We start from the raw sequence: 72,089 nt of genomic DNA on the forward strand, positions 1-72,089 counted from the left end.
CCTTCCTTTCCTCCTTTTCTGACATGTATACTGGATACTCACCAGACGCTCACTGAATTATGTGGCCACTTTTGGAAATGTTGAAGCCCCAAGAGTGTTATTAACCATGATCTACGGAGGATTTTGTCAGAATTAGACAAAAAGTAAAATTATAGTGGTGTGCTCGTGGTATTCTAGTTAAAAGTCTGTCACCTTTGCCATTATAAACCTCTATTTCCTGCACTTTATAACTCAACTGAGAGAATTTGCCTTGCAGTCAATAGAGTAGCTGAGAAACTGTCAGTCTTTCAAAGACTTTTTTTTAACCTGGAAGATAGTAAATAAAATCTAGTTGGATATAATGCTGTAGTAAAAAAAAAGTGTGTGCACGCACACATGCATGCATGTGCAAAGGGGAAATGTAATTTTATCTTATAGCTTTATCTTATAGACCTTGCTTTGAAAGGGAAGAAAAATATAAATATTTTTTAAAATATGAAAGTTTAGGAAGCAAAGAAGAAAAGGTAGATAAAAATATAGTGTAACCAATTTGGAGTTAAAACTTTATAATCATCAGCACTTTTGTTTGCTTGCCTTTTACCCAACTGTCCTCATCTATTCCCACATAATTTATTAATACTATATTTCCTAAACTTCATATTATCATTTGGGATAGTAAAATAAAGAAATGAATTCTAAATCAACTTCATTCTGAGTGGTAGTGAATTTCCGACAAGGCCTACAAAATAGTCTATCTCTTTACTTATGTAGTAATAACTTTTTACTCTTTTGAAAAGATTCTATGCATTTAAAGTCTGTTATCTACAAATCATGACCTACAAAACTCCTCAAATAACTTCTACAATGTGGTGAATGCTTATTAAATAGATTTTTCACTTCAAAGTATCTCATATATCAGAAATAATGGCTATTAATCATAAGGGCCTACTTCATGAAGCTACTTCCTAGGCACTTTGTATTTTCATTATCACAATAATGCTTTAAGCTTGGTATTTCTAATCTCATTTTATATAAAAATAACCAAAAGTTAGAGAAATTAAGAACTACACAGGGCGGCACAGCCGGCAAGTACGTGAATAGAGATAGAAATCAGATTTGCTGTGGCTCCCATATCTGAAACATATCTGTAAAATTTTCCTCCACGATAATTTGGAATCAAAGTTTAATTTCCTTTGGAGGGAAGAAAACCAGTTTGCTGAATACCTACTGTGTGCCAAGCTATTTTAAAGTAAAATAGTAAAGTTAATCCTTTCAACAAGCTGAAAATTAGATAGTAATATTTACAGTTAAAAGATAAACTAAGGCTTAGGCTGATTAGTCAGTGTTACTTATTTGCCTGAAGCATCTAGTTGTAGAGTTAGGCTTGATTATGTCTAACTGCAAAACCATTGCTTTTCTCACTATAGCGCTTGACTTTGATTTCTTTAATGTAAAACTCTAATCACTAAAAAGAGTGATTATAGGATTACAGTTATGTATTCACCTTTCCATTTATTTCATGAATATCTACAAACACGCTCTACATATCAAGCACTACGCTAGGCACTGAGTTATTCCTAGGATGCTTTTTTGTTTGCTTCTTTACAATTTTATATTTCTACTAATATATGCTTATCTCTTTCCATTTTTAGTTTCTCTTTCAACTATGCAGGAATCAGTGTTTCACAAACAGCAATTCATGAACCATTAAAAAAAACTGCTCTGAAACAAAGTGTTCTGTAGTCAAATAAGTTTGTAAAATGCTACATGATATGCCACATTCTTAGAGATTCACAATAAACATTAGTGTGCTAAAGCTTTGAGCAATCTTTCAGGCATGAATCCTGTTTAAAACAGAAGATAACCTTTAGAACTACATTTTTCCCATGTAATGTCTGTTAGCACCCATGAAATTAGTGATCTGGGCAGCATGTTTGAAGACATGTTGGCCTAGCTCATTAAGTCGTCCTGATTATCCCAGAACTAAATTGCTTGCCAAACCCTTTGCAATAATATGCAACACATTTAGTTATTCAGGTACTGGTAATGTCATCACTTTATAATGCCAACCGTATTAATAAAAAATAAATCAAATACAAAGTTTGATTAATTCTATACATCTTGGTTTTTGTATAAATGTTCTATATGCTCTACTGAAAGGACATACTTATAGATTACTCTGAAAAAGATATATTTTCATATATATATATATACACACACACACACACACACACACACACTGTGTTTTTCACAAACTGAATAAATAGAATAAATAAGCATACTAAGCTTACTTAAAACTATTTTATTTGTTGTTTATATCCACTTGCTTCCAAAAATTGTGAAATAGTTGCTTAGAACAATTACATTTCTCATCTTTCACAGTTCAAAATAAATGCATCAGATACTTATTATAATTCATGGATTAAAAAAATGTACTTGTATTACAAGCCTACTGAGAAACCATTTCCCAATCTTCAGGTGAAACATCTTCCACAGCTTTCTTCTATGCTGCTTAGAGACAATTAGCCTAAGAGATTAGGTAAAAGAAAATAATCGCATCTAACCTTAAACCAAAATCTGAGCTATTTCTACACACAACCAACATATTCAGCTAATTCAGTGGTCTTAACAAGTAGATAGACTATCTGGATGAGTAACCAAGTTGTTTAATATTAGGTTGAAATTACTAATATTCTCACTATTCAACTTATCATTTTGGCTTAATAGAGTCATAGCATAATTAAAATCAGTGTATGCTGGAATATTAGTGAAGAATACAAGAACATGGTAGATAGCTTAATTCAGAAAACTGTACATGTGAGATGTGTCAAGCTTTTAACCTTTTAAATTTTGGGGTAAGCAAAGTAACAAACAAGAAAATAAATTGTCATTGTAATTTTCCTGAAAAAATTTATAGAACATTTAAAAAACAAATCTAATTAAGATATTCATGATTAAGCAAGACTCTCATTTAAAACTTTCTACTTCGTCCAGTATATGCTTCTAAATATCCTTTTAAGCCAAGAATGTGTGAATGATTTTGAGAACTTTTAACAACTTCAAGCAAAGCTTTTTAGAGTACCTTCAAAACATATATGATTATTATAATATTCATTGTTTAAATAAGTTAGATATGCTGCTCATCCAATGACCTGAGAGAGATCTTTTTAAAAACTTATGTTTTGCACAGAAAGCTCATTACTCTTCAACTGAATTGTATTTGATAAAATAATCTATTTGTCTATTTTTTCATAAAGTAATAGAATGAGGTTAAGGAAGAAAAAAAATAACATTTTATTTGGAGTTCAGTCGAGAGCCAAGGGAGGGTTATGAGTGAGTGGAAACAATTGGCCACCGAGAGCCATGAGGGTAAATATTATAAGTAACAATTATTAGGCAGGAATATTGCCAAGAGAAGCTATTAAAAAGCATATAAAAACACCTCAGGGAATTCACAATGATGCAGTATCAGCAGATATTGCATGTTGACAATTAGGTCCCTTCCATGGTCTTACCTTTCATCTTCACTTCATACTCCACGTTTCTCAAGCTTCTGTCAGGAGCGCAGCCTGTCTACCGAGAGCCCAAGGTGCAATAGGAGGTTACCAGGTCAGGAATGGTAGGCCTAATGCATTGGGGCTTTTGGGCTGGGAACCATAAATCATTACTGTGTTAAAAACATATATGATATACTATCTCATTAATCATCTCTGCAATCACAATAGGCAAACATGAATTATTATTCCATTCTTTTGATGTGGTAAACTTATCTTAGGTGACATTTCACACTGAATCACCCATGAGGAGTTAGTATGTTTTGCAGTATCATATCCAGAACCCTAGGCCTTCTTCTCCCATTTTTGAGGCCATGTGCATCTTTATTTTCTTAAAACTTTTCTTAAACACAGATTCATAGTCTGAAAAATAAAGATAAATAATAAAGCCTTCATCACATGGTTACCAGGAGTAAAAAAGATGATTCATGTAACACACTAAATATAGCATCTTGCTCATAGTAAATTCTTAATACATGTGAGATTATGTCTTGAAAAGTAATATATTTTATATATTTCCTAAAATTTGTATGTTTACAGTGATGTCAGCAAGATGGCAGAGTAAGTCCTGGACTTTCCTTCCCCCACAAACATACCGATTCAACAACAAAACACAGAAAAAATTTCATTTGTAACAAATCCAGAAACTACTTAAGAGGCTTCTATATCCTGGGGGAGCACAAAATCAGGTATATCAAAGCCAGTAGGGAAAATTGAAATACCCTCTTAAAATGATCCCTACTCTTGGCACAGGACTATATGATCTAAAAGAAATCCCCCAGATCCCATCTTCTTCCTATGAGAATACTCCAACTATTTTGGAGCTGCCTAGAAGACTAGCTTCTTTCTTGAATCTTTCAGAGTGCTAACGGGGCCAAGAATACTCTAGCTACCTGGGATCTAGTGAGATCATAAATAGAAATTTGGTATGGCAGTGACCATAGCCCATCTTCCTGCCTCTGAATAGAGTAAGCAGTAAATTGATCAATCAATAACCAGCTTCCAGTTTCTCCCTGGGGAGCAAAGGAGTTGTGCTATGCCTCCAATGTCTCCATTTTTTCCACAGGCTGCCCAGGAGACTGGCTTTTGTCTTGCCAGCCTTACGGTGTTAATAGGACCTGGTATATTCTTGCTGCCTGGGGGCCAGGGAGAACACAGATAGAGATTTGAACTAGAAGTCACCATAGCCCCTCCATCTGACTCACCACAAAGCAAGCAAATGAAAATCCTTAGATCCCTAAATACTCCAGGGAGGGAAAAAGTTGGACAGAGTGTCTAAAGATCCAAACTTTCCAGAGGCTGCCCAAGGAACGAGTTTCAGTTTTGCTAGTCTCAGAGTGCTGATGGTACCTGGCATACTCTTGACACCCAAGGGCCACTAAAAACAAAGAAAGCAGGTTGAATCAGCATGGAAATTAAAGGGCCCCTCAAATTTCTGACCAGGCTGAGTGGTGAAGCTATTCTCTCATAATGAGCCTAGTCCATGAACATTGAGAGAGGTAGCTATTTTCTCTAATATTCAGATACCATCAAAAAGAGCTAAGGAAAATAAAGAAATGGGGAACTATGTTACAAACAAAGGATCAAAACATCTCCTGAAACTCCTGCTAATGAAATGGAAATTTACCTGACAGATAATTAAAAATAAACCTCATAGAAATGCTCAGTGAAGCCAGAAGAACAATGCATGAACAAAGTGAAAATACCAACAAAGACACAGTAAAAGAAAATATATGTATATATAAATATATATATATATATAATATATAAATATATAATAAATATAATTATTTCTACTTTGTATATATATAAATAGAAATCACGGAGATAAAGAATACAACAACTGAAAAATTCACTGAAGAGTTTTTGTATGCAAGTGAAGTTATCAACTTAAAATAGACTATTATAACTAAAGATATTTTATGTAAGCCCATGATAACCACAAAAATATATAAAAGAAACACAGAATAAAATCAGAAAGAAATCCAAGCATGTCAATACAAAAAAATCAAAGAAACACAAAAGAGAACAAGAAAGAAAAACAGGGATGAAAGAACTACTATAAAGCTGACAAAATAATTAAGAAAATGGCAATAGTAATTCCTTCCCTAAGAATTATTACCTTAAATGCGAGTATAAATGTGTTAAACTTTTCAACCAAAATTTATAGAGTGGCTGATTGCATAAAAAACAAGATCCAACTATATGTAAATTATAAGATAATCACTTTAGCTTTAAGAACAGACACAGATTGAAAGTAAGGGGATGAAAAAAGTTATTCCATACAAACAATAACTGAAAAAGATCATGGGTAGCTATACTTATATGAGAAATAATATATGTGAAGTCAAAAACTATCACAGGAGACAAAGAAAGTCGTTATAAAATGGCAAAAGGGTAAATTCACCAGGAATATATAACAATTATAAACCAAAATGCACCAGACTTTAGAGCTAAATACACAAAGCAAACATTGACAGAACTGAAGGAAAATAGTTTTACTGTAATAATAAAAGACTTCATTACCCCACATTCAATAACTTGTAGAACGTCAAGAAAGAAAATCGGTAAGGAAACAGTGAACTGGAACAACAAATCAAATGTACCTAACAGACATATACAGAACATTCAACCCAATAGTAGTAGAATATATATTTTTCTGAAATACATTTTTCTAGATCGTATGTTAGGTCACAAAGCAAGTCCTGACAAATTGAAAATGATTAAAATCATACCAAGTATCTTTTCTGACCACAGTGAAATGAAACTAGAAATCAATAACAGGAGGAAAACTGAAGAATCCACAAGTTTGTGAAAATTAAACAGCACATTCCTGAATAACAAATGGATCGAGAAGAAATCAGAAGGAGAATTAAGAAATATCTTGAGATACTCAAAAATGAAAGAAGACCAGATTAAAATCTATAGGATGAAGCAAAAACAGTAACAAGAGGGAAGTTTTTAGTGGTTAAAAAAAAAGAACTCAAATAAATCATCTAACTTTGGAACTCAAGGAATTAGAAAAAGAATGAACTAACCCCAACAGAAAGGAATAATAAAAAGCAAAACAAAAATAAAAGGAATAGAGAACAGAAAAAAAAAATCAATGAAACTAAGACTTATTTATTTGAAAAGATAAACAAAATAGACAAACCCTTAGCTAAAAAAAAAAGAGAGAAGGGCCAGCCCGTGCTCACTTGGGAGAGAGTGGTGCTGGTAGCACCAAGGCCGCGGGTTCGGATCCTATATAGGGATGGCCGGTGTGCTCACTGGCTGAGCGTGGTGTGAGCAAAACCGTGCCGAGTGCTGCAATCCCCTTACCGGTCAAAAAAAAAAAGAGAGAGAAGACACATAAATTAAATCAGAAATGAAAAACACGACATTACAACTGAGACTGCAGAAATAAAAAGAATTATAAGAGAACACCATGAACAATTATACACCAACAAATTGATTAACCTAGAAGTTCACGGGGACAGATCCCTAGATAACCTTGCCTCACCAAGTTCTTCTCCCTCCTGCTTATAGTTCTCAGGATAACTGTAGAATTTGTTCAGAAAACAGTGCCCAGAGATAAAGAGGAACTGTCCGGAACACTCCGGGCTCTGGACTTGTCCCTCCTAGAACAGGATGTTCTGCAAAACTTGCACTACATATACCTAGTGGTGCTTGAGGAATAAAATCCAGAGTAGAGTGCTTTCAGGGTCCTACAACTGTGGTGCAAAGTGTGGCACAAACAGACGAGACTCCATCTGCTCCAGGCACATTTCCTCAGCCTTGGGAAACTGGCTTGACATGGTTTCTTGGCTTCTGTTGATTTTTTGCTGTTAATTTGTGAGTAATAAAGTTGCTTTGCCTGACTTGTCAAAGGGAAACATCAACGGAATGAAAAGCCAACATATAAAATGGAAGAAATATTTGCAAAGTATATATTTAATAAGGGGTTAATATCAAAATATAAAAACAAAAATCCCTATAATTCAACAGTGAAAAAAAAATGGGCAGTCTGAATAGACATTTCTTTAAAGAAGACATGCAAATGGCCAACAGATATGTGAAAAGATTGTCAACATAGCTAACCATCAGGAAAATGCAAATCAGAACCACAGTGAGTTATCTATCACCTTAAACTGGTTAAGATGGCTATTATATAAAAAGAAAAGTAAAAAGCATAACAGAAACAGAAACAGAAAATAACAAGTGCTGGTGAGGATATGGAGAAATTGAAACCCTTATACACTGTTGGTAGGAATGTAAAACCCTTATACACTGTTGGTGCAGCTGCTATGGAAAATAGTATGAAAGTTCCTTAAAAAATTACAAACAAAACTAACACATGGCTCAGCAACCCCACTTCTGGATATTTACCTAAAGAAAATTGAAGTCAGGATCTTGAAGAGATATCTGCACTCTCATGTTCATTGCAGCATTATTCACAATAGCGCAGAGGTGGAATCAAACTAAATGTCCATTGACAGATTAATGGATAAATAATATGTGGTATATACATACAATGGAAAATTATTCAGGCATAAAAAAGAAAAAATCCTGTCATATGCAGCAACATTATGAACCTGGGCATCATTATGATAAGTGAAATAAGCCGATCACTGAAGGAAATGTACAGTATAATTCCACTTATATGAGCTATCAAAAATAGATGAACTCACAGAAATAGAGAGTAGAATGGTGGCTGCCAGGGACTTAGGAGAGAGGGAAATGGGGAGTTACTATTCAGCATGTATAGTTTCAGCCATGTGAGATGAAGTTCTAGAGATCTGCTGTACAAGATTGTGCCTTTAGTTAACAATACTGTATTGTACTCTTAAAAATTTGGTAAAATGGTAGATATCATACAATAGAAAATAAAATCTTATATGTACAATATTGTTTTGAAGTTCATTTCCTTAAAATAAACAAACTTCTGCAGAGAATCTACATAGTAGGTCCTTTGAGCATACGTATATAGATAATTACAGATTATAATCTACAATAAATGACTGTTTTTATAATTTTAGCATTAACTCAGTATGCTTTCCTCATATAGTTCCTCTTTTCCTATTGAGAAGCAAAGTAGAATACTGGTTAAAAGATGGCTCAGAGTAAGACAGCCTGTTTGAACAATCCAGGATCTACCACTTGGATGGCTAAGTTTGGTCAGTAATTTTATCTTTGTCTGCCTCAATTTCCTTATATATATACAAATTAAGTTATTATTATTACTTTGAATAAGATAATATGTGTAATGTACCTCACTCATAGTAAGGGCTCAATGAGTAATAGCTATTATTATTTTTTCCTCAGTATAGGCCATCTACATTAGTTTTCTATTACTCCCATTACAAATTACTACAAATTTAGCAGCTTAAAACAACACAAAATTGTTTCCTTATAGTTCTGCAGGTTAGAAGTCTGACATGGGTCTCACTGGGTTTAAATCAAAGTGTTGGTAAGGCTGTGATTTTTTCTGGAAGCTCTAGGGGAGAATCCATTCCCAGTCTCATTTAGGTTATTGGCAAAATTTAATTCATTGAGGTTGTTGGACTGAGGATCCTGATTCCTCAATGCCTGTCAGCTGAGGGCCATTCCTGCTGCCAGAAATCACTGGCATTCCTTTGCTCATGGCTTACTTTCTCCCTCTTCAAGGCCAGCAAACATGGGTCTAGTCCCCATCACACTTTGAATCTTTCTTTCCATCCTTGCGTCACATCCCTAAAGTTGACTTATTTACCTTTCTCTTTCACTTTTAAGGGCCCATGTGACCACATTGGGCCCACCCATATAATTCAGTATAATCTTCCTATTCTTAAGTTCCTTAACCTAAATTCCATTTTCGAAGTTTCACTTTCCACGTAACATACCATATTCACAGGTATGGGGGGTAAGCCAAGGACATATTTGGGGAAGGGAGCAGTATTCTGCCTACCATACCACAAGGCTACCTCTTAACAGTTCTCTCTGAAACGTGTACTTGTAACAACCAATTCAGAACTTTATGTACATCGAGTCAAAACTAAAAATAAAACTTTTTGGTCATTGCAAAGAAGTAAGGATGTGCCTCAATTATTTAAGGCAATGATAAGAGGTGTTAATTTTTTACTTTAGAGCAATCGCAGTGGATTATACAGTATAAATAGTGAGAGCCATGACATATTGAGAGAATTTGTTTCTTTAAATTTATTTTTATACCTACTTTCAAAAAGTTGTGATATAATGAAGAAATGCCTATTATCTACTATTAGTTACAGATAAATATAGTGTAACTGAAAAAAAAGCAATCAATATCCTTAATCTATGGGCCAAAAATTTGTAATTGTAGCACACCACTGGTTTCATCTTTTTCACAGTTAATTTTCTACAAATCAATCATTGATTATTATAGGTATAACTCTTACAAATATGTATTTTTTTTTTATTCACTTTATTTCTTTAACATTTAATTGTACATATTTGTGGGGTACAGTATGTTGTTTAAATACATGCATATACTGCACAATAATCCACTTAGGATAGATAGCACAATTTTGTTCTCATTTGTCCACCATTTTTCCTCCTCTTTCCCACCTCCTGCTGCCTCTGGTAAGCATTATTCTATTCTCTACTTCTATGAGAAACACTTTTTTTTTTTTTTTAGATCCACATATGAGTGATATCATGTGGTATTTGTCGTTATGTGCCTAAGTTACTTAACATGATGGTTTCCAGTTCCATCCACTGTTGCTGCAAATGATAGGGTGTCATTTTTTTTAAATAGTTGAGTGGTATTCCATTGCGCATATATGCCACAGTTTTTCATGCATTCATCTGTTGATGGGCATTTAGGTTGATTTTATCTCTTTTTTTTTTTTTTTTTGTCTTTTTCGTGACTGGCACTCAGCCAGTGAGCGCCCCGGCCAGTCCTATATAGGATCTGAACCCGCGGCGGGAGCGTTGCTGCGCTCTCAGCGCTGCACTCTCCTGAGTGCGCCACGGGCTCGGCCCTTGATTTTATCTCTTGACTGTTGTGAATAGTGCTGGGATGAACATAGGAGTACAGGTGTCTTTTTGATATATTGATTTAATTTCCTTTGGGTATATATTAAATAGTAAGATAGCTGGATTGTAGGGTAGATCTATTTTTAATTCTCTGAGGAAACTCTATACTGTTTTGCACAGTGGCTATACTAGTTTACACTCCCAATAACAATTTAACAGAGTTCCTTTTTCTCCACATCCTTGCCAGCATTTGTTGTTTTGGGTCTTGTTGATAATAGCCATTCTGACTGGAGAGAGATGATATTTCATTGCAGTTTTAAATTCCATTTCCCTGATGATTAGTGATGTTGGGCATTTTTTCATGTGCCCGTTGGCCATTTGTATGACTTTTGAGAAATGTCTGTTCAGGTCATTTGCTCATTTTTTAATTAGATTATTTGGTTTTTTTTTTGCTGTTGAGTTGTTTGAGTTCCTCACATATTGTGGATATTAGCTCCTTGTCAGATGTGCAGTTTGCAAACACTTTCTTCCATTCTTTAGGTTGTCTCTTCACTTTATCGATTGTTTCCTTTGAAGGGAAAGAGCTTTTTAGTTTGATGTAGTCCTATTGTGTATTTTTGCTTTAGTTGCCTACCTTTTGTAGTCTCTCTCAAAAAACTACTGCTCATTCTCATTTCATGTAGCATTTCCTCTATGTTTCCTTAGAGTATTATCATAGTTTGGGGTCTTAAATTTAGGTCTTTGATCCATTTTGAGTTGATTTCTGTGTATGGTGAGAGATAAGTGTTTAGCTTCAATTTTCTGCATGTGTACATCTAGTTTTCTCAGCACCATTTGTTGAAGAAGCTGTCCTCCCCATGGTATATTTTTGGCACCTTTGTTAAAAATCAGTTGACTATAAGTACATGGGTTTATTTTGGGGCTCTGCATTCTATTTCATTGGCCAATTTGTCTGTTTTTATGCCAGTACCATGCTGTTTTGGTTACTTTGTTTGCTTTGCTTTTTTCAACAGAGTAAATATTTATTTTTCACTTATGTAAAGTACAAATGGAGGGTTTTGAGATAAGGTGGGAAGGTCACTGCCTTTTCTAATCAATTTCTTCTGGCTTAAATCATGGTGGCCTTCTTGCACCTATGCTTCCCAAGGCCACCCTGGTAGTCATCTGCACTTCAGTCTCAAAGGGCATTAAAAATCAGGAAGAACCACAAAGACTTTTTTTCTCCTTTTTTCTTGTTTGGTAGCTGGCCAGTGCAAGAATTAAACCCTGGATTTGGGCTTTATAGTATATTTGAATTCAGGAAGTGTGATGCCTCTAACTTTGCTTTTTTTTGTTCAAGATTGCTTTCACTTTACAGGGTCTTTTGTGGTTCCATACAGATTTTAAGATCGTTTTTACTATTTTTGTGAAGAATGTCATTGGTGTTTTGATGGGGATTGCATTGAATGTGTAGATTGCTTTGGGTAATATAGACATTTTGATGATGTTAATTCTTCCAACTCATGGACATGGAATAGCTTTCCATTTATTTGTGTCCTTCTCAATTTTTTTCACCAATGTTTTAAAGTTTTCATTGTAAAGGTCTTTCACTTCCTTGGTTAAATTTACTCCTAGCTATTTCCTTTTTTTGGTAGTTATTGTGAATAGGATTACTTTCTTGATTTTTTCTTTAGCTGTTTCATTGTGGGCATATAGGAAGGCTATTGATTTTTGTATGTTGATTTTGTATCATGCCACTTTACTGAATTCATTTATTACTTCTAGTAATTTTTTGTGCGATTTTTAGAGTTTTCTAAAGACCCTACAAATATATTTAAGATTAACTTAGAACAAATGTGTAAGGTTTTGAAAATTAATAAATAATTTAATGGCTGTATTATTAAAAGTTATGTAGATAACTGAAACATGTTAGGGAAATTGAGAAGTCCCATGCTCTGGGACTTCTGCAAGCTGGACATCCAGAAAAACCAGTAGTGTAATTTAGTCTAATTCTGAAGGCCTGAGAACCACTGGATTTGATGATCTAAGTACGAGTCTGTAGGCAGAAGAAGATGAGATGAGATGTCCCAGCTGTAACAGTGAAGCAGGAAAAAAAAAAGCAAAGTCCTTTCCCTGCCTTTTGCTCTATTCAGGCCATCAATGGATCAGATGAAGCTCAACCAGATTGGGGAGGGCCATCTATTTTTCTGAGTCTACTTATTCAAATGCTGATATTATTATCCAGAAACTCATTCACAGACACACCCACAAACAATGCTTAATCTGAGCATTCCATGGCCTACTCAGGCTGACACACAATTTTTTTTTTTGTAATACATACATGTGGGGTACAACATAGATATTCAGTAGTTGTGTAATTATGTAAAATGTGTGGGGTTAGATCAGTATAGTTAGGTTATTCATCATTACAATACACAATCATTCTTTGTGTCCATTGACCAATTCCTCATTAGCCCCCCTCCTTCTCCTCCTCCCCTCCTCTTTTCCACCTCTAATTTTCTAAAAGTTCAACATATTGCTGTGATTGATGTTTGTTTCTCTGTCTCTCTTTATTGTTCATTTGTTTATTTATGGATTCAGTTCCCAGTTATGAGTAGAATGTGTGGTATTTCTCTTTCTGTACCTGGGCTCTTTCACCTCAAATAACTTTCTCCAGGTTTATTGATGTTGATGCATATGGTAGAATTTCATTATTTTTATGGCTGAGTATTATTCCATTGTGTATATGTACCACAATTTCCTTATCCAGTCATTCACTGATGAACATTTAGATTGTAATAGCCTGGCAATTGTAAATAGACCTGCAATAAACATGAGAGTACAGGTATCCCTTCGACCTGATATTTTCCAGTCCTCTGGATATATCCCCAGGAGTGGGATTGCTGGATCATATGGAAGTTCTAGCTGTAGTTGTTTAAGGAACCTCCATACTGTTCTCCATAACGGCTGTACTAATTTACAGTCCCACCAACAGTACAGGAGGGTTCCTCTCTCCCCACATCCTCACCAGAATTTGTTATTCTCTGTCTTATTTATAATAGCCCATTTGATTGGGGTGAGGTGATATCTCAAAGTGGTTTTGATTTGCATTTCCCTGATAATTAGTGATGCTGAGCATTTTTTCATATACCTGCTGGCCATTTGTATGTCTTCCTTTGAAAAATGTCTATTCAGCTCCTTTGCCCATTTTTTAATTGGATTATTTGTTTTTTTGCTGTAAAGATGTCTGAGCTCTTTGTATATTCTGGATATTAATCCCTTGTTGGATGCATAGTTTGCGAATATTTTCTTCCATTCTGTAGAATGTCTTTTCATGCTGTTGATTCTTTCCTTTGCTGTGCAGAAGCTTTTTAGTTTAATATAATCCCATTTGTTTATTTTTTCTTTTGTTGCCTGTGCTTTCGGGGGGACACTCAAAATTAACCATCACAATGACAAATTCTATTCAAACATTCAGAGATTAGCCAAAATTTATCACCCTTCCTCTGGGTGCTAGGAATTTAACACCACAACAAATAGGCAAGCTCTTTTCCTTGTGGAAAATTCCCCATTAAGGGAGGCAAATGAATAAACAGATTATTTGGGTTCCAATTGTTATGGATGCTGATAGAGATATGGTCTAGGAGCAGTAGGAACACAAGGACTAATCCTCCTTTTGGGTGGTAGATCAGGAAATTTTAAATGGCAGAGGTGAAGTATAGGCTGTTTTAAGTAGTAGTTAGATTTTCAGGTTGGCTGTATACATAACTGAAGTAAAATAGCTGTGGCTAACTTTATATGTATTAAAAAAATGGATAGTACATATGTGATACATGTATTAGAGAAAGGAATATTCAGTGGTTTAATATATCACTCCTCATTACTTGAAAGAAAAGGAACTAACATAAATGCATTAGAAACAAACAAAACATTATTCTCCTATGTAATGAATAATAACATTGTTAAATTGCTGAAGATAATGATGAAATTAAACTTCTGTATTTCAAGGATTCAGAGGGAAAAGGCATGTGTATATTTCTATGGAAAACATTATGGAAACCACAAGAACTTAGCAAAACTGAGCTGTCATTTTCAAAATGTAGTGTTAATGGAATAAACACCTGATTTAACTCAAGAGATTAAAAAGTAACATTTTATAATCAAGTCCATGATTTATGGACAGAACTTGTTAAATTTTTTTGGCTCAGTTGCCTATTATGCTTTCTGCAACAACACCTCTAATTTTAAACTCTTCTTTTATAATTAGCCAACATAGTAGTGTGTGTGCAAATGTTTTTGTTGATTCTTTTGTTTTGCAGGAGGTTAAAACTCTTTTACTGCTAATATCTCCATTAGATAAAAAATCAGATTGTTGTGGAGATGAGAGGAAAAGACATTTTTTAATGGAGCATAGCTTCTTGGGCAATGATTGTACCAAATCATAGTGTCAAGAGTGTATTCACTGGCTGAATGTAGTCATTTTTTGGCCAGGTTAATGTCTTGAAATTATTTTTACAAAATTGACTGTATAAATTTCCATTCCATTCCAATACTTTATGTGAACATGAAAGCCTAATGCAAATCCTAAATGTTAAAAGAAAAACTGTAGTACTCTGCATATTAGAGGGATTAAAACAAATTTGGCTGAAGGTTTTCAAGCATTAATTTTAAATATTTTCTTGTGAATGTTATCTATAAAAGCATACTTTCCAAATCCCTCCTGGGTGATTATCAGTGAATTGTTTAAAATTTCCATTGTACTCTCCTTTCAGAATAGCTAACTGTCCATTCAGTAATTTTTAGCCTGAGCCCCTGGGCCAATATCACATTATAATTCATTTAACCCTCCCTGGCACATTTAGAGCCACACTTTCACTGTAGTTCAATGAAGCCTTCTGCTGTAAGTGATAACCAAGTCAAATTGTGTCAATAAATGAAGAGTGGGATAGAATTAGTTGCTAGTAGAACTAGTTATGAACACTAGCAAAGGCAGGTAGATAGTCAGAAATATTATTCATTTTCATGCACTAATGTATTTCGACAAGCACATCATTTTGTGCTATTTGTTGTTAGAGAAATGATATTTCAAGAGCAGTAAGGCCAAACCTAAATGCAATCTTTCACACATGCATGCATTTATACAATAATTATTAAGCACTTAATGTGTGTCAGACAGTGTATTAAGCATGGGAGGATAAAAAAATATGGACAGATAGTTGTGATTCAGTCCAGTAGTATTACAATGGTGGGATGAACCAATTTCTTTGAACACCCTGGGGAGAATATAAAATTATATTGACAGAGGGGCTAGCAGGAATGACACATACATTAGTAGTGATAAATTGGGTCATACTAGGAAAGACCTGGTTAATTGCACTGAGTTTGTAATCCATGCTGTAGAAGATGAGAACAGTCATACATTGTTTAATGATGGGAATATGTTAGGTGATTTGGTCCTTGTGCAAACATCGAAGTGTACTCACCCAAACCTAGATGGTACAGTCTACTACACACTTAGGCAATATATAGCCTTTTGCTCTGACCACCATCATATATGCGACCTGTCATTGACAGAAATGTTGTTATGCAGCAGATGACTGGATCTGCTCCGAAGCTGGCATTTAGCTAGGGCTTCATTGCTAAAGAATGCTAACAGGACCCAAAATGAAAATGCTTACAAATGTATGGCTTATTGCAGAAATATAATACAATACAGTGACCACACTAAAGTTAATAAAATGAAATACAGCCACAGGACGCCTCTGAGCATTGGGTCTGGAAAGGCTGGGCATAGTTTCAATTATGCTCCCATTTAAGGTTCATTCTTGCTCTGTAATTGGCTCCAATGGCAGAGACCCCAGGGCCTCACTGAGACAAGGATGCAAGTCATCAGTTTCAATGTTAAAAAGTAATGCTGACAAGCATTGAAATTGAAACTCCTTATATTACTGTAGCAAGGAAATTCATGCATTGACCAGGGATCATGGCAGGCAAGTACATTTTTTACAAGTTTATTTTTCAAGCTTCAGGAGACTGGGAAGTCCAAGACCAAAGCACCAGCCTATTCAGTGCATGGTGAGGGCCTGCCTTCTCACAGATGGTACCTTCTTTCTGTGTCTTTATATGGTAGAAGGGGCTAGCTAGCTCTCAGCAGGGTACTAGTCCCAATTATGCAGGCTGTTTTTTTTATGATCTAATCAATTCCCAAAGGCCCCACCTCCTAATACCATCATCATGGGAGTTAGGATTTCAATGTATATTTTCTTTTTCTTTCTTTCTTTCTTTCTTTCTTTCTTTCTTTCTTTCTTTCTTTCTTTCTTTCTTTCTTTCTTTCTTTCTTTCTTTCTTTCTTTCTTTCTTTCTTTCTTTCTTTCTTTCTTTCCTTCCTTCCTTCCTTCCTTCCTTCCTTCCTTCCTTCCTTCCTTCCTTCCTTCTTTCCTTCCTTCCTTCTTTCTTCCTTTCTTTCTTTCTTTTGTGGCTGGCTGGAGAAGATATCTGAACTCATGACCTTGGTGTTACAAGGCAGTGCTCTAACCAACTGAGCCAAATGGCCAGCCCTTCAATGTATAAATTTTGATGGAGCACAAATATTCAGACAACAGCACAAAGAGTATAGTTTGTATGACCTTATTCTTTTAAATTTATTGAGTCTTATTTTATGACCTAAAATAATAATGTAAATTAAAAAAAAAAAGATTCCAGGCCTGCATGCCCCGACCTGCACCAAGGTAAGCCCAGCCAGCAGCAGTGGCAGGACTGCATGGCTAGAGGTGGCCCCTCCCTGCCCTTCCTTTGGACCCGGAGGGGAGCACCAGTGCCCGTGTGACCCAACCCACCCCATGGTCAGCCCAACCAGCAGCAGCAGCAGAATCACTCAGATAGAGGTGGCCCTTCCCCCTCCTTGGACCTGGAGAGGAGTGCCAGCCCATGGGGTCTGACCCTCCAAGGTGTGCCCAGCAGAACCGCGTGGTACTAGGGGCTTATTCTATGATCGCGTATTCTGGAATAGGACCCAAGTTATTTTACCATAACCAACACCACACTTACTGTCAAGCAAAGGTAATTCACCACCAAAGTAGCAACCGGGGCCAACCTCAGTGTATTTAAAGAAGCAAACCCTCTACCAAATGACCAAACATCAATGAAAAAATACTAGAAGTACAAACAAAAAAGAAGAAATTACCAAAAAAGAATATGGTAATGCTCCAAAGTCAGAGTCTATGGAATGTCCAAAAAAGAATTCTGAGCAATGATCATAAGAAAACAAAAAGAAATAAAGGAAGACTTAACTAGAGAACACAATGAAAGAAGAAAAAATATCCAGAATATGAAGGAGGAAATCTACAAAGAGATTAGTACCTTAAAAAAGAATGTAGCAGAACTTCTAGAAATGAAAGATTCACTCAATGAAATAAAAAACACAACTGAGAGCTTGAGCAACAGGGTAGAGCAAGCAGAAGAAAGAATTTCAGAGCTTGAAGATGGTCTTTTTGAAATAATACAGGCAGACAAATAAAAGGAAAATTAATTAAAAATAATGAGGAAAATCTAAGAGAGCAGACAACCTCAAGCACTCTAACATCTGAATTGTGGGTATTCCTGAAGGGGAGAAGAAAGGCAAAGGTATTGAAAACCTACTCAAGGAAATAATAACAGAAAACTTCCCAGGTGTAGGGCGAGATACAGACCTTCAGATCCGGGAAGCTGAAAGGTCCCCAAACAGATTCAATCCAAAAAAATCCTCCCCAAGACACATTATAGTTATATTTGCAAAGCTTAAAGGCAAAGAGAGAATTACACAAGCAGTAAGAGAAAAGCATCAGGTCACTTATAGGGGAACCTCATTCAAACTAATAGTAGACTTCTTAACCAAAACCCTACAGGCCAAAAGAAAGTGGAATGATATATTTGAAATATTAAAAGAAAAAAAAAAAAAGCCAGCCAAGAGTGCCCCAGGAAGGCACTCCTTCAGAAATGAGAGAGAAATAGTGTATTTCCAAGAAAAACAAAGTTGTTGGAGTTCACTGCCACATGACCAGCCCTGTAAGGAATTCTCAAGGGAATCATTCATTGGGAATCTGAATAATGGTGACCACTATCACAAATACACAAGAAAGAGCAAAACTCACTGTTAAAACAAAAATGCCAGCAAGAAAGAGAAAGAAGCTAAATCATCCCACCTTAAATTCCCATCTAACATTAAAGAAGAGAAATAAATAATGATCAAAAGATATTTAAATCAGCTAAACAAGAAGCAATCAAATGCAGGAATTAAGCAACACCTGTCAATAACTACCCTAAATGTGAATGCACTAAACTCTCCATTCAAAAGACACAGACTGACTGATTGGATTAAAAAGCTAGACCCAAGTATATGCTGTCTTCAAGAGACCCACCTCCCTGGTAGAGACACAAATAGACTAAAAAGTGAAGGGGTGGAAAAAGATATACCATGCAAATGGAAACCAAAAACAAGCAGGAGTAGCTATTCTTATATTGGACAAAATAGACTTTAAACCAAAAAAACATAAAAATAGTCAAGGCCACTATATAATGATAAAAGGATCTAACCAGCTTGAAGAAATAACAGTCAAAACATGTATTCCCCCCATATCAGAGTATCCAGATACATAAAGGGAACACTCTTAAACTAAAGAAAGAAAAAAGGAACTAATACATTAATAGTGGGTTATCTGAACACCCCTCTCTCAGTATGGGACAGATCGTCCAGGAAACAAGTCAACAAAGAAACACAGGATTTAATCTTCACCCTACACAAACTGGACTTCATATATATATACATATACACAGAACATTTCACCCAACAACTAAAGAATACACTTTCTTCTCATCAGCTCATGGTACATTCTCCAGGATAGACCACATATTATGTCACAAATCTAGTCTCAGCAAATTTAAAAAATTAAAAACATTCCACCTATCTTTTCAGACCACAATGGAGTACAATTGGAAATAATATGCAAAACTCTGGAAGCTATATAAATACATGAAAACTAAATAATAGGCTCCTGAATGACCAATGGGTCCAAGAAAATAATTGAACAGGAAATCAAAATTTTCTAGAAATTAATGAAAATAGAGACATATTTTATAAAAACGTGTGGGATACTGCAAAAGCAGTACTAAGAGGCAAATTTATTACAGTAAATGCTTATATCAAAAGAATGGAAAGACTTCAAAGAAACAACCTAACACTACACCTCAAAGAACATGGAAAACAACAATACTACCTAAAGGTAGTAGATAGAAAGAAATAATTAAGATCAGAGCAGAACTAAATGAAATAGAGGCTGAAAAAACAATAGAAAGGATAAACAAAAGATGAAGTTGTTTTTTTGAGAAGATAAATGAAATAGAATAACCATTAGCTAGGTTAACAAGAAAAAAAAAGAAAAGAGAGAAGACCCAAATAACAAAAATCAGAAATGAAATGGGAGACATTACAACAGATATCACAGAAATACAAAGAGTCATTAGAGACTATTAGCAACAAATGTATTACAACAAATATGAAAATTTGGAATATATGGATAAGTTTCCAGACATACACAAACTACCGAGACTGAACCAAGAAGAGACAGAAAACCTAAACAGACTAATCACAAGCAAGGATATTGAAGCAGTAATTAGCAGTCTTCCAGAAAAGAAAAGTCTGGGTCAGATGATTTTATAGCTGAATTCTTTCAAACTGTTAAAGAGGAGTTAATACTAATTATCCTCAAACTATTCCAAACAATTGAAACAGATGCTACTCTCCCAAACTCATTCTATGAGGGCAACATAACTCTGATACCAAAACCAGATAAAGACACAACAAAAAAAGAAAATTATAGACCGATATCCTTGATGAATCTAGAGGCTAAATTCCTCAACAAAGTATTAGCAATCAGAATACAACAACATATTAAAAAAATCACATACTACGATTAAGTGGGATTCATCCCAGGGATGCAAGGATAGTTCAACACATGAAAGTTAATAAATACAATACATCACATCAACAAACTCAAGGACAAAGACCATATGATTATCTCAATAGATGTTGAAAAATCATTTGACAAAGTTCAACATCCCTTCATGATAAAGAATCTCAACAAATTAGGTATAGAGGGAAAATACCTCAACACAATAAAAGCCATTTATGACAAGCCCACTGCTAGTATCATTCTGAATTGGGAAAAACTGAGGGATTTTCCCTTAAGGACAGGAAGAAGACAAGGATGCCTACTCTCACCACTTCTATTTAGCATAGTACTGGAGGTACAAGCCAGAGAAATCAGGCAAGTGAAAGAAATAAAGGGAATCCAAATTGGAAAAGATGAAGTCAAACTGTCTCTTTTTGCAGATAACATGATACTATATATAGAAAAACCTAAAGACCCTATCAAAAAACTCCTAGAGTTGGGTAATAACTTCAGTATTGTTGCAGGATACAAAATAAATGCCCCCAAATTAGTAGAATTTATATACTCAAATAATAAATCAACAGAAAGAGAAATAAAGAAAGTAAGCTCATTTACAATTGTCATGAAGAAAATAAGATACCTAGGGATCAATTTAACCAAGGAGATGAAAGACTTCTACAGTGCGAACTACAAACAATTTCTGAAAGAAATTAAAGAAGACATGAAAACATGGAAAGATATTCCATACTCTTTGACTGGAAGAATTAATATTGTGAAAATGTCTATACTACCCAAAGCGATCTACAGATTCAATGCAATCCCCATCAAAATACCAATGACATTCTTCAGAATTGGAAAAAACAATTCTACCTTTCACGTGGAAAAACAAAGGACCCCAAATAGCCAAAGCAGTCCTGAGCCAAATAAATAAAGCCAGAGGCATTACACTACCTGATTTCATATTATACTACAAAGTTACTGTAATCAAAACAGCATGGTACTGGTATAGAAATAGATATTCAGACCAGTGGAGTAGAATTGTGAACCCAGAAATCACTCCTCAGGCTTACAGCCATCTGATATTGGACAAAGGCAGCAAAAATCTACATTGGGGAAAAGACTGCCTCTTCAACAAGTGGTGCTGGGAAAACTGCTTATCCATACTCAGAAGAGTGAAACTAGATATGCATCTTGCACCATACATTAAAATCACCTCAAAATGAATTAAAGACTTATGTATAAGACCTGAAACTGTAAAATTACTAAGGGAAAGTATAGATGAAACAGTTCAGCAATTAGGTCTGGGCACAGGCATTCTGAACATGAGCCTGAAAGCACAAGCAGCAAAAGAAAAAATAAACAAATGGGACTGTATCAAACTAAAAAGCTTGTGCACAGTGAAGGAAACACACAAGAAAGTGAAACAACAACCTACAGAGTGGGAGAAGACTTTTGCTAACTATACATCTGACAAGGGATTAATTTCCAGAATATACATAGAACTCAAGAAATCATACAGTAAAAACAAAAATTAAATTAAATTAAATTAAATTAAACAAATAACCCAATCAAAAAATGGGCAAAGGAGCTGAATAGACATTTTTCCAAGGAAGACATACAAATGGCCAACAGATACATGATAAAATGCTCAGCATCACTAGTCATAAGGGAAATGCAAATTTAACTACATTGAGATACCACTTCACCCCTGTTAGATTGGCTATACTCAAAAAGACAGTGAATAACAACTGCTGACAATTGTGTGGAGAGAAGGGAATACTCCTACACTGTTAGTGGGACTGTAAATTAGTACAACCACTATGGAAAAAAGTATGGAGTTTTCTCAAACAACTACAAATAGATCTTCCATACGATCTAGCAATCCCCCTTCTGGGTATATACCCAGAGGAATGGAAAACATCATGTCAAAGGTATACCTGGACTCCCATGTTCATTGCAGCTGTTTACAGTAGCCAAGATATGGAACCAACCTAAATGTCCATCGATGGATGATTGGATAAGAAAACTGTGGTATATATACACCATGAAATACTACTCTGCCAGAAAAAAGAATGAAATACTCCCACTTGCAACAATGTGGATGAACCTGGAGAAAATTACCTTTAGTGAAATAAGCAAAGTACAGAGGGATAAACACTGCATGTGCTCACTCATATGCAGGAGCTAAGAGAGAAAGAAGGAAGGAAAGATAGACCACAGTAGTACATTTATCTCTCAGAGGGAGAGAACAATCATTGGGCCACAAAGTGGAGTGGGGGTATAGGGGGAGGGGGTGGGAGGTAGGGGATAATTGGGTGGGGGACATGGGGTACAAAAGCATTTTCTGGCAATGCGTATACTGCCAGTATGAAGTTGGCCCTCACATCATGGGCATGAGGGGTGACAATTAACTTTGTATCTGATGAATATTCATAATATAAATAAATAGATAGATAGATAAATAAATAAATAAATAAATAAATAAATAAATAACCACCTCTTTGTGCACACAAAAAAATTCCATACACACTTAAGAATGTGTGTTCTGCTATTGTTGAGTATATTTTCGAGTAGAATGTTATACAAAAGTTTTTTAGGTTTTGTTCCTTTGTAATATTGTCCATGGTGACTATTTCTTTGTTATTCTGCCTAGTTTTTTAATCTGTTACTGAACATGGGGTATTGGAGTCATCAACTATTATTGCTGAATTATCTATTTCTCCTTTCAATTCTGTCTAACATGTTTTATGTATTTTGAAGATAAGTTGAGTGAATATAAGTTTATAACTATTATATCCTCCAAATGAATTTACCCTTTTATCAATATAGGATCTTCTTTTTCTCTAGTAACAATTCTAATCTTTTGTCTATTTTGTCTTTTATTAGTATAGCCACTCCAGCTCTCTTCGATTAGAGTTTGTGTGCTATTTCTTTTCTCTTTCTGTTATTTTACTTTCAACCTATTTGTGTCTTTAAATGTAAAGTTTTTCTCTTTTAGACAACATATAGTTGGATCATGGCCATTTTATTTATATCAATGCTTCCAGTTAGTGCCTTATGCTGGCAGTGTTTGGTTCATCTGCATTTAATGTAATTACTGACAGGGTAAGATTTGTTTCTGCCACTTGGCTATTTGTTTTCTGTTCATCTTATATCTTTTTGCTCCTTTATTCCTCCATTACTGCCTTTTATTGTGTTAAATATGTACTATCTAGTATATCATTTTAACTCTCTTATTGTTTCTGTTACCATATTTTGGGGAGTTGTTTTCTTCCTGGTTGCTTTGGGACTACAATTAACATCTTGAGATAAACCAATCTAGTTTGAATTAATAGCAATTTAGTTTCTATGGAATAAAATACTGCTAAAATATAACTCTATTTCACCTCTTCTTTTGATATTATTGTCATGCAAATTACATTTTTATATATTTTAACTGCATCATCACAGATTTATAGTATTATTTTATGCATTTGTCTTTTAAAGTAGATTTTAGAAGAGAGGAGTTACAAAGACAAATAATTATAATGTCTTTTATATGTCCCATAAAGTAATAATATAGTTACCTTTGTTTGTGTTCTTTATTTCTTTTTGTAGTTTTGAGTCTTTTCCTGTCTAGAGTATTTCATTTTACCCTAAAGGATTCCATTTAGTAATTCTTATAGGGCAGGTTTGTGAGCAACAAATTCCCTCAGTTATGGTTTATTGGGGAATGTCTTAATTTCTCTTTCACTTTCGAGGCTAATTTTTTGTAATAGAATCCATACATGAGTTTTTCTTTCAGCGCACTGAATATGTCATCCCACTGACTTCTGGTCTTAATAGTTTGTGATGAGAAGTCTGCTGTTAAATTTATTCAATATCCATTGCACATGATGAATTGCTTTAGATTCTCTGTTTTTGTCTTTTGGCGGTTTGCATATGACATGCTCAGGCATGAATCTCTTTGAGTTTATCCTAGTTGGAGTTCATTGAATATGTAGATTATTTTTTTCATAAAATTTCAGAAGTTTTTGTTGTTGTTGTTGTTGTTGTTGTTGTTGTTGTTGTTTTTACAAGCATGGTGATAGTTCCCCAGCTCTACTTTTTTTATTTTATTTATTTATTTTTTATTTATTATTAGTATATTCATTCTTACAAATCATGATATTTCTTTATGCCCTTTGCCCTATCTACTACTAAATTTTGGAAATTTTTACTGTTTCTTCAAATATTCCTTGTGCCTGTTCCTTCTGCACCCCCTCTTTCTGGAACTCCTGTTATGATTCTATGGGTATGCTTGATGGTATCCTACAGGTCTCTTAGGCTCTGTTTGTTTTTCTTTATTCTGTTATGTTTCTGTTTCTCAGACTGGATAATCTCATTTGACCTAATCAAGTTCACTGATTCTTTCTTTTGACTGCTCAAATCTGCTTTTAAGTTTCTCTAGTGCATTTTTCATTTCACTTATTGTACTCTTCCATTTCAGAATTTTATTTATTTTTATATACTTCGTATGACTTTACTAACATTCTCTATTTGGTGAGACATTGAGGTTTGAACATGTCCACAAAAAGTATGCACTGGAAAATTAATCCCTAATGTAGCATTGATGGGAGACATTGATGGGAGGCAGGGACTAATGAGAGGTGATTAGGCCATGAGGGCCAAGTTTGAATGTGTCCCCCAAAAAGTATGTATTGGAAAATTAATCCCTAATGCAACATTGATGAGAGGCATTGATGGGAGGTGGGGTCTAATGAGAGGCAACTAGGCCATGAGGTCCCAGCAAATGGATTAATGCCATTATCACATGAGTGTTTTTTTTTTTTTTTTTTTTTTTTATCATAGGAGTGGGTTCCTTATGAAAGGACTAGTTTAGTGCCCTTTGCCTCTGTCTCTCTCTCTCTCACTCTCTTTGCCCTTCTGCCTTGTGTCATGAGATGATGCAGCAAGAAGGCCCTTGCCAAATACGAGCCCCCTCAATCTTGAATATTCCATCCTTCAAAACTGTGAGAAAAACAAATTTCTTTTCATTAGAACTAACACAGCCTCAAGTATTCAGCTACAGCAGCACAAATGGACCAAGACAGACATTTTTTCTCATAATATCTTTTATTTATCTAGGCATTGTTTTCTTTGGTTTTTGAACATATTAATAACAATTTAAAATATTTAACTAATTGGTCCAAAGTATGTGCTTCTTCAAGGACAATTTTTTATTCACTGCTATTTCCTGTTTATGGCTCATGTTTTCCTGTTTCTTTGCATATTTTCTATTTTTCTCTTTAAAAGTGAACACTTTAAATACAATAACGTAGCCAACCTGTAAATCAGTTGTTGTGCCTCTCCTGTTTATTTATTCTGCTGTTCTTTGAAAGATTCTGTGAAATCTGTTATTTATCATTGTGAGTAGCTACTAAAACCTCTGCACAGTAAGCTAGTGGTCAGCTAATGATTAGACAGAGATTTCCTTAAAAACTTTGGACCAGTAATTCTCCCATCTTTACCATGGTCCTCAGTATGTGTGTTGGGATATACTTTCTATGCTTAGGAAGGCAATTTACAACTGTACCTCAGCTTTCATTTCTGTTGGGTTACAGCAATAGCTATGCTTATTGTCTGGTTGGGGTTATTGTCTAACTCCTGCCAACACAGCCAATCATAAAGCTACATGACTACACCACTTGTCATGTTAGGGCCATTGCTACATCAATTGTATGGCTAGGCATTTCATAACTAAAGCCAAAACCTTTTGTTATTTTAGTTATACTAAGTTTTCCATTTGTATTGTCAGGGCTAGGGTCCACAGACCCTTCAAACCTGTTGTGCACACTGGGTCACCAGACCCCTCACATTCAGGGCTGGGTCATAGACCTCTCACACTCAGGTCCATGCTAGGTAATTAGGAAAGATCCTGGGAGCTGTTGGCAGATAACACGAGCTTAGTCCTCAACTTCTTCAGCAACAGCAGCAGCTTGCAGCAGCTTACAGCAGGTCTAGAGGCAGCAGTGGTGGTGGCATTCTCAGGGCATCCTGCAGGCACTGGCAGCAACAGCTTGCAGCAACAGCCTCTAGTAGCAGTAGCGGCCTCGCCATGCCCCTCCCGGGGGGGCACCTTAAGGGGAAGGGAGTGCTGTGGATCAGAGCCACTCATCCTTTATACTTAAGTCCATAACCCAGGACACCTGGGTGCACATATGCAATTAAATCAGACAATAACCAAGGAACTCCTGGGCGCACATGCAAATTTACATCAAATGCTTAGTAAGATTCTGAACATCTGAGGGGCCCTGACCATTTTCCTATATTTTCCCTACAATTTTCCTCTTATATAAAGCCTCATGTCAGCCAGAAATGAGAGATTAAGGCCTTCTCAGGTCTTTCCGGAGCATGAAAACAGCTCAGAACATGCATGTGATCTTCCAGATTCCCTGGAATATGTCAGAGCTTTTTAAAACCCCTTAATAACATCTTACTCAATAGTTTTTCCTTTCAACTTTTTTGCTTAGCTTTTAGTTAGCCACAACTGGTATTGCCACTGAAATCAGCTAAAATGCTAAACAGTTGTTCCTGGTTGTTTTCAACTTCCTAGGGATAAGCTTCATGCAGAGTGATCTCTGAGCCAGATCAGATCAAAGCAAACACTGAGAATGGAGTTTTTAGGGAGTTGCCAAACAAATTGAATAATGATAATTCCTTGTGGATGGTATTTTGGATTAGCTCCAAACCTGTATGCACCCTCTATTAACTGCTTATCTGCTGGTTTTCACAGCTATCCTTATTGTGATGTTGATTTTTCAAGTCTACCAGAGAGCTACAGGGAGAGGGATAGGAATAGGGCAAGGTAAAATGCAAAAGTACTCACTGTTCTTACTGACATTCAGCCACTTTTTCTGAAAAAAAACGGTTCTCAGGTGTTCTGAAGATTTTGGTTATTTTCCAGAGTTCTAGAAAAGTTGATTTTGACCATTTTTCCCTGTATTATTGTTGCCTTCATGGAGGAGTGGATTTTTGGGGGGTTCATTACTCTACTTTCATGCAAGTGATTCATGCATAAAATATAATTTAAAAGCCTATGTCCACATATACAACAGAGCCCCAAAACATATAAAGCAAAGTGACAGAAACGAAGGGAGAAATAAACAATTCAACAATCATACTTGGAGAACTCAATGTTCCACACTCAATGGATAGAACTGCTAGACATAAAATCACCAAAGTTATGAGACTTAAAAAAAAATCTATAAAATAACTTGACCTAACTGTATACACCACCCCAAAACAGTAGAGTAGACATTCTTCTCAAGCACACAAGAAAGATTCTTCAGAATTGTCTATATGCTAGCTTATAAAAAAAGTTTCCATAAATTCAAAAGTCATGTAAAAGTTATTTTTGACAACAATAAAACTAAATTAGAACTCAGTAACAGAAGGAAATTGGGAAAATTCACAAATATTGGGAGATTAAGTACCTCTAAATAACCAATGGGCCAATGAATGAATCATAAGTAATATTAGACATTATTTGGAGCTGTGCTTAGAAGAAAGTTACAGCTGTTAACATCAATCTTAGGAAAGAAGAAAGCTCTCAGTTAAATAACGTAAATGTCCATCTTAAGCAACTAAAACAGAGCACTAACTACACACAAAGAAAGCAGAATGGGGGGAGAAATAAGAATCAAAGGTGAATAAGTGAGACAGAAAATTTTTAAAAAATAGGAATAAAAACCCAGTAAAATTCAAAGTTAGCTCATTGAAAAGATCAATACTATTGGCAAACCTTTAGCTAGACTGACCAAGAAAAAAAGATTACTCACAATACTAAAATTAGGAATGAGGAAATACTACTGACGTTAAAGAAATTTTAAAAAAGAAAAAAGATTGAGAATATTGAAAACAGCTGCATGCTAACAAACTAGATAAAATTACATGAAATGGACACTATCTTAGGAAAACACAAATTATCAAAATTAACTCAAGATGAACTACAAAATCTTATTAAAACTATGACAACTAAAGAGATTGAATGAGTAATTTTTGAACTTCTCAGAAATAAAATCTAGGGTCCAAATGCCTTAAGTGGTTAATTATAGCATCATTGTTAGAAAAAAATAATAATTTTTGTCAAACGCTTTTAGAAAATTGAGGAGGAGATAACACTTCTCAACCCATTCTATGATTCCAATATTACCCTGTTATCAGAGCCAGAATAAGATATCAGAAGAAAATAAAACTAGAATCCAATAGCTCTTATTAATATAGACACAAAAGTCATTAGCAAAATATTACAAACTAAATTGTGCCAAATATAAAAAGGATTACATATCATGACTAAGTGGGATTTATTCCAGAAATGCAAAGTCTGTTTAATATCTTCTAGGGTCTTAATGTTTGTATTCCCCCAAAACTCGTATGAGAAATACATTTCTGTTGTTTATAAGCCACTCAGGTTATTGTTTTATCAGACAAAAACAAACAAACAAAAAATACTAAGACAACATGCAAAAGTTAATTAGTATAAGATACCATATTAATAGACGAAAAGACAAAAAACAGAAGATCATCTCAAGAATGAACAATAGTCATTTGAGAAAATCTGACACCCTCAATGATTAAAAAAGAAAGAAAGAAAACTTTCAACAAACGAAATTGAACTTCCTCAAATTAATAAAGGGCATCTATGGAAAATCCAAAGCTAACATCATACTTAATGCTGAAAGATTGAATGAATGCTAATGAGGCATGGATTTCTGCTGTCACCAACTTCTACTTAATATTGCAGTGGAGTCTCTGGCCAGTACAATCAGGCAAGAAAAAGAAATAGGAGTTCAAACTGGAAATCTGAAAGAGTAAAATATCTTAATCTGCAGACAACATAAACATTTATGTAACAATTAATAAGGCATTCTCTCCCTTTTTTCCCATCCTTTCTCTCTTCTTCTCTTTCTCTCTATACAGGAATAAATTATTTCAGCCAAGTCACAGTTTACAGGATAAATATACAAAAAATTAATTGCATTTTTATATCTTAGCAATGAATGATCTCAAATGAAATTAACAAAACTATCTCATTTAGAGTAATGTAAAAAATAATAAAATACATAGAAATAAAATTAACAAAGGCTGTAGAAGACTTGGTATTGAACACTCCAAAACATTGCTAAAAAAAAATAAATAATATATAAATAAATGGAGAAGATATTCCATGTTCATTAATTGGAAGACTCTACGTTATCAGACAGCAATATTCCCTATTTTGATGTATACATTCAATAACAACCTATCAAAATACCAGCTCCCTTCTTTGTAAAAATTGAATAGCTGATTCTAATGCTTATACAAAAATTCAAGAGACCCAGAATTGTCAAAACAATCTCGACAATGAAGAAGAAAGTTTGAAGACTTGTACTTCTTCCTTTCAAAACATAACATGATGCTATAATAATCAAGATGCTGTAGCACTGGCATAACAATAAACTTAGACCAATGGAATAGAATTTAGATTTCCAAATGAAACCTTACATTTACGGTCAATTGATTTTGACAAAGATTTAATCAATTCAATCAGGAATAGATAGTCTTTTCAACAAATTGTGCTGAGACAACTGGATATCTATATGCAAAAGTATTGTTTCGGACAAATACCTTGTCATGGACAAAGATTAATTCAAAATGGATAATGGACATAAAGTAAAGAATGAAAACTATAAAAGTCCTAAAAGAAAGCATATAAGTAAATATTTGTGACCATACGTTAGTTGAAGATTCTTTAGATCTGACACAAAAAGCACAAGAAATAGAAGAAAACTTAATATAGTGGTCATCAACATTAAAAATGACCATAAAGAAAGTGAAAATGCAAGGTACAAAATTGGAGAAAATATTTATAGATTATATATCTCATAAATGACTTACAAGTCCAGAATATAAAAAGAACTCATAACTCAACAGTAAGGAAACAAAAAACCCAAATAAATAATGGGACAAAGATCTCAATGTACATTTTACTAAACGATGTATCTGTATGGTGATTAAGCACATGAAAAGGTGCTCAACATAATTAGTCATCTGGTAAATGCAAATAAAAACCACAATAAGATACCATTACACATTAACTAGAAAGGCAAAATTCAAAAAATTGACAGTAACAAGTGCTAATAATAATGTGTAGGAACTGGAGCCCTGATGCATTGCTGGTGAGAGGGTAATTTTGTGCAGCCACTTTGGCAATTTTTTAAAAAGTTTAAATGTCAATTTACATATGACACAGTAATTTCACTCTTAGACATCTACCTGAGAGAAAGTAAAACCTGTTCCCACACAAAGCATTGTAATGTGAATGTTTACAGCAGCATTATTTATGATAGCCAAAAAGTGAAAATAATTAAAATGTCCATCAACTCTAGAATGGTTAAACTAAGTGTGTTAAATACATGTAATGGAATACTCTTAAGTAATAAAAAGGAACAAAGTGCTGAAACTTGCTAGAGCATGGATGAATCTCACAAACCTTATGCTAACTCAAAGAAGCCAGATGCGAAAGATCCCACATACCATACAATATCATTTATTTGAAATGTACAGGAAAGGTAAGTCTATAGAAAGAGAAAGTAAATTAGTGATTGCCTGGGTCTGTGAATGGGAAACAGGGATTGACGTAAAAAAGTGATGCTTGGATCTCTTTAGGGTGATGGAAATGTTAAAAAGAAAAAAAAATGGATTGTGGTGATTTTTGCACAACTCTCTAAATGTACTAAAGATCACTGAGTTATACAATTTAAACAAATGAATTCCATCGTATGTAAACGATACCTCAAAGAAGTTGTTTTAAAAAAAAGTCCATGTCAATAAAAGCATGGACTTCTAGTATTTTACTGAAATGTCGCCTTGAAATAATTACCCTGACATACTAGGAAAACAGAAAAAAACTAAACAACAGGAAACAAAAAGCACGTCTTTACCTAAATATTTGTATATTTGTGGCACATTCTCTTTTTATAATTCTGTACTTGAACTAAATACAATTGTACATGAATTCTCAATACCTATTATTCAAACATGATAGATGATTCACATTCTGATGTTATAGAAAAATACTGAAACTGTTAAAAAAATCAAAAGCAACTTTCATGGTTTATTACCTTAGCCAGACATTTTCTAAAATGTTTGGTAACTATCAATGGCTTTTGATGTTGATCTTTGTGTGAGTCAAGAATGTGCTGACAGATTATTGACATACCTCCATATCAGGGTAAAGTATTTTTAAATTACTGTAATGCAGAAGATAAACTCTGAAACATTCTAAAATTGATCACTATAAACACAAAATGAAATATACAATGGTTGAATAAATCTTTCAAGAACATGATGTTCATTATGTTAGTGTTTATAACCAGATTCAATAAAAATGCATCATTTTTTATTTGATAAAAACTTTAAAACATTGTTTCTTAACACAGTAGATTTAATTAGTACTGATTTCAATTGATAATAATAATAATAATTTTAAAAATATTTGAGTATTTCTAAGTATTTGAATTTTAGTAATAACAACATCATTTGACTGTCTACTGTGTGTGAGGTGCCATGCATTACAGAATATATATACATGTGTATTTATAATTATATATATGTCAATCCATATATATTTATAAAACATTTACTATTCACAACAGATCTGTGAGATAGGTCCTATTATTTCTTCCATTCGAAAAATGAAGTAATGGAGGATCAGAGAGGTTAACCAATTTTCCCAAGATTGTATAACCAGAAAGTTAAAAAAAAACTTAACTGCAATGCTTTGTTATTCAATATTAAAGTAAAACATTGAGTTTCTTCAACTGAGACATTTAGAGTAATTCTGTGAACTAGAATTTATCTAATGAACCTGGATATGTGCTCTTTTCCAGGAGATAAAAATTAGTCTATAGAGTTATAAGTTAGGATAGTGGTTATTCTTGGAGCGGTAGCAAGTGAAAGGGAGTGTGCAAGAGAACTTCTTGGTGCTGGGGTTCTGTTTCATTATCTGGGTATTAGTTACATAACTATGTCCAGTTTCTGAAAATAGTTCAAGCTATTCAAGATATACAGTTGTCATAGGTGCTCTTTTCTGAATATATATACACATATATTGTATATGTATAAATTTTAATTAAAAAGTTAAAATGAGCACTTTGAACTTTATTTTCAATGATTTCTTCCAGGAATATTTTCAGGTCAGCAAAATATATATATATATTTTTTTTAATTGCAAAAAGTTATATATCTAGGTAGGAGAGCATTTCGAGTAACAAGGCCACTAATTATAAAAAACACAGAGCATAAGTGTGAGTTGTGTTCATTAATTGTCTTGTTTAGAGTTGTTCTGTTTTTCTGTAAATTTTAATTTTTTTTAAAAAAAAATCTGGTTTGGTCTTAGCAGAGTTAAGGAAAAGAGTCCTTGGGCTGTACTCTGAACTGCAATTGGAAGATTTTATTTCAAATACTTTGGGCAAATACTATTGGTAGTCAGCTAAAAGACCGCAAGAAACTATGTATAAATCAACTTTGATTTCAGTAAACCAAATGACAAAACTTCTTGTGACATACTTGAATTTGAAAGGAAAAAAAAGTCACCTTAATGATAAATGTGTTAGGTAAATTCGCAGTTGAATAATCTCATATCAATAATATCAAGTAATCAACCAGTGTTAACTTGGAAAGTATTACCTAGAGAGTAATTTGAAACTTTATTCTTAACCCTGATAAGTTGTCCTTATCAAATATTTAGATAACTCCAAACTGGGAAATATATGTAACATGCTGGATTACAGTTGAGATCAAAAATAATGCTGACTAGCTGGAACACGCTGGTGAATCCAGTGATATGAATTTAGATTTAATCGATTGCATAATTAAAGGGCTGGGGAGAATTTGTGTGAAACAGATTTTCAGTTACAGTAAAACTGCTAAAGTGAATGTAATCTTGACAAGTTATTGTTTATAAATATACTGTATCAAGCAGCAATTCCAAAATGTGTTTTGCAGGGTGTTAATAACTGTCTAATGAAAAAAGTTGTAGCTGAGAAATTCTGGGTTCAACAATTAATCAGTTTTTAAATTTTTTTTATTTTGTTTTGCTGCGGGACTTCTTGAATCCTCTAATGCATAGTGAAAAGAAAAGCGCTCTTTTCGTTGTGAAGCACCTTGAGTGACTAGTGTTTAAGAGAAAAATCTTAGTGAAAAACATAGGTTTCAAGAGGGATGGATTATTAGCATGTCCTGTGATTGCCACACATAGCCAATCATCATATTCAGCTGAGGATCTTTGAAAATATACTAATACATTTCAGGACTTTAATGCCAGAATAAGGAAAGGGAAAAACTGTAAGAAAGATGAGTTTAAGAACTAAAACTAAGAATTATTATTATCAAGATAATCATCTCTCATCTCTACCTCCCTTTATTTGACTTCGTTTTACAGATAGACCCTCTCCATATTACAGGGAAGATAGCCCCAATAGCTTTATATTAATTTTCTCTGGATTTGGTAACCCTAGTGGAAAGGAGATTCTTTATTCTGGAGTAATATTATAAATGCCAGGGGAGGACTCTAGGTAACGTGACAAACTTCTGGACCAGTTGCTGTAATCTGTGAGATGAAATACATTGGTTAGCTCAAATTTAGTGAAAGTTTTATACCTGAGACAAAAAATCATTGGTACCATAAATGATAGTTTTATGAGATACGCATGGGAAGGGAAGAAGTTATTTCAAAAAAAATTACTGAAAACACAAAGACAACAAACAACTACTGCAAGGCTCCCTTGTTATATGCAATAAAGAAGGAACTGTATTAAAATAAATTTGATAATTTTAGATAAATATAAAACAGACTGAATGAAAAAAACTTGAAAAATACAAACAAGTATAAGGAAGATGATAAGAAATAGCTTTAATCTCTTCACTCAAAGGAATCATTGTTAGTATTTAAGGGGTTTTAGTATAGGTAAAGAATTTTAGAAGCCGACTTTGGTTTCCACCCTGGTTTCACCAAGTATTATCTAGCTGCATTACCTTAGGTAAGCGTCTTAATCTCTGCATTTTAATTTCTCATTTGTTCCATGGGGAGAAAAATACTTAGTCATGGGATTGTTGTGATGACTAAATAAAATAATTTATATAAAACTCCTAGCATAATATATGATACATATTAATTATTGAGTAAATGACAATTTTTTATTTGCTGTTACTGTTATTTGGGCATATTTCTTATATTACTTTTATGTGCTCTGTATGTGATTGCTCAAAAATAACCAACTTTTACTAGGAAATTTATAATGAAAGAGATTGCAAGGAACCAATTTTGATAACAAAAAATCTATATTGTTCCTATGGAATATTTGATTAAGTAGAACTACTTTAGTTAATCAAGATGAATTAACTGCAAATATATACATTCCCCAGATGGATGGATATTTTTTTGTTTATCTTAAGCAATTTAAACATGCTCAGTTTGATATTGAATACCTTATGTTATCACCAAGGAAGAGAATTTTTATGTTTTGTGTTTGGTCATGCATTCGTTCTGCTTACCTCAAAATTAAACCCAGGTAACTCACTCTCTTTCTCTCCCTCTCTCTCCCTCCCTCCCTCCCTTCCTCCCTCCCTCTGTCTCTTTCTCTCTCTCTTTATCTCTCTCTCTCTCTCTCTCTCTCTCACACACACACACACACACACACAATTAAAGAAGGGTAAAGAGCACACTTTCTCACCTCACCTATTTAACATATTGTTTGAAGTTCTAGCCAGAGCAATTAGGCAAAAGAAAGAAACAAAGGGCATCCAAGTTGAAAAAGACAAAGTCAAATTGTCCCTGTTTGCAGATGACATGATCTTATATAGAGAAAAGTTAATACTCTAATGAAAAACTTTTAGAGCTGATAAATGAATTCAGTAAAGTTGCAGGATACAAAATCAGTACACAAAAATCAGTAGCATGCTCATACACCAACAATGATCAAGCAGAAAAAGAAATCAAGAAATAAATCCCATTTACGGGTAGCTACCAAAACGATAAAATACTAGGAATAAATGTAACGAAGGAGGTGAAAGATCTCTGCAATGAGAACTACAAAAACTTATGAAAGAAATTAAAGAGGTTTCCCAAAACAGGAAGACACTTCATGCTCATGGATTGGTACAATTAATGTTGTGAAAATGTCTGTACTACCCAAAATGATCTACAGATTCCATGAAATCTCTATCAAAATACTGATGATATTATTCACAGAAATAGAAGAAGCACTCCTAACATTTATACAGAACAACAAAAGACCTTGAATAACCAAAGAAATCTTGAGCAAAATGAATAAAGCTGGGGGCATAACACTACCTGACTTCAAATTATACTACAAAGCTTTATTAACTAAAACAGTTGATACCAGCATAAAAGCAGATTCTTGGACCAATGGAACAGAATACAAAATCCAGAAATAAATTCATGTAATAACAGTCAACTAATCTTTGATAAAGGCACTAAAACATACATTGGGGAAAGGACAGCCTCTTCAATAAATGGTGCTGGGAAAACTGGAAACACCTACAGAATGGAAGAAAATATTTGCAAACTATGCATTTGACAAGAATCTAATAATATCCAGCATATACAAGGAATTCAAACAACTTAATGGTAAGGAAGGAAATGACACAATTAAAAAATGGGCAAGGGAGCTGAACAGACATTTCTTAAAAGAAGACATACAAATAGCCAACATTATAATTGCAGTGCTGAAAAAAAAATAGTGAAAGATATCGTGCTAATCTGCCACAAAATGACAATAAACTAAAAAATAATAGTAAATATCCACTCCTTTCAAAAGTTATTTAATATTACCTATAAAATATGATGTTTATATTAAAATTTGGATGATTTAATTAAGGAAAATAAAATAAGATGCTTATGTCATGTGACTTTCTATGAAAACCAGTTTTCATAAGAGATTATATTTGCCATCCAAGGCTGTATTCAAACTTATTTTCCTAAACATGATATATATATATATATAAAAAAAAACATAAAAACACACTAAAAACAAACAGAAAACCAAATTATCACAAACAGCATAGTCTATATATGTCCACCACACTTAGATTTAAATGATTAGTTTTTATGGCTGAGTAGTACTTCATTGTGTATATATACAACATTTTCCTCATCCAATTGTCTGTCAGTGGACATTTGGGTTGATTCCATCTCTTGGGCATTGTAAATAGAGCTGCAATAAATATGAGAGTTTAGGTATCCCTTTGACATGATGATTTCCATTCCTTTCAGTATATACCCAGCAGCAGGATTGCTGGATTGTATGCTAATTCTATCTGTAGATGTCTGAGAAAACTCCATACTGTTTTCTATAATGACTGCACCAATTTATAGTCTCACCAACAGTGTAGGATGCTTCCCCTTCCTCTGCATTAGCTCCAGCATTGTTATTCTCTTTTTGATCATAGCCAGTCTAACTAGGGTGAAATGATATCTCAATGTGGTTTTGATTTGCATTTCCCTGATGCTGAGTGATGTTGAGCACTTTTTCATGTGTCCATTAGCCATTTGCATGTCTTTCTTTTAGAAATGCCTATTCAGCACTTTGCCCATTTTTTAATTGGGTTATTAGATTTTTTACTCTTGTTTTGAGTTCCTTGTATATTCTGGACATTAATCCCTTATCAGATGCATAGTTTGCAAATATTTCTCCCTCACTGTAGGTTATCTGTAGAGAACATAAATATGATTACTAGATATAGGAAAGGGTGGGGAGGTTAGTGAGGAATTGGTAAAGGGTCACAAAAATTGATTCCATTTTGTAATGATGAATATACTAATTATCCTGTTTTGATCATCACATATTGTCCATAGGTGTTGTTATTCAACTTTGTACCCCACGAGTATGTATAATCAATTATGTTTCAATTAAAAAAAATAAAAGTAAAATAAGCAGGATAAGTAAAAGAAATAATTTTAATACACTTGCTGTGATTCAAATTATTTAATGCTGTGACCATTGTCTGGCATATCACCTGCTAAACGCACCCCGTATTTGGGAAACAATTCTTCTTCCAGAATCAATATTCTATGAGTATTTTGCTTTATAGTCAATATGTAAATGAACTTGCTAATAATCTGTTACAAATCTGTGTGCTCACTGTTTATAGGCAACTCAATTAGTTTTCAACAGCTAATGGTACTCAAGCATTCTATTTTTCATCACACAAAGAGCACCTAAAAAAATATTGCTTGGGCATATCTCTCTACATTTTTGCTTTCTCATTTTCGTGATTTAATACCAAGTATTTTATCTCTTCATATTCAATGTCATAAAAATCAACAAATATCCACTTGTCTTTTAAAAAAGTTAAAAAATTATTTTTAGATATAAATTTTAAAATACTTTGTTAGTTTGATTGTGTTTTATGGTGGTAGTCATATGATTTCCCATAATTCCCTTTTCACTGAAAAAAATCTAATGACAGTAATAGCAGTTGTTTTCTAAATAATTAAACTTTACCTAAAGGGAATCCTTTACACTATTTATATGGAAATGCCTTTTTAAATTATAGAAAAAGAAATTATGTGATATACACTTCTTTCTTCAGTTAATTTTATAACCTTAAATATGGTTTTATAAATTGATGTTGTGGTGATATGAGTTCATATGCGACAAAGTTTAAATAAAGTTATCACTAAGTAAATGCATTTTCCTTTTTGGTAAATCAAAAATATACTTCAATTCTTTCCTTGTGTATATTAGATTTTAGTTTTCAATGGTCGTTTTATTTTCCATTGAGAGATAGTCCTAGGTAGATTCAGTGGACCACATATTCTTTAGTAATATCAGAAAGGTACACAGAATATCAGAATTCCAAAGGAAAATATCTGATTTTTTTTACTTGCCATGGAGATGTGCTTGTTTTGTTTCACTTGTATGCACAAGTTTGATATGCCATAACTGTTTCCAAACATTGGATAAAGTGACCTATTTATTTATGGCTTTGCTTTTTTAATCATTCGTTTGAAAATTTTCTATCCTAAGTCAAAATATTTTGGTTTTAAGAGGAACTATAAAATTAATGTAAATAAAACTAAAATATTGAAAATTATTAAGATAGTGTTTTTTCAAATATATTTTAAATCTGAGAATCAGAATTTTAGTTACCAGTAATGATTCCCAATAAAATACATCATATTCATCCAAAGTCCTCTTGATTATTAACTGAAGCATATTACTTTAATCATTCCCTTTGAATTAATTTATGAACAAAATAATAAAAGAATATATAAAAGTGTATTAAATATTAAAGGACAAATAAATATACTCTGAAGCAAATTTCAAAATTTTCCTATGCCTCATAAATGGTAATATGAGTACATTTAAATAATTGTATTAGTTTTAGAAGCCTATCCAGATCCTTAGAATATTAGGTCATCATATTTCTCTAAAGAGCATAAATTGAGAGGAGGAAAAAATTGCAATTGCTTAGAAAATTCTAATATATAATAAAACTAACTCAATTCATGTAATAGCTAAAATTACCATGTAGAGATCACTATGTAATACATAATGGTTGTGAAGCATTCAAAGAGTATAAAAAAGTGAAATTTCTACCATAGCCTCACCCCACTAGAGAATAACTATTAAACATTAGCTATGTATTCTTCTACTTTTTCATCATATATAAACATATCTGTACATATCTTATGTAGGTAAAGGTATACCATACCATGCACAGTTCTTTTTCAATTTATCTTATGCATTTAGTTATTTTCTTATTAAGTAAATAATTCATGTATGTTATGAAGACACTTATGAAAAATATATTAAGTGAATTTGGAAGTTTTCCTACATTCTCAAGATTACTACTATTAAGAGCTTATTATAAATGCTTCCATAAAAATATGAAGGCATATGTGTGTGTGTGTGTATATATATATATTTTTTTCATATAAAATATCATATGTAGTTTACTGTGGACATCTTTTTATATTAGTAAATATAGATTTGCTTCTTCGTTTTAGGTTTATAGTATTAATTTACCTATATACTGTATTAAAGTTATTGAATTTTCTATTTGCAGATATCTAGACTGCTATCCATATTTAATGAAATTAGATTCAACATCTGGATAAATAAGGATATAAGGATAGTGATTTCAGTGTCTGTAATTGTGGGTGTGCATGTGTATGTATGCAATCTTTGCATGACAGAGTCCAACTCCACAGGATTTGTTGGACCTGAATAGGTGGTGTGGCGTCGGCGAAAAAAAGAGATGGACGACAAATTTCTAATGCAAGTGTGGACAGAAACGACATGAATCTTGTTTTATTTATATCTTTTAAAATAATTTTTTACACAATGATTGATCTTTTAATCAAAACATTTCTTATTTCATTTCTATTGAAAAGGAAAAGTCAAAATGTTTTAAAGCACTCATCCTCTGATGAAAACATCTACTCATGCATCAATAGTTCACCCTAAAGTCTGTGGCTTGTGGCCAGAAAACTATACAATAGCAGCATGTTTAGTTTCAACACGTCAGACTTTCGGTCTGAATCACAATTTTTAACCTTTTAAACTTACACCTAAACTTATATTCTAAACTCCTATTAAATCTTACTTATATTTATATTTAACAATTTAATGTTTTATATTCATTATTCTAATTCTTAACCAAAATCACAATGTCTATAACATGATTTCTTATAATGAAACTTAAGTATAATGTCCTATTATATTTTGTATGACTATTAAAAACAATTACACTTTAAAATAATCTAAACAAAATCTATTAATATCAAAACCTTTTTGTGTATCTCTACTATTTTACCTATCCATCTCTATAACAAAATTTTTGTTTCCTTGCCAATTGACTCTGGGAACAGTATAAGGGTCAAAGTGAAAAATTAAGTGATCCTACTCAAGCTAACAAAACCACACTATATCATTCTTATTATTAATAAGGAAACAACATGTTCTTGGTAAATCAAGTGAAACTGTGGGAATGGGGAAAAAACAAAGAAATCTGTAACTAGTTGTGATCAATTAGTTGTAAATGCAATCGGACCCACCGACTCCCTGGGGGACATAGATAAAATTCCAACATAACTTCATTCCACACGTACAAGAGCATGACCACAGCCACAATGGATCAATGCACACATCACTAATAGGAAAGATCAATAACAAAATTAAATTGAGCCAACCCATACTGGGAACATGTATCAATAACACCCTCAGTACTGACAATGCCCTTTAAATAAACCAGTTAATTTTGATGTATTATTAACATGTTCTTTGAGAAACTCCAGGGTCCTCGGAATTTCCCAAAGCCATACTAAGCCAAAAGGTTAAGCTGTTTAATTCTGGGAAGCCTTGTCAAGCAACCAAATGTGAATAAACAGGAAATTCCACAGAGCCGTGCCACATACATGGGACCCCCTGCAGCCTAGCTGAACAAGGGGTGTCGCTCCTGAGGCTCCCATGCCATTCCCTATAGTAGGATGGCTCTTGACATTTGCATAGCTGTATTAGTGCTTAGGGAATTTATTTGAACAATACTACTTCTGTTGGCCAAAATCTTGGCAATTTGCCATGTGACAGTGCTTGTTTTATTTAGGAACATATGGAATTAGTACACTGTCAGTAGATGTTATCATAGTAAAGTTTAGAAATTTATAAGTCCTATGAAATAATTTATAACAGGAGAAAGAAAGTCCGGCCCCGTGGCTCACTCAGGAGAGTGCGGCACTGGTAGCACTGAGGCCGTGGGTTCGGATCCTATATAGGGATGGCTGGTGTGCTCACTAGCTGAGCATGGTGTGGGCCACACCGTGCTGAGAGTTGTGATCCCCTTACCAATCAAAAAAAAAAAAAAAAAAAAAGGAGAAAGAAAAGACAACATTAAGTATTTTGTTTCAAATGCTCACAAAATTACAATATTTCTGTTAAGAGAGGAAGTTTGTCCCTCAGTTCCCACAGTGAAAATGCAAAGTTGTCACTGGTTATCTTCTCAATTGATCATATTTTATATAAAGAAGTGATTCAGGGCATGCAAGAACAGAAAATACTTCCCAAGTTATATCCCATTTCTTGGACATCAAAAAACATCTTTTTGTATACATCTCAAAATATTGAGAGTGTTAATATGCAGTGATTGGGCATTTGTGCTTGGATATTTGAAAACTTTTAAGAAAAAGCATCATACTAGCAAAGGTCTGAAATATATTGAGGGCAATATCTGATTATTACTTTATGTTATCCTAAACATATGAGTAAATTAACATAATTTGACCAGGGGAAAATCCATCTGATTAATGTATTTTTCTTCAATTTTTGGGTCTGACTCACTGTCTTATGAATATAGCCTGTTCACATGTAACCTGGCAAGAAAGGAACTTTACTTCAACTTTGGCCAACGATTCTTCCAGAACAATGAGTATTTCCATAGACAAATTCCTAGGAGTAAAATTGCTAGAAGCAAAGAATTTGTATTTAATTACCTCAGCTCTCTTACTTAGATATGGACCATCTCTATTGTGCACTCATAAATATATTTCATTTTCTAGTTCTTAACTTGTCTTAATATTTCTTACTACCCAAATCCCTATAGCATACGGTTTTGGTAAGCATCAGTAGGATAGGTGTGAATTGCTTTGAAACCTGCAAAATTCTATATCAGTATAACACACACTTTTTTTTTTTTTTTAGTTAACATTTTTGTGTGTGTTGAGAACACTTATGGTCTACCTAGTTAGGAAATTTAAACTACACAATATAGTGCTCGCTTCGGCAGCACATATACTAAAATTGGAACAATTCAGAGAAAATTAGCATGGCCCCTGTGCAAGGATGACACGCAAATTCGTGAAGCGTTCCATATTTTTAAAAAACTCTTAGAGATGATAAGTGATTTCAGCTAAGTTGCAGGATAAAAATTAACTATACAATATATACTATTATTAACTATAGTCGTCACGTGGTACATTAAGTCTCCATAACTTATTCTTCTTAAAACTGAAGTATGTACCCTTTGACCAACATCTCCCCATTTGCCCCAGCTCCTAGTCCCTGGTAATCACTTTTATATTCTGTTTCTATGAGTTTGACGTTTTTAGGTTACACTTGTGAGATCATGCAGTGTTTGTCTTTCTGTGCCTGGCTCATTTTGCTTAGCATAATGTCCTCCAGGTTTATTCATGTTGTTGAAAATGGCAGGATTTTTTTAAATGAAAAATATCACATATTTATATATCGATATCTCGATATATATCTGTATATCTTTATCAGTATATAGATATACAGATATATATCTCTGTATCTGTATGTACATATATCTATTTATCTGTATATATCTACGTATTTATATCTGTATATATATCTATATATCTCCATATATCTATATCTATATCTATATATATCTACCTATATGTATCTATATCTATACACAGATATAGACATATAGATATAGGTAGAGATATATTACATTTTCTTTATTCATCCATCAACAAACGCTTAGGTTATTTCCATATCTTGGCTATTGTGAATAATGCTGCAATGAACACTGGAGTGTAATTAGCCCTTCAAGACAGCAATTTTATTTCCTGTGGATATATACACAATGGTGGGATTGATGAATTATATAGTAGTTCTATTTTCAGTTTTTTGAGGAAACTCCATACTGTTTTCTGTAATGGCTGTACTAATTTGCTGCCCCACCAAAAGCGTATAAAGCTTCTCTTTTCACGACACACTTGCCAACACTTATCCTCTGATATTTGATAATTGCCATTCTAACACGTTTGAAGTGATATCTCATTACGGTTTTGATTTGCATTTCTCTGATGATTAATGATGTTGAGCAACTTTTCATATACCTGTTGGTCATTTCTTATGTCTTCCATGGAAGAAAGTCTATTTAGATCCCTTGCCCATTTGTAATTGGATTGTTTTTTGCTATCGAGTTGTATGTGTTCCTTATATACTTGAGATATCAACCCCTTCTCAGATATATGGTTTGCAAATATTTTATCTCATTCCATAGGTTGCGTTTCATTTTGTTGATTATTTCCTTTGACATGCATAAACATTTCACTTTAATGTAGTCCCACTTGTTTACTTTTTTCTTTTTTTGCTTTTAGTGTCATATTCCAAAGATCATTGCCAAGACTAATGTCAAAGAGATTTTCCCTTATGTTTTCTTCTAGATGTTTCATAGTTTCAGGTCTTTCATTAAAGGTTTTAAACCACTTTGAGTTAATTTTTGTGCATGATATAAGATAGTGGTCCAACTTCATTCTTTTGCATGTGGATATCCAATTTTCCCAAGTAGAGTTGTTGAAGAGATTATCCTTTCCCCAGGGTGTATTTTAGGCATTTCTGTTGAAGTTTAGATGACCATATGTGTGTGGGTTTATTTTGGGGACCTCTACTCTGTTCCATTGGTCTATATGTCTATGTTTATGCCAGTACCATAATGTGTGTAATTCTATAGCTGTGTAATATTATTTGATATCAGGAAGTGTGATGCCTCAAGCTTTGTTCTTCTTAAGATCAAGATTGCTTTGGCTATCTGGCAATTTTTGTGGTTCCATATGAATTTTAGGATTTTTTTGCTATTTCTGTGAAAAATGCCATTGAAAGTATGACAGGTGTTGCATTAAATCTGTAGATTGTTTTAGGTAATTAGGTAGTAATAGGAGCATTTTGACAATATCAATTTTTCCAATTCATGTACACAGAATATTATTTGTACCTTTTTCAATTTCATCAGTGTTGTGTAGTTTTCAGTGTATAGATATTTCACTTCCTTGCTTAAATTTATTCCAAATACATGTATTTTATTCTTTCTGATATTATTATAAATGGAAATGATTTCTTAATTTCTTTTGCTGATATTTCATTGATAGTATATGGAAATGCAAATGATTTTTATATGTTGATTTTGCATCCTGCAACTTTACTGAAATTGTTTATTAGTTCTAACAATTTTTATTAGAATATTTAGGGTTTTCTATATACAAAATCATTTCATCAGTGTACAGAGACAATTTTACTTCTTCCTTTCTAATATGGATATCCTTCATTTCTTTTTCTTGCCTAATTGTACTTTCTAGGGTTTCCAGTACTGTGCGGAATAGAAGTGGTAACTGTGAACATCTCTGTCATGTTCCTGATGTTAGAGGGAAAGATTTCAGGTTTTCACCACAGAGTATGATGTTAGTTGGGGGTTTGTCATATATGACTTTTACTATGTTGTGGCATATTCCTGCTGTTCCTGATCAGTTGAGAGTTTGTATCATGAACAGATGATGAATTTTGTCAAATGCTTTTTCTGTGTCAGTTGAGATGATGATCTAATTTCTCCTTCATTCTATTAATGTGCTGTATTACATTGATTGGTTTGTATATGTGTAACCATCCTTGCATCCCAGCAATAAATCCCACTTGATCATATTGTATAATCCTTTTAATGTGCTGTTAAATTGAATTTGCTGGTATTTTGTTGAAAGTTTTTGCATCTGTGTTTATCGGATGCTGAATTGTAATTTTTTTTTTTTTTTTGAGTGTCCTTGTCTGGCTTTGGTGTCATAGTAATGCTGGAAGAATACACCAGAGAAGACACTATGTCTTGGGTTTTCCTTTGTAGGGAGATTTATTTTATTAATGATTCAATCTTCTTACTCGATGTTGGTCTGTTCAGATTTTCTGTTTCTTCATGATTCATTCTGGTTTGATTTATGTTTCTAGGAATTGATCCACTTTTTCTAGTTTATCCAATTTATTTGTATATAGCTGCTCATAATATCCTCTTGTAACTATTTTTGTTTCTGAGGTATCAGTTATAATGTTTCCTCTTTCATTTTTTATTTTGTCTTCTATTTTTTTCTTTTGGTCTAGCTAAATGTTTGTCAATTTTCTTTATCTTTTTAAGAAACTGCCTCTTGCTTTGTTGATAGTTCTTTTGATTTGGTAGTCTCTATTTCATTTATTAATGCTCTGAACTTGTTATATCATTCCTTCTGCTAATTTTGAACTTATTGTTTTCTTTTTTTTTCTAGTTCCTTGAGGTGTAATGTTAGGCCATTTATTTGAGATCTTTCTTTTTTCTTCATGTAGGTGTTTATCACTATAAACATTCTTGTTAGAACTGTTTGTGCTGCATCTCAAAAGTTTTGCTATATTGCATTTACAATTTCACTTCTCACAAGACACTTTTATTTTCCTTTTGATTTCTTCTTTGATATATTTGTTGTTTGGAAAGGTGTTTAATTTTCACATATTTGTGAATTTTTGTACTTTTCCTTCTGTTTATGATTTCTAGTTTCCTGATACTAGATACTTGATAAGATACTTGATACGATTTCCATCTTCTTAAATTTATTGACATGTTTTGTGGCCTAACATATGATCTATCCTGGAGAATGTTCCATGTGTGCTTGAGAAATGTACGCATTTTGTTGCTGTTTGATGTTTGCTAGGTGCATTTGATCTATAGTGCACAATATTAACATATTTTGAACTCAACTATCGTCGTACATTTTTAGTTTTATACTTTCATATGTATTCATATGGCTAATTAGCAGCCCTTCATTTTGCATAAAGAACTCTCTTTAGCATTTGAGGTCTAGTGGTGATGACCTTTCTTAGCTTGTGTTTGTATGAAAAAGTCTATAACTCTCCTTCATTTCTGAGGAACAGCTTTGCTGAGTAAAGTATTCTTGGTTAGAAGTTTTTTTTTTTTTTTTTTTCTTTCAGTACTTTAAATATATCATCCTACTCCCTCTGTCCTGTGAGGTTTTTGTTGAGAAATCTGATAGTCACTCAAGGGTGCCCTTGTATATGATTATTTGGTTTATTCTTGCTGCTTTCAAAATTCTCTTTGTCACTGATTTTTGCCTATTTGATTATAATATGTCTTGCTGATGTTCTTTGATTGGAGACTTTTGAGCTTCATATAGTTGAATGTCCATATCTCTCCCAAAATTTAGCTAGTTTTCAGTCATTATTTTTTAAATACGCTTTCTATTCATTTCTCTCTCTTCTCCTTCAGGACTCCCATAATGAGTAATTAGTTCCCTTGATGGTGTCCTCTAAATGCCTTAGATTTTCCTAATTTCTTTTTATTCTTTTCTTCTTCTGAACGAATAGTTTCAAATGACTGACTGTGGATCTTGAAGGAGCCCTGTGGCCTAGTTTGAGCCCCGCTCTCATTGCTGACTATTCAGGGCCTCACAGTGCCTCCTTATTCCCCTAGCAGCAGGCCCACCTACCTTAGTCCCAGCTGTGGACTCTAAAGCCAATCCTGGCTATGGACCCTAAAGTGACCTTGAAATGCAGAGTGCTATCAAACATATTATAATTATAACACTGAAATTCAACTAGTTTATTTACAGTTAGGAGTCAATGACAAATGATCATAGAAATGAAATATGATAGCTCTATGTACATGGGACTGACAGAAATAATTCAACCTGATAAGGGACTTTTGCTGCAAGAGAATTTAAAGTATTTTGGAGGTTTGGATTCTCTGGTTTCCATATTTATATGTATAATCCTCATCCCTCACAGCTATAAAAGAGTCATATGACAAATATCAAAGCATAACAGTAAATGAAGGGTATTTGTTTTATAAACTTAAAAAATAGGGTTATTCATACATCGTAAGCTATTTTGATATCCTCTTCAGAGGGTCTCCTGTTGGTAACCAAGGATGCTAACCAGAGAACAGATGATGTCAGGAACAAAAGCAGTGACTCTTGCAAATCTTAATTTTAATTTGCATTTATAAACCCAGCCCTCCTCGTAGTATCTCAAAAAGTGATATTACAGTTGTGTAGTGCCTAGTTGTAAATTTGGACATTACAATATCCCCTTCATCCCAGCTCCTCTATTACCCAGAGAAGTGATTTGGTCATATTTGTCCAGGTTCCTTTGCTTTTAATGTTCCTCCATCTCAGAGGGCCACTTGGTAACTCAACTCAGCTACCAACTCTGACAACTTTTCCCTACCACTTTCCTTTCTCCAGAATGATTGTACTTTACTGCTGGAGTTTTACCAGAGGCACAGTGACTTCCTTGTAGGAATTTTCACTTTTAGTACATTTTAACATTTTCTGCATAAATTAAAGCACTAATGAAGTATTCAGCAGAAGTATAGCAAGTAAAATTTAAGTCGAGGTTTTTTTTTTAATCTATGATACCATTTATATTCACCGTAGGTTAAATCAAAGACTATCTATTAATATTTAGTTCCTCATAACATAAATAGGAAATAAGAAAGAAATACTAATTAAAGAATGAATCTTAAAAGAAGAGTCACATACATGTCTTTATGAGTAAATATTTTGAGGAAATAAGAAGCTACTTAAACAATATTGCATAAGACAAACTAATAATAAAACAAATTCAGCTATATTGAAATATTAATGAATACCTTTGAAGCATATAAAATACATTATATTTCTATCCAATGGGGAACTTCAGAAGGTCAACCTTCTCTTATAAATGTTCTTAGAATAGTCTCTAACAACAATGTAAAATTTACAATCACTTCGACCTTTGTTCCTGACATCATCCCAGGTAGTTTTCCCCTGGACTTCCTTCCATCAACTATCCCCTCTCTGTACTCTTCCTTCAATTCCTAATTCTTTACTGGATAACTCCCTTTATCTTATATTCACATGATCGAATTTCTCTTATCTTAACAACAAATGGGGAAGCAGCCATTGGATGATCTGCCGCTCCTTTCCAGGATTGCTCAGTTGGTGCTGTGGGTCTAGAACATCCCCCTGTGTGAAAGCTCGGTGCTAAACTGCTTTTTGGCCCCAGATTCTTTTTATTAGGGGAAAACTTTCCCCATTCTGAGTTACTCAGTAAACTTCCCTGTATTGCTTAAGCATGTGTATCATATGGCACCTGGCCAGCTCCACCACTATATCTGCTCCCCATTGGAAGATAACGAGGTCTGCAGCATGAGAGGGGTGAGTGCAGTCCAATGTCCTGTGTCAGCTATCAGTGGGGCACCGCTGGACATGGGACACTGGGTGGTAGGCTGAAAATTCAAGGAAGAGTAGTTACAATCTTGAGTCCATAATCCACAGGGCAGGCCATCAAGCTAAAAATTTAAGCAGGGTTTCTATGTTGCAGTCTTGAGGCTGAATTCCTTCATTAGAAAACTTCAGTCTCACTGCTGTGTGCATACCCAAAGGAATGGAAAACACCATGTTTAAGGGATACTTGCACTCCCATCCCAGCTCTGTTTACAATAGCCAAAATATGGAACCAACCTAAATGTCCAACAACAGATGACTGGATAAAGAAATTGTGGTGTGTGTGTGTGTGTGTGCGCGTGTGTGTGTAAAATCATGTGAAGTGAAATAAGCAAGGAACAGAAAGAGAAATAACATTTTCTCACTCATAAGTGGAAGCTAAGAAAAAAACACATAAAGAAAGAAAGAAAGACACAACAATCACAGTAATACATTGAACATTCAAAAGGAGAAAACAGAACTGAGGTTACCAGAGGTGGGAAAAGTGGAGGAGGAAGGAGGTTAGCAAGAAATTGGTAAAGAGCCACAAAAAGTGATTACATTGTATAATGATGAGTACCCTAATTATCCTGATTTGATCACCACATACTATACACATGAATTGATATTTAATTCTGCATCCCACAAATATGTATAATCAATTCTGGTCCAATTAAAAAAAAGAAAACGTTAGTCTTTGCTCTTAATACCTCAACTTACTAGATGAGGCCCACCCAAGCTATGGATTTAAATTTAATCACTTCTAAAAAATACCTCCATAGCAACATAAAGACAGGTGTTTGACTGAATACCTCAGCACCACAGCCTTGGCATTTTAACATATAAAATTAGCTATCATAAATACTAAGGTATTACATAAAAGAGTAAAACAAGTGGTACCAATATTGGAAGCAAGAGAGGATTAAATTATTTGAAGGTAATATAATAATACGCTTGGAAAAATAAAACAACAGTACCAACTTCGAAACTAATAGGGATAATGACACAAATATAGTAAGATAAATAATTATCCCCATTCACAAGTGTCCCTATATAAGAATAATAAAAATTAACAAGAATAACAGGGAGAAACACAATAGCAACAAAACCATAAAGGGCCTACTAGTAAACTTAACAAATTATTTGAAAAAAAACTGTAACAATTTATTCACTATTAATTCAATGACAAATATTTATTGAGTTTGCACCCTGTGTGATAATGTGAAACACTCTTGTGTGTGCTGGGGATACCCCAATAAACATGAAATGTTCTGCCCATTATGGAGCTTATATTCTATACACAATATATGACAGACTTGTATTTAGGAACAGTAAAAAAAGACTGGAATTAATGGGAACATATATTTCATCATTTAAGAGGACTATTTAGTATTGTAAATATATTCAATATCCTTTAAATCAATCTGAAAATCTAAAAATCTATTTATTCTCTTCATAATCTAAATGGGATACTGGAAGGAGCCTGACATATATGTGTAAGCATTTTTAAGATGGCAAATATAGTATAAAAGTCAGGGACATTTTGGAGGGGAAGAATTTACAAAGCAAAAAGGAACTCTCATATATTAAATGTGTGTATCTGTGTTTCTTTTGTGATAATAATTAAAGTATTGTGGTCTTATCTATTCCTGCACAGAAATACATCAATAGGACACAGTGAATGGTGTCATCATATCATGCTTGAACCAAAATTTTCCATAAATGATAAAATATTTAAATACAAAAGATAAAAAATAAATCAAAATATGGCTGAATACGTTTATATATTTATAACCATGGAATGTAGAATGCTTTTTTAAGGATGGCATAAAAATCAAAAATCAAAAAAAAGATAAGATTGATACAATTGACTATGTAAAAAATTTTGTTTGTTCAACACCATACAATTTTTGAATAATACATGAAAACCTAGATAAAATATTTATAACAAATAACGGGAAAATGTCTTATGTAAAATTAACGGAAAACACTCTCGTAAAAATAAAGTATTTGAGTAGGAAATGCACAAATAGGAATGTAAATTTTTATTAAAAATATGAAAACATATTTGGCTTCTTTAATAATCAAATAAGTAATAGTACAGAAAATGAAATATAATTTCTCTAATATATTAGTAAACATGAAAAATACTGAAAATACACTGTGATGTCAATCATGAGGAGAAATGAATTCATTCATATATTGTCAAAAGGAATGTAAACTGACAAAACTTCTGGAAGGCAGTATGGCAATATATCAAAATGTTAAATACGCATATTATTTGTTCTTAAAACCCTATTATTAAATTTGAGCCTTTTAAGAGTCATAAAATATGTATGTATGAGGCTGTTTATTATAGCTTTTTCAATAAAAATTAAATATTAAAAAAATTGTATTTACACAGTGGAATACTACTCAGCCATAAAAAGAATGAAATTCTGACACTTGCAAAACATGGATGAGACTGGAGAAAATTATGTTAAGTGAAATAAGCCAGACAAAGAAACAGAAATACTGCACGTTCTCACTCATAACTGGCTGCTAGGAAGGAAGGAAGGGAAGGAGGGAGGGTGGGAGGAGGGAAGGAGGGAAGAAAGAAAGAATGAAGGAAAGAAAGAAAGACAATTCCACAACAATATGTTGAACTTTCAGAAGGAGAGAACAAACCTACCTAAGCATACTAGAGATGCTAGGGAGGGGGTTTGAGAAGTAATGGGTCAGGCAAAAGGCATAAAGAAGTATCACAATTTGTAAATTGAATATGCTAATAAATAAAACTTTTAAATAAAATAATATATAAATTAGTTGTTTTGTTTGTGAATGGGGTTGTTCTCTGTTGTTTAATTCAACGTACATAAATTATAGAACATATTCTATGGGCAGAGAACTTTGAAGGGGAGAAAAAAATTGTAAAAGGAGTGTTGGTAAAACAAATAATGATACCTGTATATGCATATACCATGAAAATCATAGACTACTGAAAAGAAATTTTAAAAAATGCTGTAGATATTTATAGGCTTTAAAAGATATTCATAGGTTTCAAAGATATTTAGGACACATTGGTTCATGTCAAAATGAGGTTACAGCAAAACAGCATTCATATGAGCCCATTCATCTGAAGTGTGTGTGTGTGTGACAGAGAGAGAGAGAGAGAGAGAGAGAGAGAGCGGGAGAGAGAGAAGGGTTTTGGAGTTTACGTACCACCGTAGGTTGATAATAGGAAGCATGTTAATATTTGTTATATCTGGGTATTGAAAGGTCAAATCATTGCTATTCTCTCTATAATATTGTATTTGTTGTACAATGAATACTTACATCCTTATAGAAGAATTTTAAATTTTATAAAATTATAATATTACTAGTATAATCTATGCCAAACATCTAAATAAACTGCATACTTTTCTATGAAAAAAATTACAAAGATTAAGTCATTAAAAAAGTGTGAAAAAATAATCCATAACCAGGGAAGAAACGTAAACCTGTAGTGAATTAGCTGGGGTCAAAGATTTGCATGGATGAGTGATCTTTAAAGAACAGATAAATTCATACTTATTCTAAGGTTCCTGACACAAAAAAATGCATAATGTATTGTCAAAATTTTACAATGCTAACAAAGTTCATTCATTAAAAGAAAAATTACGCTGGATGGGTAGCTCAGCTACTTATAGCACAGTGTTTTAACACCCTGGAGTTTGGATCCCCACATCGGCTAGCCGCCAAAAAAAAAAAAAAGAAGAGAAAATATGGAATACCATTGCATTGAACTATTTGACAATAAAAAGGAATGAAGTACTAATAGATGGAGATAGGGTGTAAATGGTGAGTGACTGAAAATGCACATGAGGGATCATTCTGGGGTGATGGACACATTTTAAAATTGGGTTGTGATAGTTGCACAACTCTTTAAATTTACTAAATAGCATTGAATTGTACAATTAATATAAACAAATTGTACAAAATCTGAGTTATACCTCAAATAATATCTTAAAATATGATAGAAAACATCATATATTACATAACAGTGAAATGTTAGAAACATTTTCATTATAATTTGAAACAAGACATGGATGACAGCTATCAACACCTTTCCTCATCATAATGCTATAGACCTACCTATGCAATGGTAAACTTTTTAAAAAGTTTAGAAAGTGGAATGTAAATATATATATTTTGTGTGTTGACAATAGCAACAATCATAAAAATATAAAATATTTACAAATAATATTAATTGGAAATATAGAGTACTCATATTTGCAAGAACGTAAAGATAGTTTTACAATGAAACAAAGAAAAAAGATGTAAATAAATTGAGAGAAAAGAAATACGAGAGAATGTTGTAGATACACAAATTCTCCTCAAAATTACATAAGTAAAAATTACATTACATTAATGATTACGTTCATGAAATTCCATTCAAAATCCCTTCTTTTCCTTCTTCCCATTCTTTAAAAACATGGCAAATTAATGACATGATTTATATGGTGGAATCAATATGCAAGAAACACAAGTAAATTTATCAAGAAGGCAGAATTAGGTACAGACTTCAAACATAAGTTAATAAAACTTACATACAATAATTAAAATAAAATAACATAAAAACAGAAGAATTTCAACATGGAAAAGGTTGATATATTTGATTACATGCATATTAGAATATCAGGTATTTTTAAAAATACAGCAACCATAAACAAAAATAAAGTCAAAATACTAAAGACTCTGAACGATAAATGCTGGCGAGGTTGCGGAGAAAAAGGAACTCTCATACATTGTTGGTGGGACTGCAAAATGGTGCAGCCTCTATGGAAAATGGTATGGAGGTTCCTCAAACAATTGCAGGTAGATCTACCATACGACCCAGCTATCCCATTGTTGGGAATATACCCAGAGGAATGGAAATCATCAAGTCGAAGGTATACCTGTTCCCCAATGTTCATCGCAGCACTCTTTACAATAGCCAAGAGTTGGAACCAGCCCAAATGTCCATCATCCGATGAGTGGATACGGAAAATGTGGTACGTCTACACAATAGAATACTACTCAGCTATAAAAACGAATGAAATACTGCCATTTGCAACAACATGGATGGACCTTGAGAGGATTATATTAAGTCAAACAAGTCAGGCACAGAAAGAGAAATACCACATGTTCTCACTTATTGGTGGGAGCTAAAAATTAATACATAAATTCACACACACACACACACACACACACAAAAAAAAAAAAACAAACCCGGGGGGGGGGGAAGAAGATATAACAACCACAACTACTTGAAGTTGATATGACAAGCAAACAGAAAGGACATTGTTGGGGGAGGGGGGGAGGGAGAAGGGAGGGAGGGCGGTTTTGGTGATGGGGAGCAATAATCAGCCACAATGTATATCGACAAAATAAAATTAAAAAATAAATAAATAAATAAATAAATTTTAAAGAAAAACTAAATAAGGAACAATTTGCCTTGTATGTACTGGACAATAAGTTAATATGCTTAATTTTTCTGGAAAGCAATCTGGAAATATTTATAAATATTGTGAAAGAATTATGCAATGTAAGTTAAATAATATACAGCATTGTCATGATTATTCTGATATCATTACCACTGAAGCTCAAATAAGTTTGAGCTTCCAGAAAAAGACTGTTAAATAAACTTATCAATGAGAAATATATATCAGGAAACAGTATCTACTTCCAAATGTTGAGGAATAACTAATCACTGGTTCTTAACCAACATAAAAACAATTTTAATATAGAAAATACTTTCATTTTCAACATACTCAGTATGGAAGGAAACTGTGAACACAATTAGATTATGTGTCTCTGTGACTGATTACTTTTGAAATGAGTGGATACAGAAAATGTGGTACATCTACACAATGGAATACTACTCAGCTATAAAAACGAATGAAATACTGCCATTTGCAACAACATGGATGGACCTTGAGAGAATTATATTAAGTGAAACAAGTCAGGCACAGAAAGAGAAATACCACATGTTCTCACTTATTGGTGGGAGCTAAAAATTAATATATAAATTCACACACACACACTCACACACACACACACACACACACACACACACACACACACACACACACAAACCGGGGGGGGGGGGAAGAAGATATAACAACCACAATTATTTGAAGTTGATACGACAAGCAAACAGAAAGGACATTGTTGGGGGGGAGGGGGGGAGGGAGAAGGGAGGGAGGTTTTGGTGATGGGGAGCAATAATCAGCCACAATGTATATCGACAAAATAAAATTAAAAAAAAAAAAAAAAAATGAAATGCTAGCCTTTTGGCTTTCTATTTTTAGACATTTTCAAAAACTCATTTTATTATTACTGCAATTCTCAAATCATGTAAGACATGACAAAGACTCTCTCTTTTAACCAAACTTAAGTCAACCTTCTTTGAGCTCCTTTTTTGGCTGACCTTGTGCTCTGTCCTTGGCCTGTTTAGTACAGTTTTAGCAAGAATCCTGCTGGATCAGTTCAGCATAAATCCCCCACCCTTGATTTATCATCACTCTGGCCTGCCTTCAGCAACAATCCTGTCAGTCGGTCTCGCCATAGTGTCCCTCATCTCTGATGTTTCCTCTTAGCAATTTTCCATTCACTGACCCCCATCCTGTTCCTTGGTTATAAATCTTCACTTGTCCTTGTTGTATTTGGAGTTGAGCCCAATCTCTCTCTCCTTGTCTTAGTCTTTTGGGGCTGCTATGACACAATACCATAAACTGGATAGTTTATAAACAACAGAAATTTATTTTTCACAGTTCTGGAGGCTGGGGAGTCCAAGATCAAGATGCCAGCAAATTCAATGTCTGGTGAAGGCTCTCTCTCTGATTCATAGGTGATGCTTTCTAGCTGTGTTCTCTCACAGTACAAGAGAGATACAAGGTCCCTTGGGCCTCTTTTATTAGGACAATAATCTCATTCATTGAGATTCTGCCCTCATGACATAGTCACCTCCCAAAGGCCTCATTTCTTAATTCTATCACATTGAGAATTAGGTTTCAACATATAAATTTTCAGGAGACACATTCAGACTGTAGCACCCGTACTGCAAAAACCAATTATAGTACAGTAGCCCCTTGATGGTTTGCCTTACCATCTTTAATGATTGCTATGAATAATTTTTTCTTTAATAGTCAGTACTCATATCCTCAGAAGTAGACAAATTTCTTCTTGCATCACAGTCTATTCCTAGCTCCTAGCTCCTAATGAGTGAGGATGAAAAAAATATGTTTAATTGACATCTAAATTAACAGAAAAGTTGTTGATTAGGGAAATGTATAGGATACAAAATAAGGACAATTTTATTAACACAAGACAATTTTCTTTCTACTCATTTTAACGAAACACATGGTCAAAAAATATTTTATCTGAATAGGTTTTTCCCTTAATCTAGTTCCATGCTTCACCTGTGACTTCATTTGCTTCAAATGTAACTCCACCTAGAGAAACAGCAAGCAATCTAATTATTAATTTTTTAAAAATTTCTAGAGTTGAATGTTTCCCAGCTCTTTTCTGAAACAAGCTCCTCGGAGCCTTAGGCCCATGTTGAGTTCTTGCTCTGGAAAAGATAGGAACTCTAAGAATAATTTGCCTACTAAAGATGAAAAGATAACCCCTGATCGTCCAGAACCTTCTAAAGACTTATCTCTCAGATGAAACCTTAATCATGAGTTAAGGAGATAAATACCATATTCCCCATTTTTGGAATTCATTTGAAAGAGAAAACCATGCCAAGGGTAAATATCAAAAGGTTTGGTTCTTCATGTGATGAAGACAGCTATTGCAGGGTGATAAACATCCCAACTATTCAGGCATTGAGATGCAGTACCTTTGTTATTCCCACCTGGGTTAAATTTCCCTCCTTTACCACTGTAAGACCCTGAGTAAATTATCTTCCTGAACTTAACTTTTGTTATATGCAAATTGGAGATAATAACTTTACCGTACAAGGTTATAAAATTATTGCAATAATTTAAAAGGTGTGTATACCTACACATACAAACACAGACTAGTACAACATGCATTTGGCATACAGCTAATATCAAGAATTATTACTTTCCTTCTACCCTGGCCACCAAAATGGCCTCCCATCAGATATAGATATGCAAAAGCACTTTGGCTGACATAGAAATGTCTTCTGGAATTTAGTGGGGGTTATTTCAGTTGTCATAAAGACTGACTTGGGGAGGAGGTGCTATTGTCATTTAGTACCTAGAAGCTAGGGATATTAAACACATTGCAATATACCAGGAAGAACTGAAAAAGGAAAGAAAAAAAGAAGGATGAAGAAAGAAAGGAAGGAAAAAGAGAAAAAAGTTTTAATTTAAAATTAAAAATTAAAATGACTACAACCCCAAAAGCACAAGCAACAAAAGAAAAAATAAGCAAATGGGATTATGTCAAACTAAAAACCTTCCACACAGCAAAGGAAACAATCAACAGAGTGGAAAGACAACCTGCAGAATGGGAGAAAATATTTGCAAACTATACACCTGACAAGAGGTGTATACAAATATACAAATAGCTCAAACAACTATATAGTAAAAAAAAAAAAAAAAACAAATAATCCAATTTAAAAATGGGCAAAGGAGATGAAAAGAAATTTTTTTTTAAGGAAGACGTACACATGGCCAGCAGGTACATGAAAAAATGCTCAGCATCACCAGTCATCAGGGTAATGCAAATGAAAACCACATTGAGATATCATCTCACTCCAGTTAGACTGGCCATTATTAAAAAGACTGAGACTAACAAATTCTGGTAAGGAGGCAGGGAAAGGGGAGCTCTTCTACACTGATGGTGGGACTATAAATTAGTACAGCCACTATGGAAAACAGTATGGAGGTCCCTCAAACAACTACAGGTAGAACCATCATATGACCCAGCAATCCCACTACTGAGTATATATCCAAAGAAATGGAAATCATCACGTTGAAGGGATACCTGCACTCCAATGTTAATTGCAGCTGTATTTACAATAACAAAAATATGGAACCAACCTAAGTGCCCTTCAACAGATGACTGGATAAGGAAAATGTGGCATATATATACAATGGAATACTACTCAGCCATAAAAAGGAATGGAATTCTGCCATTTGCAGCAACATGGATGAGTCTGGAGAAAATTATGTTAAGTAAAATAAGCCAGACAAGGAAACAGAAATACTGTACATTCTCACTTATAACTTGGTGCTAGGAAGGAAGGAAGGAAGGAAGGAAGAAAGGAAGGAAGGAAGGAAGGAAGAGAAAGAAAGAAAAGACCACAACAATTCATTGAACTTTCAGAAGGAGAGAACAAACCTAATGATACTAGAGATGGGAGGGAGGGAGGGAGGGAGGCGGTTTGGGGAGGGATAGGTCGGGTAAAGGGCATAAAGAAAAATCATGATTTGTAATAAAGAATATGCTAATAATTTAAAAAGTCAAATTTTTTAAATTAAGAAATTAAAACAAAAAAATTATTTTTTTTTACAATTTAAAAATCTTAAAAAATTAAAAAATTAAGAAATTTAGATTGAGAGACATTAAGAGAATAATTTTTAATTGCACAGCTCTGGAATCAGACCCTTGCTTCAAATTCCGGCACTACCACTTTACTACTTTTGTGACCGAAGGCAAACTGCTTAACTTCTCTGTGTTTCAGTATCCTTATCTACAAAATGGAGATAACAATAATAGCTACCTCGTAAAGTTAAAGTTGTTGCAAGGATTTAGCAAGTTAATGCATACAAAGCACTTAGAACAAGGTTTGTTCACTGAATTTAATATTATCACTTCCAGTGTATCAGCTGAATATCATGGCTTGAAATCTATTGTCTTAGTCCATTTGTGCTACTCAAATCAAAAGAACCAAAAGTATTGTGAAGCCTTTTTTATAAGAGTCTTAATTCTATTCAGGACAGAGTCTTAATCCTATTCAGGACAGGAGGAGCGTTCATAATCTAACCACCTCTTAAAGGCCCCATCTCAATACCATTGCATTGGCAATTAAGTTTCAACACCTGAATTTTAGAGAGGACTCATTCGAAGCATAGTACCTAACCAGACTTCAACACTTTCAGGACGCAAAATCTCCTACAAATTGTTTAGGATCCCTGGAGTTAGTCACAACTGTGTTAGAATCCAAGCTTCACCTCCTATTACTATGACCTTGAGCAAGTCTAAATTTCCACAGTTTCTTCACCTGAGGAAAATAAGAGGTGAGGATCATAATAAATTATTTCATAGTAAGGCTGTTGTGAGGATTTAATGAATTATAATACATAATGCTAAATCTTCTATATGGCACATAGTGAGACCTCGATAAAAAAATGTATACGTGCAATCTTAATATAGTAATCCTGTTAGTGTAATAATACAAGTATGTTAGTATCATATGACCATCACTGCAATAACTGCAACGAAGTACTATATATCTGTCATAAAACCACAATTCTTGTCCTGAAAATACATCATAAATTATACCTCAATATGCTTAGAAGGTCGATCAAAATATCTGTTAGAAAATGCAAAGGGTGACATAATCTGATCTGCTTTTACCATTCTGCCTTACTTTGTTCATGTTCTAGTGATACTAGTTTTTCTATTCTTTGCACACTCAATGCTCATTTCTTTCCCAGGATCTTTGCACTTGATATTTCTTTTGGAACACTTTCTCCTCCAAATGTTCTCATGACTAAAATTTTCTCTTCACTCAGGTCTTACTTAAAATTCCAAGATCTCAGGCCATCCCTGAACATTCTGTTACAAGCCTTGCCCTTCCCACCAAAACTATTATCATATCACCCTGTTTCATCTTCCTTGTAGCAATTATCACAAACAGAAATTTTCTCATTTTTTTCTCCCGTAAGCAGGGGCCATTTCTCACTTTTTCACCAAAATATCTCTGGAATCTATATTTCTCACTCTCTCTCTCTCTCTCTCTCTCTCTCTCTCTCTCTCTCTCTCTCTCTCTCTCACACACACACACACACACTGCTGTCTCTGTCTCTCTCTTTTTTTCTCTCTCTCCCATCAAATATATATTTGTTGTGTTGCTGTTGTTATGGAATGAATGAGTGAACACATAAAAACAGTGCACTTAAATGCCAGTGATGGAAGAGCAAACAGAGTGAACTTTATCCATGCCCAATTCCTTTAAAAAAATTCTCATTAAATGTAATTACTTAATTAATGGAATAGCATCATAAATTATAATTTTATAAAGATTATCTTATACAATATTTTATTAGCACTTATACATAAACTTAAAAACAAGATCTAAAATGGAACCCAGTATGTGCCTTTTAATCCATCATAAGTCATGTTCTAGATTGCTGAAAGAAATTTCACATTGTACTTTTTCTTAAGGAGAAACTATGTAGACGTGTTCCCATCAAACATTACTTGGCAGACCAATAGATGCTTATTCTATAAACAGTGATGAATAAATAAAATTAAGGTAATAGTAAGGCTTTAATTTTAAAAAGTTGCTTAATTATTAATTAGATTATCTTACTTGACATATAAACCTGTCTGTATCTCTTTGCAGAAGAATAAGTAGATATGTTAGTTCAGATACATACTATATGTTGCAATATATAGTTCTAATAGGCATTACAATACTTAAAATTTCTCATTATTTAAAAAATTCAACAAATTCAAGCTACAAACTGCAGGTGCAATATTATCATCTGAAACATTTCATATATATTAATTATTTGTCCCATCTTCCTTGTTTGCCTATTTCTCCTAATCCTACTCTGAAACAAGTAAATTTTAAAATTCTGTTTTGTTCATCAGTGTTTAGAGAAACACTGTAATTATTCCTTCAAATGGAAATTATTTGAGCATGATGCCACAAGTTGTTTGAAAATATAGCTAACATACATTTTAAAGACTGTTTCAGCAAGGATCGTGAATTTTTGTAAGGTGAATTCCATTTTTTTCATTGATGTAATTCATAAAATTAAAAGTTTTCCTACTGAAATAATTTGCAGTCTTAGTTTGGAAATGGTTTTTCCTTACAGTCAATGAAACACAGTAGAATTATGGAAAGTAGAGCTAGAAGGGACATTACATATCTATCTTCACAGCTAAGATTATTAATTTATGTGAGACAATAACTCAGTAGTACTTGTGTAGATAAATCATGAAAATGTTAACCCCAATACTATTTTAAATTAATCTAATGAATATTAGAGATATCACTGTTATTTTAGAATAAAAGGATTAAATTTATGTTAGAGAAATAATTCAAAAGATAGAAATAGATAAATACACAAAAATAATCACTTTTTGATAACTTTTTATAGTAGCGAACAAGCAAAATTAGCCTTAGAATGGTATAATATTAAGAATTACACTTTAGTAAATTATAGTATTTTTACTTAATTGGCCATTATGCAGCAATCAAAATGATTATAACAACCAACAACATGCTAAAATATAATTAATGCTTAATAAGATGGCAGTTCTACTATGACATAGACATATTCATGGAGAGAACACACAAACCTAGTAGTTGATGTATTAGGATATGGAGGTTGTAATGATTTGCCTCTTTCTTTTTTTATTAATTATTATAAGCATATTATTACTACAAATTGTGATTTTTCTTTGTGCCCTTTATCCAACCGATCCCTCCCAAAACCACCCCCTACCCTACCGCCTTCTCTCCATCTCTAGTACCCTTAGGTTTGTTTTCCCCTTCTGAAAGTTAGACATATTGTTTTGGTCTCTTTCTTTCTTTCTTTCTTTCTTTCTTTCTTTCTTTCTTTCTTTCTTTCTTTCTTTCTTTCTTTCTTTCTTTCTTTCTTTCTTTCTTTCTTTCTTTCTCTCTCTCTCTCTCTCTCTCCCCCTCCCTCTCCCCCTCCCTCCCTCCCTCCCTCCCTTCCTTCCTTCCTTCTTTCCTTCCTTCTTCCTTAACACCCAGTTGTAAGTGAGAAAATGCAGCATTTCTCTCTTTGTCTGGCTTATTTCACTTAACATAATTTTCTCATATTTAATTTTTATATATATATATTTTTGTGTTCTGTTATTTGTGGCTACATTTCTTAAAAAAACATGGAGGGAGAGCTGCTTGAATATTCTTCCCATTGTACAAGTAGTACAAATTTCAGGAAGGTAAGTGCTGGCTGCAACACAAATAATATTATGAAAAAATGTGCCACTATTTCTGCTTACCTTGTCTTTTGTAGAGAGTATAGATGCTAAAACACATAGAATTCTAAGTATTAGTTTCAATGTCAAAGGTAAAAACAAATTATTTTGCTGGGTGACAGGTGATGAATCATTGTTATCTTCACACATATTTTAAACATTGTTTATATTTTCAGTGAAATCTGAATTTATCATAATTTTGAAGAAATCAATTGAAAAATGTTAATTGAATACTTATTCTGTGCTAACATCTAGGAGTACAGCTGTAAGATCCCACTGAGTACTTAGCCTAAGCTGCTCATCTGACTGAGGAGACAGGCCCAAGTGCAAGCAGCAGTAATATAATGAGAAAAATCTCAACATGCAAAATAGAGTAATGGGAACACATGGGTAAAGAGCATAGATCGATCAGAGGATGATGTTTAAATTTTATCTTAAATGTTACAAAGGATTTTGACAGGCAAAGAAAGCAGGGGAAATAAAGTGGGAGCAGTCCAGACTCAGACCAAAACATTAGTGTAAAAATAGTTCTGAAATCACAGAGATGTTGAAGTACAGACCCTGCATTTTGATTGATTGGAGAGTAAGGTAAACCTGAAGTGTGTGTGTGTGTGTGTGTGTGTGTGTGTGTGTGTGTGTGTGTGTGTGTGTGTGTGCATTTAAGGATTTTCAAAGAGTTGGAGAAAGGGAAGAAAATGACACCAGAAATTAACAACATATACAAATGAAAACATTAGGAGATATTAAGAAATATCATTATTTTAATCTGAAAGTTTTCAAACTTAACTGATATTTCTGGGAACGATGACACTGTAAGAGTTGACTTCCTAGGAACTGATTAAAATTACCACTTAGATGAAAAAACGGTGGTGGTGTTGGGGGAGAGGGATGAGCAATTTTATTTAAAAATGATAAGACTGTGAGTCTTATTTTAGTTTGTTATACATTCCTTTTTACTGAAATTTTTGGGTCATCACAAACTGAGGGTGCAATCTTGATTCTCAGGGGCACCCTTCACAACGAGACAGACAGTGAGACAAGAGGATGTTCTTCTATTTCACAAGGTCAAAAGTGAAAGAAGGTGATCAAGAAGAGGCAGATTCTATATTTGGAATACAGATCAGATGGAACAGATGATAAGATGATGACAGATGCTCCCCATACAGAACCTAAAATGAGAGAGAGAGTGAGTAAGGAAAGGAAAGGGAAGGAGAGAAAGTGATAATGTTTAACTGAAAGTGCCAGTATCAAATATTCATCCCCTGAGCTCATCACACAGAGGTCATATGTGTATTATAAAATACACATTTAACAGCCTGTGGAGGAAAAAGAGATTAGCATATAATTGCATATACAGAGGAACTTAAAAATTAAGAACATAGTTATGCAAATAAAACTGAAAATTAGAATGAAGTTTTCTAGGAAAAGATAAATTAGCAAAAATGGCAAAATTTGGGATATAAAAATTCCATTTCAAAGTTCATACATAAAAATAAATGTATGAGGCTCTCCCGATTTAAAAATATTGACAGAAAGGAAAATAAGATAATTTTTTCTTTATTTTTATAAAGGTACTGTAATGACAACAGTATAATACTGTTGCCAGAACAGAGACTAATGGAATAGCATAAAAAATCTAGAAACAAATCCAAGTATATATAATAATTTACTTTTAGCTGGTGTTTGAAATCAGTTAGGAAAGAAAGTTTACTAAATATACAAAGCCGGTGTAGCTACCTAATGATTTGGTCAAAAATTAATGTACATCCTTCTCATACAAAAATAAACTCCTGTTGATTCTAACCAGAGAATTACTAGAAAATTGAACTTTACTCTTTTGTAAAATTGGAATGAGGCAGACCTTCCTAAGCCTGACACCAAAAACAAAAATTTTAAGGATATAGATTAATACAATTGATGATATAACAAACTTAAAAAAAATGACTAAAAACAATCCAAAAACAAAGATTAAAGACAAACAACTAAAAAAATTCATACAACCTATGGCAGGTAAAGGATAAGTTATTTTAATGCATGCAGAAAGTCTACAAACAAATGAGAAAAAGTTGGCCAGAAAAATATGAAAATATTTCAAATAAAAATGCAACAATCAATAAATATATGAAAAATGTTCACCTTACTATAAATAAATATAAATTAAAACAATGAGAAACCTTTTCAAAGATCTACTGGGCTATCAAAGCATTTAAGAAGTGATAAAAATATTGCCAAGTATGGCAGAAAGTAGATATTTATTTTTGGTAGGGGAGCAAATTGGTGAAAATTTTTAGGGAGAACAATTAGTTTACATATATATTTAACCTAATAATTTCACATTTCTTATATTATCTTAAGGCAATAATTGTATATGTTGTCATACTAGTTTTTTTTTTTTTGCTATATATAATAACATTTTGAAAACAAAAACTTTAATGAGAGTGAGCTTATAAATTATACTATGACTTTAAAATGAAAAAGTCCAGATATCCAAAATGATTACGTAGCTCTCCATTTTTAACATGGTAATATTTCCACAATAGAGATCGACATATGTACACACATATATAATGAAAGAAGGGAATGTTCTTTCCCTTCTTTTCCATTCTTTTGTAATTACAGGATGTTATCAGTCTGTATCTCTAGGTTGTATTTTATGGGTGGGTGACTTTTCTCTCTTATAGACTGACTGGTTTAACATATCCATTACATATTACTTTCATGAGAAATAAAACTATTTCCATTTCAAAATATAATTTATGTCATTCATACCGATTGATCATTAATGATACTTTGTAATTATATAGCAATGTCCAAGGTGCTTACATAGACATGCCATTTTTGCTTCACAGTTGTTCTATAAGTTGACTCAGGTAGGAATAATCACTAGTCTCATTTTACAAAATAAAATATTACTCAGGAAAATCATGCTAATAGTGCTCTAATATGAACCACAAGTGGCAAGACAAAAGGTAGGTAAATACATGGCATAATGTTTGAATCTTCTTCTTTGATGCTTGAGATGTTAGGGATGTGTAGCAATCAATGAAGTCTTTTATGAAGCAATCAGGAGTTTTCACATTTGCATAATTTCTCACAATTGACATAGGCACTATTGCTCTCTAGTAATAAACTTGTGTTTATTTAAAGGACAATCTGATATTTAGGTTTAAGTTACCACAAATTCATCCAAATGTTAGTTGAAAGCTGCATTATAATGCACATAAGCACTTTCCCCATCATCTTGGTATATTGGTTAAAGTACTTAATAAATATGCATAATTTACATTTCTAAGGCTTAATAAATTGAGTTAAAACCAAAATGATTTGAGGTAAATATGATTTCTATCTCTTATTGTTTGTTCTATGTCAAGTCATCCATTAATTCAGTAAATGGACAGTAAGCAGAAATTTTTTTATCCAGTGTGGCTAAAATATACCATTTATATTAGTCACTTAATAACATTTATTTATATATTTGACTTAATAACATTTAAATAAGTCTTCTAATGCACCAGATGAAAGCCATGTTACATTTTTAAAAGATGAGAAAAATTCAAATTACCAGAGAAAATAAACAGGAAATCTAAAAATATGCTAAAGTTACACCAATATAAAATCTGCTTTAATATGAAATGCAAAAGAAAAGCCACACTACAACTAAATCATACAAGAACACAAAGGTTCATGAGTAGCCAGAATAAAATCTCACATAGCTATGTGCCTAACTTCCTCCTTACTACCTGTTACTTACTTTAAAAGGTATTTTAAATTTTAAAACTATGTAAAGTATTAAACAAAGCATATTTCAAGGTAAAGTTGCATTATTTTTTGCAGAAAAATAGTAGTAAGACTAATCTTAATTTAGCTTATATGTAATTTCCATTTTTTTTTCAGTATCAAAGGATGTCAGAAAAAAATCATAGGCATTAAAAGACAGGTTATGGGTACAGAACGAGACCCTGAGAAAAAATTGTTAACTGTTGTAATAAAGGGACCATAATTCAGGACCTTGGACTCCTTATATGTGTGTGATACTCTCAGTTGTCCCTCATAACATTATTGCTTATTGATTATTGGTGGAGAAACCCTATTGACAATCTTTTCTGAGAACTTCCTCGTATTAATTTGTAGCAAACAGTCCCAGATATATATGGCAAATCAGATTAAAGATAAAACTAACCAATAATGCTACCATTGCTACTCTAACTCCCTGGTGAAACCAGAGAGCAGATTCTGGGGTAGGATCAATCTATCCTGATTACAGTGGCAATAGAAAACTCAGTGCCAATTACTCTAACACACCATTGAACATGGTTTGGAAAATTTAGTACTAAATATAAAAACATGTTTAGAAATCTTAACTTGAAGTAAAGACTGATAAAGTCAACAAATATGCTTTTTAAAGTAAGCTAAATGTACTGTGATAAAGAAAAATTAATTCACACTGTACAAGGCCTTATTTTTCTCTGTAAATGAATGTTAAATTTTCCATTTCATTTTTGTATACCCACAATTTTAGTTCAATCCAATAAATATCGAGCGCTTGTCACAATCTAGAAGCTGCATTAGGTATTAGCAATATCTTTATGAATAAGAAATTTTCCTTGTCCTTGAGAGTTAAGTCCAGTTATGAAGACAACCATGCCTTTAAATTATAACAACAAAGTATGCTCTACAACTGGATAATGTTTAAGGTGATCTGATAGTGCTGAAGATGGTGCGGTTCGGGAAATAGGAAAGACTTCAGAGAAGACATGAAACTTGTTCAATATCTTCAAACCTAAGGAGTTTTCCAGATAGACAAGAAGATAGATAGGTAATGCTGGCAGAAGAATCATTGTTTTAATTTTGTTTAATTGATTTTTAGTGAGATTGGACATTTCTATATGTTTGTGATCTAAGTTTATTTGTTTGACCTATTCATTTATATAAAATATTTACTAAGTACATACCATGTGCTAGGAGCTAAAGTAGTAAAATAAGACAAAGACTTGGACCTCAAAGATTATAGTCTAGTTTGAGGTATTTGCTGTTTAACTTCCCAATTTTCTGGTGTCCTTTCAATTTTCAGAAATTATTTATCTTTTCTTTTCTCTTCTTTAATATTATTTCATTTCTTGATATCAAGGTATTTAAACATTAGACATCAATGCCATCTTTAACTTCACTGTTATATTTAGAGGAGCTTTCCCTATTCCAAATTTATATAAATTTTTATCTGTATTTTCTTTTTTCTTTTTCTTTTTAAGTGGAAATTAAAAGTGCATAATATGGAAATATTGAAAGGAAATATAGAAATTTAATATCTCATCAACTCCCACTTCCTGTTACCTAGACATGATCTTTCATGTAGCTTGGAGTTCATCCTTTGACACACACACACACACACACACACACACACACACACACACACACACACACACTACAGTTGGCTTTGTTTGTGTTTTCATGAAAAATGGAGCCCTGTGAACATTGCTTTCATTAGAGGACTAGAAGTCAGAAACCTATGGGTATTAGGGAAAAAAAAAAAAGCCAGAGATAATAGGAGCTTATTCTATTTGTACATGATTGTTTGTGCATCTTAGGACAACAACAGGTCAGCAAAACTAGGGACTCTTGCTCACCTGCAGTACCCTACATTTGCATAGCACAAAGTTTGCACCATGTGTATAGAGCTACAGGATTATTTTCTGTATTACCGTTGCACTTGACATGGCTCAGATATATCTGGCACATAAATGTCATTGATCTCAGATAGAGTGCAGATACAGATACTTTTAATTTTTTCTATATTATTTTGGTAATTGGAATGAATATTTGGGGATTTGTATGTGTCTCAGTCCATTTGGGTTGCTATAACAAAATACAATGTGACCTGAATGGCTTATAAACAACATGAATTTATTTCTCATAGTTTTGGAGGCTGGAAAGTCAAAGATCAAGGACCTGTATCCAGCAGATTTTGTTTCTGGTGAGGGCTCGCTTCCTGGTTCGTAGATGATCGTATTCTTGCTGTACTCTCACATGGCAAAAGAAGCAAGATAATTCTCTGGGGTCCCTTTTATAAGGGAATGAATCTCATTCATGAAGGTTCTGATGATGGTTCCTCAAAGTTCCTCAAGGTTCATAAAGGTTCCTAATCATGACCTAATCACCTCCGAAAGGCAAATAATATCAGAGTGGGAATTAGGTTTCAACATAGGAATTTGTGGGGGACACTAATATTCAGTCTATAGCATTCAGCCCCTGGCACCTTAAAATTCATGTCCTTCTGGCATGCAATATATATTTATTCTATCCCAATAGCCCCTTGTTCTTGCACCAACTTTAAAGTTTGAGTCCAAAGTCTCATCTAAATACCATCTAAATCAGTATGGATGAGACTCATGGTATTGTTCATCCTGAGGCAAAATTTCACTCCAGCTACAAACCTGTGAAATCAAATGAGTTATGTGCTTCCAAAATATAATGGTGGAACAGACTTAAGAGAGACACTCCCATTCCAAACGGAAGAAATAGGAAAGAAGAAAAGAATGACAGGTCCAGAGAAAGTCCAAAACCTAATAATTCAAATTTCATTAGACCTTGAAGCTCAAGAGTGATCCTCTCTGGCTTGATGCTCTGCCTTTCAGGCCCACTGGGGTAGAGATCCCACCTTCCAGACACATTGGGATAGGGGTCCTGACTTCCAGACCCACTGCGGCAATGGTTTTACCCCTGCAGCTTTGCTGGGCAGGGGTTGGGTCTTCAAGATTCCGAGGTATCCTACCCCCAATGCTTTGTGCAGATCCATTCCCATCTCCATTTGGGCACATTCAGGGCTTGGCTGGATAAATCCATAGTGGCTGTCTACCTGAGCCCTGCCAGAGCAGCTCCATGGGACTTTGGTCCCATCCTTTGAAGTCTAGGTGGAGGCAACTATGCCCTCAGGGCTTGTGCAGTCTGTGAGCTAATGGAGGTGGCACCATGTGGATTGGATGCAGCCATATTTGGCTGCCTGTGCCCTCTGGAAGGGTGGCCACTACAGCCTACATTGCACTAGATCCAATGAAATAGCACTTGGGGCAACCAAGGAGTGTGACATCAGAGGATGTGCATCATACCCCATAATGTGAGGCAGCACTGGGCAGTACACACACACCAAGTTCCCACAGGCACCAGTGGCCCTTTCTTTGCATTATTCTATTGTTTTGAACTATAGGTCCTGGTTTTTGTTGAGAGGACTGGCTAATCTTTTTAACAAACTTGTTTTGCCACCTTCTTAGTGTTCTATTCTGAACTGGATTTCTCATTCTTTAAACTATGGTTAAGCTGATTTTTTCTCAAATCTTTATGTTCTGCTTCATTTTTAATTAACAGTTCTGTCTTTAAATTGTTTCTCTTGTCGCATTTTACTATAAGCAGCCAGAAGAAACCAGGTTGCTCCTGCAACACTTTGCTTATAAATTGCTTCAGCAAAATACCCAATTTCATTGCTCACAAGTTCTACCTTCCACAAACACTAGGACTAAAATACAATTCAGCCAAGTTCTTTGCCATTTTCTAAAAAGGACCATGTTTCCTTCAGTTATCAGTAACATGATCCTCAGATCCATCTGAGACCTCATCAGAATTGCCTTTAAAGTCCATATTTCTATCAACATTTTGTTCATGATTGCTTGGGTATTCTCTAAGAAGATTGAGACCTCCTCTACAGCTATTCTCTTTACTTTCTGAAACCTCACCAGTATTTCCCTTAGTGGTCCATGCACAGCAGTGTAGGCTTTTTCTAGCATGCACCTCTAAACACCTCCAGGATCTACTCATTACCCACTTCTAGAGCTGCTTTACAAAAACACTTTACATTTTTAGGTATTTGTTACAGCAGCACTTCACTCTCAGTACCAATTTTTTGTTTTAGTCCATTTGGGCTGCAATAACAAAAATATCATAGACTGGGCAGCTTATAAACAACTTAAATTTATTTCTCACACTTCTGAAGGGTGGGAAGTCCAAGATCAGGATGCCAGCACATTCGGTGTCTGGTGACGGCCTGCTTTCTGATTAGCAGATGGCCATCTTTTTTGCTGTGTCCCCACATGGAAGAAGGGGCAAGGGAGTTCTCTGTGGTCCCTTTTATAGGGGCACTAATCACATTCATGAGAGCCCCTTCCTCATGAGTTAATCACCTCCCAAAGGACCCACCTCAAAATACCATCATACCGAAGATATGGTTTCAACGTATGAATTTTGGGGGACCACAAATATTCAGTCTATAGTAGGAGGAAAGAAATTAAAATGTCTCTGCTCACATTTCCAACCTGAATTGGGAGTTTTTATATGAATTTTAGAACACTAATCTATCATGATTAGTATATATTCTCTATTTTTACCTTCCCACTCCAACTCTGGCAACAGTTAATTCTATGAATAAATTGCTGAGTTTGAAATAATTTCTATTGATTGTATGTTGTCAATGTATGTTTAATCCATGAAACTTCTAAGATTATCATTTCTAATGCTAATGAAATATGTCACTTCCTTAATGGCTACAACCTACTATATATATTTTATTAGGACACAGTTTAAGGATATCTATAAATTCAACACTCCTGTCTCTCCAGGCATTTGTAAATGTATGTGTAGTTAATTTTCCTTTACACCTATAATTGATGACATTATTTTAAAAGATTAACCATTATTTTGTCATTTATTTCTTCAATATACTCAATATCTTTGAAATTAACAATCTATGGAACTAAAGTCACATTATATAATCTGGCAAAAAGTAACTACAGATGATCTTTGATTTATCAATTTTATCTACACTTGCATAACTTAAAAACAAAACAAACCCCTGTGTTTAACTGTGCTCTATACCTATTATTATAAACTAATTTTAGGTTTGTAACATAAGCCACATTTTTAAAAGTTAAGAACTGTGTCTAGAGATAAAATTAACCATATCAGAAGCTATTCAATATGTTAAAAAGGTCAAGTGTCCCTTTTTCTTCTGAAGTCTTTAGAATGCACACTTTTCATCCATGCAATTTTATATTGACTATTTTTGTTTTGGGTACTGTTATGGACTGAACTGTATCCCCTCGGAATTCACATGTTTAAGCCCTGACATGACTGCTGTATTTGGACACAGGATTTTTAGGGAAGTCATTAAAGCTAAATGAGATCATAGAAAGACACACCAGAACTCTCTCCTCCTAGCACACACAGAGGAAAGGTCGTGTATGCAAACAGCTAGAAGTTATCTTTCTGCAAGCCAGAAATAGACTCCTCACCAGAAACTAAAATTGCTGATATGCTGATCTTGGATTTAAAGGCTCCAAAACCGTGAGAAAAATACATTTCTGTAGTTTAATCCATCCAGTATGTGGTATTTTGTTATGGCAGTCAAAGCTGTATTAACAGGTATGGATTAGCAATCTCTCAGGCATTTAATAGAAACCTATTTTTTTTTTTTTTTTTTTGTCTTTTTTGTGACCAGCCGCACGGCGCTCAGCCCGTGAGCGCACCGGCCATCCGTATATAGGATCCGAACCCACGGCGGGAGCGCTGTGCTCCCAGCGATGCACTCTCCCGAGTACGCCACAGGGTCGGCCCGAAACCTAATATTAAAAAAAAAAAAAAAATCCTACACAATATGTGTTCTATGTGTACAAGTTATTTGTCATCCAACAAATTTTATAAATTATTCCACAAGAATATATGATGATACCACATTGGTTTTTGAAGCTTAATATTAATAAATCTTATGTTACCAGTCCAAATGCAAAGAAACAAAGAATATGATTTATGTATCTTATGATTGAAAATGTTCTCCCTTTTCTTTCAGAAGAAAGTTGAAATAAAAAATAAGATGATATCCCACTAAGCATCTATATGAAACAAAAAATAAATAGGATATATAACTTTTATCAAAGCTGTAAATCAATTTTGGGGGGGATAAACTTGATCTTTATTCCATTGACTCTAATTTACAGAGACTTTATTTTAATGTCTGATTGCTACTAGTTCAAACCAGATTTCATGTCTAAATTCATATTCCAGTCATTTACTACAATAGTGTGGTGATTATGGTAATTTACTGAAATTCTCTTTGCCTCAGTTTCCTCATGTGTAAAATAAGGATGATAATGTTTCCTACTTCATAGGGTTGTTACAACAAGAAAATAAACTGATACATATAAAGCATTTAAAACAGTGACTAATACACACTTAGCACTATCATTACTATCACTGTTGTGATGCTGATGAATAAACTGAAACAAGGATAAACAGCTATATGAAAGTGGGACACACAAACAGGTATAAACAAAGCAAGCTAAGTATTATGTTTTACATATAACGTTTATTCAGTAAAGTCTGTGAAACTAAAAAATACTAAAAGATTGGAATGTGGGCATATGAAGAGCCTAGTTAGGGAAAATTTCTAGCCAAATCGGAGGTCATCAGGTGTGGAGAAACTACTCTTCAATGAAT

General features: G+C 33.7%; 1 non-coding gene across 1 annotated transcript; it reads left to right on the forward strand.

The window, feature by feature from the left end:
* The first annotated feature begins 42,207 nt into the window (after positions 1–42,207).
* LOC134368758 (U6 spliceosomal RNA) lies at positions 42,208–42,314 on the forward strand. The gene has a single exon (XR_010022468.1). It is a non-coding gene; the product is annotated as a U6 spliceosomal RNA (small nuclear RNA).
* Positions 42,315–72,089: the final 29,775 nt, after the last annotated feature.

This window comes from Cynocephalus volans, chromosome X (genome assembly GCF_027409185.1).
Source record: "Cynocephalus volans isolate mCynVol1 chromosome X, mCynVol1.pri, whole genome shotgun sequence".
NCBI lineage: Eukaryota > Metazoa > Chordata > Mammalia > Dermoptera > Cynocephalidae > Cynocephalus > Cynocephalus volans.